At 30.8% G+C, this 72,089-nt stretch overlaps 2 protein-coding genes, 1 long non-coding RNA gene and 1 pseudogene across 5 annotated transcripts; 3 read left to right on the forward strand and 1 right to left on the reverse strand.

Moving 5' to 3' along the window:
* The first annotated feature begins 7,204 nt into the window (after positions 1-7,204).
* LOC146913215 (elongation factor 1-alpha) lies at positions 7,205-10,584 on the forward strand. Its single transcript, XM_085716448.1, has 3 exons — positions 7,205-7,291; positions 8,657-9,129; positions 9,397-10,584. Exons 2-3 carry the CDS (start codon positions 8,668-8,670, stop codon positions 10,276-10,278), a joined length of 1,344 nt encoding a protein of 447 aa, XP_085572574.1. The 5' UTR covers positions 7,205-7,291; positions 8,657-8,667; the 3' UTR covers positions 10,279-10,584.
* An 11,506-nt stretch (positions 10,585-22,090) lies between these two features.
* LOC146913216 (uncharacterized) lies at positions 22,091-22,516 on the reverse strand. The gene has a single exon (XM_085720891.1). It carries the CDS (start codon positions 22,514-22,516, stop codon positions 22,091-22,093), a length of 426 nt encoding a protein of 141 aa, XP_085577017.1.
* Positions 22,517-44,671: 22,155 nt separating this feature from the next.
* LOC146913217 (uncharacterized) lies at positions 44,672-54,040 on the forward strand. Of its 3 annotated transcripts, none has more exons than XR_015013347.1 (5): positions 44,672-44,808; positions 44,947-45,023; positions 46,369-46,619; positions 52,660-52,751; positions 53,751-54,040. It is a non-coding gene; the product is annotated as an uncharacterized LOC146913217 (long non-coding RNA). The 3 variants fall into 3 exon arrangements; XR_015013349.1 differs by having other exon boundaries at positions 46,528-46,619; XR_015013348.1 differs by lacking the exon at positions 52,660-52,751.
* LOC146913218 (uncharacterized) lies at positions 48,118-49,545 on the forward strand (annotated as a pseudogene).
* Positions 54,041-72,089: the final 18,049 nt, after the last annotated feature.

Below are 72,089 nucleotides of genomic sequence, written 5' to 3' on the forward strand. Positions count from 1 at the left end.
ATGTTTTGTTATTGTAATAAAAATAAGGCTAAAATATGATTTTGGTCCATACAAAAATGGCGAGTTTGTGTTTTGGTCCTTGGTAAAAATTTTTTTTGAAATCAATCCTTGCAAATTTTTTTTATTTTTTAAAATAGTCCTTGGCACCACTTTACTGATGATTTGGCACATTTATGCCTACGTGGCATTCGCTGACTGTGTAACTTTGCACAGTTGGCAGCTACGTGGCAATTGTTTTAATTTAATTATTTAAAAACCATTTTTTAAAAAGAAAAAATATATTTTCAAAATTAAAATAAAACATTTAAAAATAAAAAGTAAATTTTAAAAATATGGAAATTAATTTTCCAAAATTTAAAAAAATCAAAAATTAATTTTTAAATTAATTTTTTTCAAAAAGTTTAATTTTGAATTTACTTTTGTAATTTTAGAAAATTAATTTCCATATTTTTTTAGATTTTTTTTATTTCAAAAAAAAATGAAAAATTCTTTTTTTCCTTTCTAATTTTAGGAAAACATATTTTATTTTTTGATTTTTTTAATTCTGAAAATGTATTTTTAAATTTTTAAAAAATAAATAAATTATTTTTAATTTTGAAAGTAAAATCTGAAGATAAGTTTCCTAATTTTTTTAAAATTTTTGAAAAATGTTATCCAACTTTTTTGTTTTTTTAATTAATGAAAATTAATTTCCAGGAAAAAATAGAAAACATTTTAAGTTCCAAAAAAAACTTATTTTTTTTATTTTGAATTCGTTTCTCTAATTTTCGAAAATTAATTTATAATTTTCAAAATCAAGTTCCATATTTTTTTATTTAAAAAAATAAACTGATTTTTTTATTAATTTCAATTTTTTCAAAAAAAAATTTATATCGAAATTAATTTCCAGATTTTTTAATTTCGAAATTAATATTTTCTGTGTTTATTATATATTTTCGATAATCAATTAAAATTAAAAGTTGTTTTAATTTCAAAAATCTATTTTTTGTTTTTAAAAAAAGGTTTTTAAATAACTAAATTAAAGCAATTGCCACGTGGCTGCCAACTGTGCAAAGTTACACAGACATTGAATGCCACGTAGGCAAAAATGTGACAAATCAGCAAATAAGTGGGGCCAAGGACTATTTTAAAAAACAAAAAATTTTGCAGGGATGAATTTCAAATTTTTTTTTACTAGGGACCAAAACCCAAACTCTTCATATTTGCAGGGACCAAAAGAATATTTTAACCAAAAATAAATTAAAGTGTGTATTTTTAACTATATATGTATAATAAATTGACATGCCATGCACAAGAACATACATATGTAAAGATTGCTAATGTGATTTGCTTTATTTGTTGAACTAATTATGATGCAAATTGTGAATTTATTTTTTATAACTGTATGCACATTGTAGGTGTTGATTTTCTCTTGTGTTATTAACATTTCAAAGTTTATAAATTGATGAATCGAATTTAGTTTAGATTTATTTAATTTTTAAGTTAAGATTTAATTTATCCTTCAAAAAAAAAAGTTAAGATTTAATTTAGTTTTGAATGAAAAATATAATTACCAATAATTGGTACGAAAAACTCTTTTTTAACCAATTAGAGGGATAATGGTGATTTTTTAAAGAATAATTTAGTAATTTAAAATGTTTAAACCACCGGAGCAAACTCGATAGAGTGTGGAGGAAACATCGAAATACATTCATTTATCAAAAATACTATTTTCTCCTCTATTGAACAAGCTTAATAGAGTGCGAAGGATACGTCAAAACCCTAAAGTAGTGTTCATTTCAACCCCTAAAACGCAAAACCTTACAAATTCACAAATACAAACGCATAAGAATACTTTGAGAGAACAATGGAGGATAAGTTGTTTAGTATCATTTTGTCAAAATCTATAAATAAAAAAGTCACTGTTTATATTATTTTTTTGTTGTTGTTTGTCCCATAATTACTTCAAACTATATATAAATATTTGGTTTTGAATATTTGGCGCTAACAACTCTTAATTTTGAGCCAACTAGACTTTTGACCCGTGCGTCGCACGGGTTTTATCGACTATAATAGAGACCAATAAATAATCTTTAACCCGTAAGATCATTGATATGGTAGAAAATATTTTCTTCAAAAAAAAAGGCAAGCGGATAGGAATGAAATTGGCGTGGAATGCATTTTTTTACATGGAATTTGTTAGGTTAAATAATTACAAACCTAATAAAGCAAATGAGCGGGAACAAATTAGGTTAAGTTGTTGCAGACGTAACAAAATTAATAAATAAGGATGTAAAAAAAAAAGGCATGAAATTAAAAAAAATCCTAAAAAAAAAGTATAAAATAGAAGGATCATATGTGATCATTGATATGGTAGAAAATATTTTCTTCAAAAAAAAAAAAAGGCAAGCGGATAGGAATGAAATTGGTGTGCAATGCATTTTTTTAGATGAAATTTGTTAGGTTAAATAATTGCAAACCTAATAAAACAAATGAATGGGAAAAAATTAGGTTAAGTTGCTGCAGACGTAACAAAATTAATAAATAAGGATTAACATTCACTGGTGGATAAATAATCGTAGAGGCTCCATGCTAAACCTTTCACTTTTAAACGTTAAATTCAACGTGATTCTTTTAAACTTTTACCATGCATTCCTTTAGTCAAAAATGAGTACTTAGAGCATCCGCAATGGTAGTTCCCTAACAAGGACTCCTTAAATGGACCCCACGTGACACATCACTTATTTATAATTTTTTAATAAAAGTACCTATTAAGGACTCGATGACTCCAATGGCAATACACTAATAAGGACTCCAATGAAAAGTACTTAAATATGTCCCACTATCTTTACATATTAAACAAAAATAATTTATCTATTACTCATTTTTACAAGTGGGACCAAGTAGTACACATTTTATTACTTCTTTATGCAAGTGGGACCAAGCAGTACACATTTTATTACTTCTTTATGCAAGTGGGACCAAGTAGTACATATTTTATTACTTTTTTAAACGTGGGACCCGTTAGTTACCCAGGAGAGAGAGGGTCCTTATTTAGTTGTTCGTTCCTTAACGGGGACTCAATTTTTCTTCCTCCAATGGAGGGTCCTTAACGGGGAGTGGTCCTTGTTAAGTAAGGACCCCCCATTGGAGATGCTCTTAGTGGACGCCACCAAAATAGTGCCCTGATTCCTTGTTGTGTCAATTTTTGGGGTGGTTGCGAGTTGCGACGCATTTCTGCTTTGACAACTATGATACATATAAATGTTTTTTATGGTAGTAACCATAAATATAATTTTAACTTAAATAAATGTTTACCATAAAAATGACTTTTTTTTATGATTGGGTCAAGTTATAACTCTTCAAATTGATTATGTGATAATAAAACCGACTAACCCATATTCGAGGACGCCAAGAGGAACCATTCATAGGTATTATGGACAAATCATTTATCAAAAAAATATTTTAGTTACATTCATATATGAAAAATCAAGATCCTGTAATATGACATAAATATTTTAAAAAATTACTATCGTATAAGTCTGTTTAATAATATGATTATTTTTTAAAAAATTAATACCACAAATATTTACAATTAACTTTAAATCTAATAATCTTCGATGCATATTTAATGTGTGTCATAAATTTGAAGTTTATTTTTGACATATTTTTTCGTAATTCTCAATTAAAAGATGGTGGTTTTTTTTTTAAAGTAACAACTATGTTTTGACAATTATGTTTTGTTAGTTTTATTAAAAGATAGATAAACCTTTCAATTGAGAAAATCCGACTGAACATGTTTTGTTTCAATGGAGCCAAATACATAAATGTGTCAAATCGAGCTGGTCCACTTCTTATTGGACTACATATTATTACGCCGAATGTAACCACTAGAATTCTGCTCTTTACCGAAATAGTTTTGCTCATTCCCAAAGTAAATGTCCAAAATACCCCTACGCATGTTAACTCACGCAACATAAGTTAACTTACGCTAGTGTTAAATTTGCGTGAGTTAACTCACGCAAAAAAAAAAACACACCGGAAACCCAGCGTGAGTTAACTCACGCTGGTTTTGTTCAATTCACAATCATTTTTCTTATGCATGATTCTCTTTAATGGAGCCATAACTCACGCTGGTTTTGTTCAATTCACAATCATTTTTCTTATGCATGATTCTCTTTAATGGAGCCATTTACTTTGTACTATGTGATTGTACTCATTAATGGAGCCATGTGATGAGGATAATCGGTTAATCAATGGCATGGTAAGTTCAGTGTTAAAAAAAAAATCTAACATGTGTCTTTATATAATAAAATGAACTTGTTTTGGTATTCCATTTGAGCTACCCAAAAGTTGACAAGTGTTTGTAGTGCATGCATGACATTGAAGTTGGAGGTGTCCTCTAGCATTCATTTGCATGCACGTGATCAGCATCCTTAGCCCATCAATGTGTGAAAAAAATTGGATAATGGATGAAACAAAACCAGCGTGAGTTAACTCACGCTGGGTTTTAGTGTGTTTTCTGCGTGACTTAAGTCACGCAGCGTGAGTTAACATGCGTAAATTTAACACTAACGTGAGTTAACATGCGTAGGGGTATTTTGGTCATTTACTTTGGAAATGAGCAAAACCGTTTGGGTAAAGAGCAGAATTCTAACCACTATGGACTATTTGGGTTGGTGAGCCATACTACTCATAAAAACGAACGTAACTCACGTCATTAATCAAATGAATTTTGCTCTCCACCCAGCACATTTCGCTCGCGCCCTGCAGCCATGCCCAAAATGCCACTGCGCTAGTTAACTTGCGCAAGTTTAAACTAATACGCATGTTAAGTTACGTGGCGCAAGTTAAGTGGCGCAAGACTACTTTTTTTTTAATTTATTTACTATTTTCAAATTATGTTATTAACTTTATTCTAAATTATTTTGTTTATATTAATCTAAATTATTTTCTTAACTTTATTCTAAATTATTTTCTTAACTTTATTAACTTTATTCTAAATTATTTTATTAACTTTATTCTAAATTATTGATTCGATATTATTCTTTAAATAAATACAAATATAAATAAAGGTAAATACAACATTAGGAACTAAAAGCAAATATAAAATAAAGGAACAAAATTGAGGCATATAATCATATCTCATTTTATTAATAATTCATACATTACAATAATTCATACAATAAGTTTGAACTTATTCACTATATCTACTTATTTTCTCCTTGGGGTAAAAAGTAATCAATCTTCGTGGGGTAAAATAGTGAGCAGCCTTCTTGGGGAAAATACATCATCAACCCTTGGGCTAAATTTAAATCTGGTTTTTTTTACCACAAGAAGTTCTTTTTACCCACGGTAAAAAGTTTCTGCGGTTAAAAAAGCAGGTTTAAAATTATCCCACGGGTCGATCACTTCCCCAAGTCGGCTACTCACTATTTTACCCCGACGAAAATTGATCACTTTTTACCCCAAAGAGAATATTGAAAAGAAAAAAAAGAAAGAAGAGAAATAGAGGGAGAGAGTGAGGAGGGGGAGAAAGTAATATGGTGTGAGGAATTAGGGAAGTATGAAGGGGTATTTATAGGTAGAAATGGGAGCCTAGGTTGTAACTACCATAAATGCGGTAAAAAAAAACGTGTAAAGTTTGTTAAAAACGTGTGGATTGAAGGTTGAAAACCTGACCACCGTCCAAAAAACGTTTGTTCATGAGCTCAGACCACCGGCCAACGTGCGTGAGTTAACTCGCGCATAGGCCAGTGGTGCGTGACTTAAGTCACGCTGCGTGACTTAACTAATGCAAGAGTATATTTGGAAGCATTGCAGGGCGCGAGCAAAATGTGCAGGGTGAAGAGCAAAATTCTAATCAAATTAGCAGCAATACAGTTTGGTATCGAATCAAACACTTAAGCATTAACAATATAAATAGACGCTCTAGTTAATTCATGGGCTACCATATTCGTCTGCCTCCTAGAAAATTCAATCAACAAGTTATTACGACATAATTAATATATCTTTGTGATATTTTAATCCACTTTCACAATTTTAAGTTTCTACCATTCTAAAGACTCCATGGTGCTGTGTACCACATACTACATTACACCCCACATATATTATTAGAAACTTCAAAAATAAAGATCAACGGTACCATCAATGGTCAACACATTTAGTTCCAACAATTTCCATAACCCAATAAATTTTTACGTTTTTGTAGCAAAATGACATGTAAGAAAAAGGTGCCGAACATTTTCACCATAAGTTTCACAACAAGTATAAGTTGGACTATATAGTACCTTTTTTAGTGCCTACATCATTCTAGTTGGTAAACAATCTCTTAGTATGTTTGAGTAAGCCCTATATAATACTAATAATAAAGCATTTTTTATTGGTTTTGTTTCAAAATAATAAAGTCCCTAAAATAACTAGTTTGTTTAATGGAACATTAATCGTGAGACTTCGTTAAATATAATGACATTATTCTTAAAGTATTTACAATTAAGCTTTAATATGAATTGAAATAATGACAAACCTTAGAGATTACCGTGTATGTAAGCTGATGTCCACGTCTCATGGGGCATGAATACGAGATATCAAGTTTATACATATGTATAAATATTATAAGTAATACTTATACTGATGATTATAACAACCATTATGCTTGTAGTTCTCCACCTCTCAAAATTTTGTCACCAAATGTGTTTGATCATAACAACTATTATGCTTAAATACAAGCTAATTGACCAACCAATAGATCCGGCCTAGTTTGATAGGTTTGGGTACAACTTGAGCATGTAGTTCCCCACCTTTCAAAATTTTGTCTATGCGAGTTTTACAACTTTGAGCATGTAGTTCCCCACCTCTCAAAATTTTGTGTGCGAGTTTTACAACTAAACTTGCTCATTTGATCAAATAGTTTAGTGACTAAAATTTTACCAAATGAGCTATGATCACAGGAACAACAACTAAACTCATTCCAAAAGTAAATGTAAGAATATTTTTATTTTTATGATATGTATGTAGATGTAGAGAGATATACATTACCAAGTATAGATGATGCATCTTTCAAAAAAGAGTATAGATGATGTATTTCATTTGGGCCATACTCTAAGTAAAGCCCGACCCATGTCATCAATTTTACAAACCTAAAACAAATCCAAGGGCACTTTCGGAATATGAAAATATCTAGGTCACTATAAAATTCTTACAACCCTAATTTCTTCATTCTCTCACACTTCACTTGTTCCTTTATCACTCAGTCTCTCTCTGCGGCTGAGGATCCGAACGAGTAACAACCTTCCATTTCGTTTCAGCTGAGGTATCATACTTTGATTCCTTTCTCTTTAATTCGATCTATGTTTCTCTGTTGTTCAATTAAATGTATTAAATGATGCTTTTTTCATGATTTTGTTCGGTTCTTTTGTTTAATTTGCATGTTTTGATTTTGTTTCAAGTTTGAATTTTTTTGTTGTTGTTCGTTTATTTGGTTAAAAGGGTCTTCATTTTTATTGTTGTTTTGAGTTTTTGTCCTGTTTGTTTGTTACAGTTTCTTGTTTTTCTTATGATATGTTGTAACATGATTAGTTGTTTGTATTTGATGATTTCATGATGTTGTATGTTAATTGGATCTAATTGATATGATGTTACTCTTGTAACATGATTTATTGTTGTTGTTTAATGATTTCATGATGATTTTTGAAATTGGATCTAGTTGATATGTTTATTTTATTGTACTTGTTTTGTTGTTAATGATTTGGTTAATCTGTTTGATTATATCTTAATTGGTTAAGCTGGTTTCTTGATGATTTAGTTAATATGTTTAATTAGATGTTTAATTGGTTAGGCTGATTTTTTTGAACTTGATGATTTGGTTAATCTGTTTGATTAGATCTTAATTGGTTAAGCTGATTTTGAACTTTTATTTTTGAAAGAAGCTGATTTTGAACTTGATGATTTGGTTAATCTGTAATTGGTTTAGCTGATTTTGAACTTGATGATTTAGTTAAGCTGATTTTGATTTTTTTTTTTGAAAGAAGTTGATTTTGAACTTTATGATTTGGTTAATCTGTTTGATTAGATCTTAATTGGTTAAACTGATTTTGAGCTTGATTTTGTTAATCTTTAATGTAATGTTGAACCGTTGATGTGGTTACCTACATCAAGTTCAAAATCAGCTTAACCATGCACGATCTAATAAATCAGTATCAATTATATTGGATATGATTTGTTGCTTTTCTATTAGATTGGTTCATTGAGGGTAGGGCTTTTTTAACTGGATCTTATGTCTTGAAATGATTTTGTTAGGGTTTGAGCTTGATGTGTTCAACTTCTGAGCTTGATGTTGTTAACTTCTGAGCTTCATTTTGTTAGGTTTTGAGCTTGATGTGTTAAACTGATTTTGAGATTAATGTTGCTAACGTTTGAGTTTGATGTTGTTAATTTTTGAGCTTGATGTTGTTAACCATTGACGAATTATTCTGCTCAATTAAGGTCTTTGTTTTGATTAAATCTTATTTTCTTGGATCTGATTTGTTGTTTGCTTATTGGTTTGATCAATTATCATTATTTGTGTTATTAACATGAGTTCTGGCATTTGAAACTTATTAATTAATTTCTTGCTCGTTAACTTAGTTTATTTTTAAACTGATATATGTCCTTACTTGAGTAATTTTGTGAATTGCAGTTTAAGACATCATGGGAAAAGAAAAGATTCATATCAACATTGTCGTCATTGGACATGTCGACTCTGGAAAATCAACAACAACTGGTCACTTGATCTACAAGCTAGGAGGTATTGACAAGCGTGTGATCGAGAGATTCGAGAAGGAAGCTGCTGAGATGAACAAGCGTTCATTCAAGTACGCATGGGTTCTTGACAAACTTAAGGCTGAGCGTGAAAGAGGAATTACCATCGATATTGCCTTGTGGAAATTTGAGACCACCAAGTACTACTGCACAGTCATTGATGCACCTGGACATCGTGATTTCATCAAGAACATGATTACTGGAACCTCCCAGGCTGATTGTGCTGTTCTTATCATTGACTCCACCACTGGTGGTTTTGAAGCTGGTATCTCTAAGGATGGACAGACCCGGGAGCACGCTCTTCTTGCATTTACTCTTGGAGTGAAGCAGATGATCTGTTGTTGTAACAAGGTAAATTTCGTAGATCTTTTCTATGTGTAAAATTGCAATAATTTCTTACTAAATATGTTGAGTTGCAGGTTGTGAAATTAGTTACAGTCTGTTAAGTAACATCATTATAATATTATAATATTTATTTGTTATGTTTATATGCTGATTCTGACTTTGGTATGTATATTTTGATTTTGTTACAATCTATTGTGTATGTACATTATTTTAATTTTTTATATGTTATATCTAGTTGTAGATTCTGACTTTGGTTTCAATATTTTGTTTCAGATGGATGCTACCACCCCTAAGTACTCGAAGGCCAGGTACGATGAAATCGTGAAGGAAGTTTCATCCTACTTGAAGAAGGTTGGTTACAACCCAGACAAAATTCCCTTCGTTCCCATCTCCGGATTTGAAGGTGACAACATGATTGAGAGGTCCACCAACCTTGACTGGTACAAGGGACCAACTCTTCTTGAGGCTCTTGACCAGATCAACGAGCCAAAAAGACCCACAGACAAGCCCCTCAGGCTTCCATTGCAAGATGTTTACAAGATTGGTGGTATTGGAACTGTGCCAGTTGGACGTGTTGAGACCGGTATTGTGAAGCCCGGTATGGTTGTGACTTTTGGACCCACTGGATTGACAACTGAAGTTAAGTCTGTTGAGATGCACCACGAGGCTCTCACTGAAGCTCTTCCTGGAGACAATGTCGGATTCAATGTTAAGAATGTTGCTGTGAAGGATCTCAAGCGTGGTTTCGTTGCATCCAACTCCAAGGATGACCCTGCCAAGGAAGCTGCCAACTTCACTTCCCAAGTCATCATCATGAACCACCCTGGACAGATCGGAAACGGATATGCTCCAGTGCTTGATTGCCACACCTCTCACATTGCTGTGAAGTTTGCTGAACTTGTTACCAAGATTGACAGGCGATCTGGTAAGGAGATTGAGAAGGAGCCTAAGTTCTTGAAGAATGGTGATGCTGGTATCATTAAGATGGTTCCCACCAAGCCCATGGTGGTTGAGACCTTCGCTGAATATCCTCCACTTGGACGTTTTGCTGTCAGGGACATGCGTCAAACTGTTGCTGTTGGTGTCATCAAGGCTGTGGAGAAGAAGGATCCTACTGGAGCTAAGGTCACCAAGGCTGCTGCCAAGAAGAAGTAATGTCACAACATGGTTGCTGCACAAGCTGTCTTTTATAGTAGTTTATCATTTCAGAGTCTTAGTTCATTTCTTTTCCAGTTTTATTTTCAAGTTTTTGTCGATTTCATGCAGCTAAACTTACAGAACTGGGTTCTTGATCGGCGATGGTCAATTTTCTTGTCTGTTTGATTTTGATGGTACTGTTATTTTCGTTTTAAAGTCTTTGAGAACTTCATTTTCTATAGGCAGCTATATAAGGTTTATAGCTTCATTTTGCTGCTGATGGATGATATTATTGCATTTTAAATTTTGAGACAATTTTGTCAATCCTGTTTCTGTCGTTCATTTTTATAATTTGGTTTGATAATTTATGTCTATGGATTAGCTTTTGCTGTGAGTGATAGTTATTGATCATGCTTGATAGAGGCCTGCAATTTGGCTTATCAAGTTGGAATTTGTCATAACAAATATAAATGATCATGACAGGTTTACATTTCCCTTTTTATAAGGTTGATTCCTGTGCAATTTATTGCCTTTACTGATGCTATGTTTTTCCAGAGCTAAAGATTTACTAGTTCTTGGGTATCTGGTTGTAAAACTTTCATTCTCAATTCAATGCAACAGGTTTTTTATCAAACATTATTCGGAGTATAGATTGATGATGAGTGAAAGCCAATCAAAATCTTTTAAGTACTCACATATTTTCATGCATTCTACTGTGAATTAAAATAAATCTCTGGTCAATTTTAAAACGGTGCATGTTTAACATTCATCTGTTCTCAAATCCATTAAAGTTTCTACTCTTGTGGAATGATTCAACTGGAATCCCATTGCCTCACATGGCCAAGAATGTGAAGCATTATGTTAAGGAATGTGCAGTATTCTACTCAGAAACCGTTAGGCTTACTTCAACCACTTCCAATCCTTTGGCGCCCCCTTGCCTCTCATTGAACTCTGTCGATATGGTTGAAGGCATAACCGTACCCAATCTCCAACTCGAAAAGTATGGTCTCTGCGATGTACCGAGGTTTATAATTGATTGAATTCTTGGTGCATATCATAGTTTTGAGTAATGCCAACACTCAATTTGACACTACAAAATTTTTTTTTTTGTTGATGAAATACATCTAAGTCACTCCACTTTATAAATGAGATATGGATCCCAGGTAAAGTGGTGGGATCTATATGTATTCCATCATTAAAAGAAAGAGTGTTTTAAAGAGTATATTAAAATGAGTGTTGTTAGCATTATTCAACATAATTTATACCATCTATACCATTATAATGAGGATGACTTATACCAACCATTTCACCCTTATTCATCCATTGTGAAAAAACTCGTATTTGCATTGAAAATTGATTTACGTCACTTTATTAAGAGAAGACATTCAATGTTGTTGATGCATTAGCTAAGAGAGGAGTTGAGAGCTTTCTACCAAAAGAATATGGGCGTTTTAGTCCTTAAAACTTGATGCAAAATGGCGTAGTTACTTACTTCTATTATCCTCTGAAATTTAGCCCTTGACTGTTAACCATCGCTGCAAATGCATAGCGAAATATAATAGACAAGAAAATGATTTACATCGTATTAATTTATAGGTAAAACTAGAATATAATAATTAAAGTTAATTTTTTTTTGAAGGGAATAATGTTGCATAAAGTACGACTTTTTCACAAGGAGTGCTGACCACGAACGTACCACTCTAAAATATAAGACATGATGATAAATCCATCCACGATCCATCAATATGTTGTTGAATTAATAACAAAAACTTCTAGTAACCAGCAACCAATAAAAAAAATGTTGAATTAATTAATCATACTTTCAATCCCATTACTAATATGTTTTTAAACTCTTTTTAGTACATGTAGGGTAAGTTTGATCCAACGAGACATGATAAAATAAACTATCATAATCTATCTCAATCCATTATTTGACGAGTCAACATGACATGAAGCGTCCACGTTTTGTCGTTGTTGAAAATAAATTCTAAAGTACTATTCAACAAAATTATCCTTATGCAAATATTTCAAATGTGAAGAAAGCTCTTGATGCGTTGACAAATCTCTTCAACAACGACTCTATTAAATTCTCTTGTAAAAGGATCATGAGCACTTGAAGAATATAGAGAATTACACGCTTTCAAAGTATGCAAAAACTTCGATCAAATCTCAAGCACAAAAACACTTAAAAAAATTCTCATGAACTTTCAACCTTAATTAGAATTTCTTAAATGTTTAGAAGTCATTTGAGCATAATTTAGTTTACCATTCTTTGAATCTAAAATGTAAACAACAAACAATCTTTTTGTAAACTCTAATTGTAGAAGTCTTCAATGAGAGACAGAAAATCTTAGACGTGTGAGTCTAAGTGAATTGTAATCTTATGTGATTATAGTGGATAAATCTCTGAAGTATGAGGGGATTGGACGTAATCCTGGATTGTAGGGTGAACGAGAATAAATATTTGTGTCTATCTCTTCTCTCTTTCTCTGTCTATCTTTTTCATCATCTGATCAGTTTTGAACTTAGAAAAGATTTTCAGAAAAAGGCAATGCAATTCAACCCCATCTTCTTGAGTTTTTATCGCCTTCACATTGTATTAGTTTAGAGGTAAAACTAGAATATAATATCTAACGTTACAGAACAAAAACATAAAATGGACTTTTTCACATTGGAGTGCTTACCACGACTTGCTTACTACTTTATATAATATGAGAAATGATGATGAGTCCATCCATGATCGATCAATGAGTACAAAGTCAAAAACTACTACTAGTAATAAAAAATAGAGAGAACGTTATGTTTCTCCATATTGGACATGAATTTGGAAACCTCAGGTTCAAAAAAAATATAATTTTAGAGTAAAATTGTTATTTAAAGGTTTTGATTAACTAACTTGACATGTACCTATGTGATGTCATTTTTCAATCGAGATTGTCTCCTCTACATAGACAATATCATGCAATGTAAAAGATAGCATCTCATGTGGAGACACAATCAAATAGTACAACGATAAAAAAAAACTTTGATCAACGATTTTTGAAGTAGTTCTGAAAATTCTGTTTTTTATACATTAAAAATTTAATTCACTATTTTATTCTCTAAAATGTGACCCCTAAGTTAAAAAAGATGAACCCAATCTCTTGATATCAAACTGTAGAGTTTGGTTTCCCTCATAAAGTTTTGAATTTGAGTACTGTGTGTAAAATATAAAACACTTTTGTACTCTTTAAAAAATTATTTAGCATTATTGTACTTTGATCTCGGGACTAATTTGTTGTTTTAATATATTTAGAGTCCGTTTGATGATTAAAGTGTTTACTTAACCTCATCTTATTCTTGAGAAATGATATTTGAACATCCATTTGGTAACAACTATTGTGACAACTTTCTCTCTCATACTCACATTATTTTTTACTTTATCTCTATTGCTATGATTTCCGTGCCAATACTAATTTTTCTTTGTAAATTTTGGTTGTCAAATAGGTTGTCATCAAATTGGTTGTTCAAATAACACTCCTCAAGAGATAAGGTGATATATAATCTCTTTGTCCAAGGCCCCTCCCAAGAATTAGTGACAAAAAAAAAAATGAGAAAGAAGACTAAGCTTACTAATATAGAGCTTGAGTTCCACCTCACCTCTCTGTCCAATCTTATTACGTTTATTTTCACTTATTTCAGTAGTTCAATTTAATCTTTCTTGATTGCTAAAAAATACTTTCTTTCAACAAAATAAATTTAAATTTAATGTATCATTAGGCGGTGTTGTTAACAAATCAAACACTTCATTTTAATTATTAATAAACCTAAAGTGAAAAATGATTTGATACCATATTTGCAAAATTTAGTTGAAAAACTAAAATTCTCTCCTGAAGTATAAAACTCAAAAACATAAACAAAAGTAATTAGAAAATTAATCAAAAACTATTTTTTATGAGAATCAACCTTTCATAAATAAAGTATTAGTTCAAGTGGTAATAGATTTGAGTTTCTTAAACAAGTGGTCAGAGGGTTCGGTCCCTGACCCTCACGTATGAATGGATTCTCCAAGTAATTAAATTCGATTGGAGGTTAAAACCCACTTATGTGTCCAATGAATTCTCCAATTGAGATTAATCATCATTGAACGGGGATGAAAATTTTGTATCTATATCATGATAAGATAAAAAAAAAATGACCTTTTAATATATAAATATCATTAAATACTTAACTTGTATTAAATAAAAAGAAAATGAGTTATGTATTGTTAATGTAAACTAATTTTACAGTTACATTGTGAATCCAAAAAGATTTACACTACAAAGTATTTGAACCTAGTGAAAGTTTTTTTTTTTTTTTTTTTTTAAATAAAGCTTGGAAATGAAGGAAAAGGTAATATTAAAATATTCATTTCTATATTGCTTCAAATTTATTCAAAAAGTATTTGAACCTAGTGAAAGTTTTTTTTTTTTTTTTTTTTTTTTTTAAATAAAGCTTGGAAATGAAGGAAAAGGTAATATTAAAATATTCATTTCTATATTGCTTCAAATTTATTCAAATATATTAATTTTTTGAGAAGTCTTGAGGTTCACATCAAACGTCTTATGAAAATTCAATATTTTGCGGTTATTTTTAAATCATAGTTACAAATTAGACTTATGTTACAATACCATAATTCTCATTGGATGTTATTGTGAGTTCATCTCCATTAAAATTTTAAATAAATTTCAGTTATGTAAGTTATGGTTAAATGATATTGATGTGCAACCTCTCCTTCATCGCTAATGCCTACAAAAGACTCAATCCACCACTTCCATTGACTACTATCATCAAGCATCAAAACCTCTCCATCATCACAACCTCTTTAATCTTCAACATGTTTATTTTCAGGATTAAATTAAATATGTGATTGAAAGGTTTTAGCTCTATTATGAGCCTTGAGTTCAACGGCTTCTCCAATTGTAAATAAATGGGTTAATAGTTTCTCCAATGCAAAATATTCTTCATCTAAGGTATATATATTATTCTATCCACACCTTGCTTTGTGTCATGCTACATACATTAACTTGATAATATTGCTTTGTGATACAAATATTAGCATGATTTAACTCCAATACCACACGATGCCGACCCTTCAAAACTTTAGAACAAAAAAATTAAGTATTCCAACTATAATACTACCATCATTGCCAATTCTTATATTATACGCAATGGTCTATATTGAGTAAACTAAGAACAAGAAGAAAGTGATAGAAAGTATGAGAAAATGTGAGAGAAAACCAATGTTTCATTGATTATTCAAGTATAGCATGGTTATAGTGAATCTCTAACTGGTCTACACTAAGCTATTATGTGTGAGACATACATGACAGCTCCTACTCATGTAACTAACTTCCAAAGTAGTTATAACCGTTTTTACTAGCTAGGGTTTGTGATTGCTTGTGTAGCAAGTAACTCTTGTATAGTGTGCTCTTCCTCTTTATCCTTTAGTATCTTTGATTCTAGATCTTCCATGCTATGTTCCAATAGCCCCCCATAAGCTGGAGCATGATAAATTTTATCATACCTAGCTTGGACACAAAGGAATTGAATTTGGGAGGTCGTAGAGGCTTGGTTAGAAAATCTGCTAACTGTTCTTCACTAGAAATAGGAAGTAATCTCAATATTCCCTTTTGCACCTTTTCTCTAATAACGTGACAACCAATTTCCAAGTGCTTGGTTCTTTCATGAAACACTAGGTTAGCGGCAATGTGTATAACACTTTGACTGTCATAATACAACACAGGTTGTCTAATACATGTAGTATGTTAATCCTTCAAAATATACAAAATCCATTGAAGTTAAAAAGTTGCAGTAGAGAGAGCTCTATATTCAACTTCAGATGAGGATCTAGATACAATCTGCTGGTTCTTACTTCACCATGAGATTAAGGATGATCCAAGAAAGAAACAAAATCCTGATGTTGATCTCCTTGAATGAATACACCCTGCCCAGTCTGCATCTACATGGCCTAGGATTTGTAACTCTGATTGTCTAGGGAAGAACAAACCAAGGCCAAGATTTTGCTTTAGATATCTGATAACTCTACATGCAGCTTTGTATGTGATACAGTAGGAGCATGTAAAAACTGACTAAGCTACTGAGTTGCTAGTGTGATATCTGGTCTGGTGGTGTTAAGATAAAGAAGCCTTCCAATAAGCCTCCTATAACAAGACACATCAACAAAAGGATTGCTATTGTCTTGGTACAATTTTGTTGAAGTATCTAGAGGAGTAGTAGCATGTTTAGAGCCTAGGAGACCTGAAGATTCCAAGAGATCTAAGCAATATTTTCTTTGTGATATGAATATCCCCCTCTTGGAGTGAGCCACCTCCAAACCTAAGAAGCACTTCAAAACACCTAAATCCTTGATCTTAAAATGAGAGTCTAAGATAGACTTGATTCTAGCAAACTCAGTGAGAGATGATCCTGCTAGAATGATGTCATCAACATACACCAATAAAGCAGTGAAATCATAACCTTGCTGATGAGTGAAGAGAGAATAATTTGAACCTGACTGTGGGTAACCTTCTGCTATGAATAAAGATGTCAACTTTTCATACCATTTCCTACTTGCTTGTTTGAGGCCATATAAGCTCTTTTGCAACTTGCAAACTGTGTTTGGTGCACTCGATACTCCTTCTGGTATGCTCATATATACATTCTCATGTAAAGCTTTGCTACTGGTGTGAAAGTATAAAAGAAATCAATGCCTTCAACTTGATTATAACCTTTGGCAACCAATCTAGCTTTGTATCTTTCAATGCTACCATGAACCTTGTGTTTGATCTTATGGACCCATTTGCTTCCAATTGGCGTGACATTATGTGGAAGATCAACAATAGTCCAGGTTCCATTCTTCTCTAAAGCATCTAATTCAGATTCCATGACTTTTAACCAATGTTTAGACTGTCAAGCTTCTTTGTAGGTTTTTGGCTAAGTACAACTTGTGACAGACATAGAAAAGACTCTCTAGGATGGTGATAAGTGTGCAAAAGAATGAAAAGATGCAATAGGGTAAGGAATACCTGAAGAGATTGATGCTAATGTAGAAGAAGAAGAAGAATTACATACATAATCTGCTAGATTAGATGGATGGTGTTTAGTTCCAGTAGGTTTAGAGTATAGTCGAGGAGTGTCGTCTGGAGGCTCAACATCACATGAAATTTCATTAGGTGAATTTAATTGATATCGAGTAGGAGGGATATGTGAATCAATTATGTCAGAAGAAATGGGAGTTATGTGATCAGGGGAATTGTTTGAGTAGTAATGCCAAGTAGCTGGTGATGACTTATTTTTGAGCTCATAAAAAATAGTTTATGCAAATAAATAAGGTTTTATGTTAATTTATACATTCTCACTAACGAACATTGTATCTTCATAAGTTGTTTTTTCATATACTATCTTGACAAGCTTTATGAATAATACATAAAAGCTTATTTATTTCTAACTAACCCACTGATATTGAGACGTGATAATCAAACTTGAAACTCAAGAGAAGCACACTCAAATGTCTCAATCCAACACCACTCTTAGAAATGGTGGTTGGGCCTAATAGAACCCAACAAAACCGGCTTGTGAGGTGAGGATTGCCTCCACTTATAAACACATTGTCAGACCATCTCTTATACGATGTGGTACTCTTTAACACACCCCCTCACACCTAGGACTGGATATCTGGAGCATGGACATAAATGATGGGTGGCCTGATAATGGAAACCTGATAGCAGGCGACCCAATGGACCATTGGATATTGGAGGAGGCTCTGATACCATCTTAGAAATGGTGGTTAATTGGACCTAACACAACCCCACAAAACCAGTTTGTGAGGTGAGGATTTCCCCCACTTATAAACACATTGTTAAGACATCTCTTATTCGATGTGAGACTCTTTAACAACCACCAAACCAATCCAAGTGAATTTGACTAAAAAGCTTTAAAATAATTCCATTTCTTTTTATGAAATAGTTTAGTGTCTAAAAATTCAGGATGTCTGAGATATATGAATTATAAACTCTATCATATACATATATCATATTTTTTTTCTTTCTTAACAAATGTGTTAGGATATTTGTTAACCTGCACAAGATAACTAAGTACGCTAAAAGTTGTGCTTTGGGTACCATTATTATTAAGATTAGAAAAGCTTTGTTAAAGTGTTTTTCATTCTTTAACAAGCTTTGATATAATAGAGATAGACAACATAGGCTACTTACATCACTGAGTCAAATTCATCTAATTTTCTTTTTGATTAATTAAATAAAAGATCTCTATAAATATCTATACTTTCGTTTTTACTTCCTTAAAAAAAAACACTTTTTACTTTTTATAAAATTTTCAATCACCACTCAGATTTGGCCCAACCAATTGTTAAACAAAATTTCATCTTTAAAGTGAATAAGTGAAAAATTCAGGATTGAAACTCCAGTCCATACACGTGATAATGCATTGATTCAAAAAATTGAGCTAGACTCACATGAACTACTTAGTCTAATTTTTAAATATGTTTTTTAATAGTTATTTTGTCCACAAGTTCCAACTTAACCAACAAATGTCAAAATTATTTATTTGCTTTAATGATTTTAGAAACTATGATGAATATATTATTATTCAGCTAAACTATTTGTCGGAAAAACTAGAAAATACAATGAATGAAAATAAAAAGAAAAAAGAAAATGGGAGCTGAAGAGACATATCAAAGAAAGCAAGTGCGAAACCCATTTTTGAACAAAACAAGGAATGCTTGAAGAAGAAATGAAGACATGGGAGATATTCTTCAATGCCGACGCCGATGATAACAATTACAAGTGGCGGAAAATCAACACTTCAAATGATGTTATTAAACCTTTACCCCCTCATATTCCTATTCCCACCTCCCGCACTTCCTTCTATACAACCTTCTCCTACATGCTTCTGCAGGACACCTTTTCCAACCTCAAGGTACTTATTTCTCTTCATTTTAGGGCTTTGAGGATGTTGTGTCAGGGTCTGTTACCGCAGATGATCCCAATAGTTTTACGTTATAAGAAAATTGGGACTTAAAATGAAGGGACTTGATCTCACCTCATCTGAGTCGTTATAAAATCACCAACAACTCATTTCAACTTATTAGGTTCAATTCGTTAACTCAAATCACATAAGTAAGTACTATATACAATTGAATCAGGTCATGAAGCAAACAAATCGAACTTTTTTATAGCTCAAGATCAGCTCATTTTAGTAAACAAGCTTAATTTTTACTCCATCCGTTTCAAAATGAGTGTCGTTTTAGGTGTTTACACACATATTAAGAAATGCAATGATTAAAAGAAAGAGAATGATTATTTTACCAAATTATCCTTATTAACTATTGGTTAGTTTTAAAAGTAATACTTTGAAAAGAAAAAGTTATTATTGCATTGGAAACTGAAAGTGACATTCATTTTGAAACAATTTTTTTTGGCTAAAGCGACACTCATTTTGAAACGGAGGAAGTATTATTTATCTATCCGTTTCTCAAATCTCAGCGACGACCAAACGATTTATTATTTATCTCTCGATTTCTCACAAATTCATGCAAGGATAATTTTGAAGTGTCTTTATTTGAATTAATGTATATTTTTATTTTTTTAGATGACGAAAATGTGATATATGATAGTTTTGTCTTCTCGAATTCTCTATTCAATAGAAGATATAGTTAATTTTCTTCTTGAGTCTGTCTTGAATAGAGAATTTGAGAAGCCAAAACTATCATATATCACATTTTCTTCATCTAAAAAATATAAAAAATATACATTAATTCAAATAAAGACACTTCAAAAATATCCTTGCAGGAATTTGTAAGAAACCGATAGATAAATAATAAATCGTTTGGTCGTCACTGAGATTTGAGAAATCGATAGATAAATAATAAAAATTAAGCTTGTTTACTAAAATGAGTTAATCTTGAGCTATATAAAGTTCGACTCGTTTGTATATAGTACTTACTTATGTGATTTGAGTTAACGAATTAAACCTAACAAGCTGAACTGAGCTGTTGGTGAACTTAAAACGACTCAGGTGTGGTGAGATTGACTCCACTCATTTTAATTCATAATTTTCTTATAACATAAATTTTTTGGAATCATGTGCGGTATCAGACCCTAACACAACATCGTCACGCCCTAAAATGAAGAGAAAGAAGTACCTTGAAGTTGGAAAATGTGTGATGCAGAAGCATGTACGAAAAGGTTGCACATAGAAGGAAGTGGGGAGGTGGGAATAGGAATAGGAGGGGATAAAGGTTTAATAACATCATTTGAAGTGTTGATTTGTCGCCACTTGTAATTGTTATCGTCGGCGTCGGTGTCGACATAAGAGAATATCTCTCATGTCTTCATTTCTTCTTTGATTGTTCCTTGTTCTGTTCAAAATAGGTTTCACGCTTGCTTTCTTTGATGTGTCTCTTCCGCTCCCATTATCTTTTCTTTATTTTTATTTTTATTCATTCATTATATTTTATAGTTTCCCACCAAATATTTTAGCAGAATAATAATATATATTCATCATAGTTTCTAAAATCACAAAAGCAAATTAATAATTTTGACATTTATTGGTTGTGTTAGAACTTGTGGATTAAATAAATGTTAATCAAAGAACAAAATAACTATTAAAAAACATATTTAAAAATTAGACTACGTAGTTCATGTGAGTAATGCATTATAATGTGTATGGACTAGAGTTTGAATCCTAAGTTTTTCACTTATTCACTTTGAAGTTGAAATTTTGTTTGACGATTGGTTGGGCTAAATCTGAGTGGTGACGGAAAATTTTACAAAAAGTAAAAAGTGTATTATTTTGTAGAGAAGAAAAACAAAATGATATACGTATATGATAGAGTTTAAATCCTAGACATACAGGACGTTCCGTTTATTTATCTTAAGAGATGAATTTCTAGAGAGTTAACTATTTTTTTTTTTGTTACAGACAATAAACTATTTGACAAAAAGAAATGGTATTATTTTAAAGCTTTTATGAGTCATAAATTTAATTACCCTCATTTTACAAAATACGTAAAAAGAAAATCATGAGTTTCTTTGAATTGCAAATTTTTGTTTGGTTTATCAACCGAAATAGCTCTCGTCCAAACGTTTGGATGATCCAATTTGGATTTTTTTTGGTCATGTGATATTTTTTCTTCTTATCTTATTGAGGGATATTATGTGAATGAATCAAGTAGTAAATTTAATAAGTTAACGTTCTAAGATCTCGTACTATTGTCCCTCAAAAAAAAAAAAAAAAAGATCTCGTACTATTTTTTTTTTACTAGAATAGCTTTTATTTTTCTGATTTTCTTTCTTTTTAAAAACGAAAATACCACACATATTTGATACAAATATATAAGTAAACAGTAAATAGGCACCAAATAAACATAAACTTCTTTAAAAAAAAATAAAATAAACATAAACTAAAAAGAATAAAAGAAACTTATTAAATTATCCTATATTTGATTTTCTTCAATTCATATAATTTCTCTTTTAGTTATCGACTATCAGCATCTATATTATATAAATTTGAGGAATTTTCTCTAATGTATAAATGAAAGTTTTTTAAAATACTCTCACCATATTCATCCTCACATGAGAAGGATCTATGAGGATCCATGAGAAGGATCTTAGACTTAACCATGGTGAAATTTTCATTCAATCCAGTGAGAAAACACATAACATATAGCTAGTAACACATGATTCTTCCTAGCAGTGTGCATAGATTCACATGAACATTGATTTCTGCAACTACAACTAGGCATAAGCAAATAAATTTTCAATCCTTCCCATAAAACTTTCAATTCAGATTAAAACGTAGTAACTGATTTAGAATCTTGTTGTAAAGCATAAATTTTTTGCATTACTTCTGAAATCCTTACCAAATCACCTCGAGCAAAACGCTCCTTGAGATCATTCCAAACATCTGTAGCATTTTCCATGAACACAATGGACTGAGAAATTGAAGGATCAATTGAATTCAAGATCCATGAGTGAATTAACATGTTGCAGAGATTCCATGTGCGAAAAGAAGGATCAAACATATCAGTGGCCGGAGGGATCGTACCATCAACAAACTCAAACTTCATCTTTCCTCCAAGAACCCTTCGCATGGAACGAGCCCAAAAATGGTAGTTAGAACCATTCAAAACCGGAGTAACCGTCACAAATGAAGGTCCATCACTGGGATGAACAAAATAGAAGGAACTTGCACCATTGTTATTGCGAGGTGCCATGAACAAGAAGAGAAAAAATCAAAGAAGAAAAGAAAGAAACTTGCGGAAGAAGCACTCTTGGGTCAAGTGGCTCATGATACAATATTGAGTAAACCAAAAACAAGAAGAAAGTGATAGAAAGAATGAGAAAATGTGAGAGAAAACCATTGTTTCATTGATTATTCATGTATAGCATGGTTACACATATTTATAGTGAATCTCTAACTGGTCTACACTAAGCTGTTATGTGTGAGACATACATGATAGTTCCTACTCTTGTAACTAACTTCCAAAGTAGTTATAACCGTTTTTACTAGCTAGGGTTTGTGATTGCTTGTGTCGCAAGTAACTCTTGTGTAGTGTGTTCTTCCTCTTTATCCGTTAGTATCCTTGATTCTAGATCTTCCATGCTATGTTCCAATAGTATAAAATGAACTTACCTCTACCTCTTTGCTCCACATCTTCTCCACCTTCTCCCCCTTTCTCCTCATCTTCTCTAACTCCTCCCACCTACCAATTATTTTGATCAGTTGTACCCAAATTCGACCATCTTCCATGACCCACATCATATAACTCTTGTTACTAACTATTTTATGTGAAGTGATAATTAATATTTATGGATAATACAATTATCCTAAACTGATGACCAACTTCATTTTTATTTAAAAATAATAAAACCAGACATGATTATCATTTATCTAGAGCCCCTCAAATTGAAAATCTTTTTTCACTATGTAAGGGTTTATTTTTCTCCAATGATCATTGCATTTTTGCGTAAATTTGTTGACATTTCTCCAATATTTTTGTTTGCTCTAGCTTCTTTGTATACATTTATGCGTCCTTCAAGTATGAAAACACACCGATCTTGGATCTCAAATCCCAACTATTTAGAGAAAATGTTTGTGTCGTTCTTTATAATTACTTCAAAGAAAATGCAAGACACCTGGGGGTATATCATCCATTTTTGAGCCGTTCATTTTTTATGCAATAAATTTATGCGCCCATGCAAGCTATAAGGTTTTTAATTGACATGTGAAAACATAAAATAAAGTATTATTCTAGAGTTAAAATGGAGTGGGAATCAAAATTGATAATTTCAGGAAACTTACATCGTCATCCTTCATTTGCCTAAATAACGCCTAGTATTGTGGCACACTAGATACATTTGTTTGTTTATTGAATATGTCACCATTGTATTCATCCACCTCAAAGAACAAATGAAATATGGAAGATTGAACAAATTCACGCTAAAGACATGAAAATCATTCTTATGCAATTACATACAAGAAAAAGGTAAGCACATGAATAAACATTATTAATATATTAGAAATCATAATGATTAACTATTATTACTAGATAAAGGTCTTACCAACCAACACTTTGGGATCACTTAAATGCAAACTTGTGCTTGCTTGTCCCATTCGATATTTGAGGGTTGCATTCATGGTTTCTCCCTAGAATAATTGTTTATCTTATTTAATCACATCAACGACAAATACAAAGAAGCAAAAACCATAGATCTATTTGGTAAAAGGATATATCCTACAAATAAAGGATGTAAGCATTGACACATACCTCTAAATCCGACTTAGAAATATCTTCATGTAATTTTTTTATACTTATTCCTCAACTTAACTAGATCTAGTCATAGAAACTCATATTATCATTAGTAACTAGCAATGCGCTAGCATCATCTCGACTTATTCTAAAATTATTTTCTATTGTTCGAACATAATCATCACTCTCGTATCCCGAGACATGCACCCAAATTTCCACAAGCATATAAATAATCCAACAAAGAATGATTATTGTTAGTTGAATGAAATAACGTAAAAGAGATACATGCATCACATTAATGAGAATTCTTTTTATATACATGATTCAAGACCAAAATCAACATAGAATTTGTTTGTAATTCCATTTTCCATAGTCTCCTCCATAGTTTTAAAACTCGGACCGGACCGGCCGATCGAACCGGTCCGACCATAAACCAAAGACTATGGAAACTTGAATTACAAAGAAATCCTATGCTGATTTAGGTCTTGAAGATATCTTGTATATCAAAAGACTTCCCATTGAAGAGATCAAAGTATATTTTTTATTTTATTCCATTCACTTAACAATAATCACTCTTTGTTGGCTTATTTATATGCTTGTGGCAATCAAGGTGCAAGACTCGGGATATGAGAGCGATGATCCTGTTCGAGCAATAGAACATATCTTAGAATAAGTACAAAGTATAGTTGAAAAATATTCAATGGTACAAGTACAAGTTTGCAATAAAATGATTTCAAAGCATCGGTTGGTTTTACATATTCTCTAATGGAAAGACCTTTATCTAGTAATAATAGTTAATCAATATGGTTTCTACTATATTAGTGATGTTTCTTGACAACTCATGTGCTTATCTTTTCTTGTAGGTATTTGCATATGAACGATTTCAATGTCTTAGCGTGAATTTGTTCAATCTACCAGATTTCCTTTGTTTAGGGGATGGATGGATACAATGGTTAGATCTTTAGGAAACAACTAAAATGTATCCAGTGTGCCACAATATCAAGAATTTCATAGACAAATCAAAGAAGACAATGTAAGTTTCCTACAATTATTAGTTTCGGTTTCCACTCCTCTTTAATTCTATAAAATAATTCTTTAATTTATATTTTCACAGGTCGACTGGTAGCCAATAGCCTTAAAGTAGTCGATTGGACATAGTATTTACAATGTGATTATTTCCTATTAGCCAAACAACATGGTCTACAATGCTTAACCCCTATTCACTACTAGAAAATTGTCATTTAGAGACCGATTTAGAAACCAAAATAAATTGGTCAGAGTAGAGACCGATATAACAACCGATTATTGTAAACAATTAACTAAAACAAGTTGGTCTATAAATCGGTCACAAAATTTATTTAGCGATTGATTTAAAAACTGATTCTTCAGCTACCAAAATATCACTGTCTATACTCTCGATTAATTTCTCAATTTATAAAATAAAAAAATATTTATATTATGCAGTCACCGATTTATTGGTCACTAAAAAGATTACTATACTACTTAAGCTTCAACTTTGAGCGAGCGTGTCAAACAAATTTTCCCCTTTCACGTTTTCATCATAAGTGAAACCTAAAAATTTCCCTCCTAAATGATTTTTTTTTACATCTTTTCATCAGAAATTCAACCCTAATATTACCCCCTTTCATCTCTTTCCCTATTTTCACTTGAACCCCGAAAAAACACTAACCCTAAACACAACACAACAAAATTTCCCCTTTTCATTGAAATCAAAATCAATCATCATTAAATTGAAACCCATTAGTTAAGATTTGTCATCGTATTGTTCATGTTCCAGCTTTTCCACCGTTCTGTTCATGTTCCATCTTTTCTCATCGTACATGTTTGGTTTTCTCATCGTACTGTTTGCTGCTCCAATTCTCGTTCTTAAATCAAACTCAACTATTAATGTTCTTTTCTCATCAGGTTTGTTCGTCTTCTCATCATGTTTGTTCATGTTCATTCACTCACTCTATTGTTCTTGTTTCTGTTCTCATCCCTACCAGAACAAAAATGAGTCGTTTTCATTTATGTATTCTGTGAATGAGTCATTTTTTTGTTCTTGTTCCTGTTTTTACTCTTGTTTCTATTTTGTTTTTCAGTTTCTTTGAATCCAAAATTGAACCCAGCAGTGAAGGAAGGCAAACGAAGAGATGAAGAATCGGCGACGACTTTGCTGTCTTATAATAACTTAAAGGTGCTTGTTTTCCCTCAAAGTCAGAGTGAAATATTTGGTAGGTTGTTCTTCAACATAGTTGGATTTTAATTAATACTCCCTCCGGTCACATTTATAAGCAAAAAACACTTTTTTAGATGCATTAAATAATTAATGTATGTAGTCACATTTATAGGTCAAATACATTAATCATTCAATGTATCTAAAAAACTGTTTTTTGCTTATAAATGCGACCGGAGGGAGTATGTAGTTTTGACTTTTAGTCTTTGCCCATTTGTCTTTTTTGGATTTTCTATATTTCTACTTCTGTTGCTTATTTACTTCATGATACATCCATTTTAAAGCTGCGTGGGGGTGTATTGAATTAAGATTTCAAAGGATTTTAAAAGACTTTTTAAAGATAAAAAAATCTTGTGGTATTCAAGCAAGACTTTTATGGAATATAAATAAATCTCATGGTATTCAATCAAGACAATCAAGATTTTTTCTTGAGGACAACCAAATCTCATGGTATTCAATCAAGATTTGTACCAATTTATAAAATGTCTATAGGTATTCAAAAATATGTAGGTTTTAATGGATATTCTTTTGTATAGTGGATTTTGTGAGACTTTTTAGTTGAAAATACACATGACATGCTCATTCAACAATCTCACAAAAAACCTTGAGACTATTTAAGACATCCATAACTTTTGTTTTGTCTTTGTCTCATACCCCCACAATCATAGCCTCTACTTATTATTATTCCTTGATCGTTTATATTATTGTTTCTTATTGTTGTTGTTTACGTTCCATTCAAGAACAAAGTTGCTGTCCATGTTACATATAGCCAATTTTGTTCACGTTACATGCTACAGCTTCATAAAGTTATTTTTTAAGTTAATTTGTTTTTCTAATTTATTATTATTCTTTGGTTTTTTCGCATATATTTTTTGTTGTTGTTATTTTACCTTTCACTAACAGGGAAACATTCTTTTTTTTTTTTTTTAACTAAGGGGCAACGTTCTATTATTTTGTTGTACCAACATCAGTCAATTCCATAAAAAAAAAATCACTCTTGTAATATTGAATTTTTCTTAAGAATCATACAATCTTATCAAATCAAATCTTAAAAGTTTATGTTATAAATCCATTCAAATCCTGACTTAAAAATCCTGATTGTGACAAGTCTTTTTAACAAAGTCTTTTAAAATCCTACAAAATCAATACAATCACACACAAAGTCTTATAAAATCTTTAAGATTTTTTTTTGCCAAAACAATCTTTCAAAATCCCAATCCAATACACAAAAATAACTTTACACTTATGAAGTTGTAGCATGTAACGTGAACAAAATTGGCTATATGTAACATGGATAGCAACTTTTTCCTTGAATGGAACGTGAATAACAACAATGAGAAACAATAATATAAATGATCAAGGAATAATAATAAGCAGAGGCTATGATTGTGGGGGTATGAGACAAAGACAAAACAAAAGTTATGGATGTCTCAAATAGTCTCAAGGTTTTTTGTGAGATTGTTGAATGAGCTTGTCATGTGTATTTTCAACTAAAAAGTCTCACAAAATCCACTATACAAAAGAATATCCATTAAAATCTACATATTTTGGAATACCTATAGACATTATATAAATTGGTACAAATCTTGATTGAATACCATGAGATTTGGTTGTCCTCAAGAAAAAATCTTGATTGTCTTGATTGAATACCATGAGATTTATTTATATTCCAAAAAAATCTTGATTGAATACCACAAGATTTTTTTATCATTAAAAGGTCTTTTAAAATCCTTTGAAATCTTAATTCAATACACCCCCTAAAATAAAAAAAATCCTTTGATCAACAATAAAAAAAAACCTTTGATCTTAACAAAAAAAAACCTTTGATCAACAATTTTTGACTGGTTCTTAAAATTATGTTTTTTATACCCTAAAAGTTTAATTCACTATTCTTAATATATAATAATACGAAGGTTCACAATGCATGCCTAATATGAAAACCCTAAACCTAATTTATATCTCACAATTACCTTTGTGTCCTCCTGCCTTTTTTGAGGGTTTTGAAAAATATATATGAAAAAAATTCTCTCCAAAGATTCGATCCCATGAAAAAATTCTCTCCAAAGAGATTCGATCCCATGAAAAATTCTCTCCAAAGAGATTCGATATCGAAAAAATTCTCTCCAAAGATTCGATCCCATGACATATTGGTTACTTCAAAGTATTTTGACCACCAAGCCACTTACTGTTTTTGTGATATCATTTGGCTTCCACTACATGATATCCAACATTAAACTCCCTTTTCTAAAAACCAATTAATTCTTTTTCCTTTCTTTCCAAACGGTTTTGAACCCTTTTTTCTCCTTCGCAATCTAAACCCAAAAGTTTGTGATTTTCAACCATTTTTTCCCTTCATACAATAACTTTTTTTCAAAAATTTGTTCATTGTTTAAACATGTCGACAACTAATGATATAGTCAATCTGATGCTTATATATGAAAATTGAAATAAACCATCTCTTTTACTTTATCTGTGTCATCTCTTTTTTTTCAACTTCAATACACCATTTTTTTTTATTGTTCCATCTCCCTCTCTCTCACTTCTCCGTTCACTATCACCATTCATTATCCACACCATCAGTGCAGTAACCAAAAAATCATCACTATTCAACCGTCACCGTCGTCACCGTTAACAAACCATCGTCGCGGTCAATTTTCATCTCGTCATTACCATCACCGCCATGACAATGACTCCGTCGCCGGCAGTCCCCTCGATCCTCTCTAGCGATCTCATCCTTGATGTACTTTCGTTTCTTCCTATAAGATCTTTTCTTCGATTCAGGTATGTAAATAAGTGTTGGAAAACCCTAATTTTCGACCCCACCTTTGTGAAATTGCATCACCTGAAATCACAATCACAAACACGAAATTCACCCTTCCCACTGTAGGTTGAAGAATTCAGGTGGTGGTTGCGGTTATGAAAACAGACCTATGCCTCTTCTGCTGCTATCATCTATATTTAAGTTTTTTTTTTTTTAGCTTTTATTTGTTACAACTATTGTTTTGTCTGTGATTCTTTATCTTTTATGGTATTAGATGATTTGTTGTGAAATTGAGAGTAACTGAATCATTGAGGAATTAAATAACTTTACTCGCCATTGCGAGTTATGACAGTTCCTCTCGGGAAAAACCCCATTTTCACCCCAAAACCCCAATTTTGACTTCCCAATGCCCAAATTTGATCCCAAAGTTTGTCTAAACATTTCTAAACATGAAAAGACACTCAATTCCATATAAAATTTGCCCCAAAACATTCTCTTAACAAAAATCATCATTTGACCCATTTTTCATCAAATATTCAAAAACAACACAAAGTCATATCAAACTCTCCAATTATGATTACCCAATGTTTTAATCATCAACAACAACATCTATCAACAACAACAGCAGCTAAACATCATGAATTCACCAACAATTCATCACAACAACATCTCATATCACCATTTTTGGACAAAAATGCAAAGTATACATATAACCACCACTTGAGCATGTAATTTCATCACTAACAACTCAATTAACATTCAAATTACATACTCAAACATTGCATCAAAACATGAACACGAATTTGAAAGCAATTAGGTTCAATTCAACAATTTCACAAAAATGGGTAAAGAGAAAAAGATGTGAATTATGGTTGAAATCTAACCCTCTTACCTCTAACACCAAGATTCTCTAACCCAAGCTTCAATTTTGCTCCTAGATGTTGAATCCCCTCTTTGCCTTCTAACCCTTGTTGTTGTTCTTCTCTCTAGCCTCTATCTCTTCTCAAATGAAATGAAATGAATAATGTTTGTAAAACCTTGTTTTACCAACAACTAGAGTTTATATACATACTCTACTCAATTGGGCTTATCTCTCAAACCTTAATGGGCCTAACCCATTTCTATCCTAACACCCAAATTGTCACTACTCACTTAATGGTAATTTATAACACTAACAGTCACTTAATGGTAATTAAAATAATTACTACCCCCTCTCTAGTAACTTGGTAAAATAATACTCTTACTAAGCACTAAAAATAATCCTCATCCAAAATTACGAAATTACCCCTGCTCTCAAAATGACCAAAATGCCCCTAAGTCCAAAATGACTAAAATACCCTTCTACACCGAATTCTACAATTCCCAACCAAAAATACACACAAAGGCAAATAATCACATAAGAGCACATATATCACACATAAATAAATAATAAAATAAAACTAGCGAAAATCGGGCTGTTACAACAACCTTCTATGAACAACGTACCTTATTATAATCTCATTGCTTATGACATTATTACCATCAATCATAACTTCATATCTGTTACGTATAGCTAATATTCTAATTTTTCAAGAAGCAAGAACTGATGCAATTATTCACTGCAAGATAATCTAAGAAACCATGTTATCTTATCCATCAGTGCATCTAATATCTTAAATTGCGGTGACTGTTAAACCAAGATTGCAGTTACAAGGCACAAAATGCATTCAAATAAACTTTGCCTTTTTTCTCCTGGAAAGGAAATTTTTCGACATCTACCCATAGTCAATTCATAACTGATCTCAAATTAGTTATTATTCAAACCATAATTCTATGTTTCCGTATGTAGCGGCGAGTATCCAAAATGATTAAGATATTCGTTTCGAACAACTATTCGAAAACTAATCTTTGCGAACAAACTACCATATATTTAATGTCAGTTTCAACAAATGAAACACCTGTATTTGTTAGTATATGGTGGAGATGGTTCTCATATTTTAGATTGCGGCGAATTTTTGCATCATTCAAATCATCCTAAATACAATGTTGTTTACAAAGAAATTTTTCGTAATGTACCAGCATGATTTGTTCCCTTTTTTTAAGTTGTATTATTATTTTTAACATTGTATTTGCACAAATAGATTATGAATTAACAGTATAATTGAATATTTTGTTTGCCATCAATATGACCCGTGCGGCAGCACGGGTGCAAGGTCTAGTTATTCTCTAAATTGTAACCCCTAAGTTAAAGAAGACGGACCCAATCTTTTGATATGAAACTGTAGAGTTTGGTTTCCCTCCAAAAGTTTTGAATTTGAGTACTATGAGTAAAATAAGAAGACTTTTGTACTCTTCAATAAATTATTTAACATTATTTTGTTAAAAAAAATATTTAACATTATTATACTTTATTCCCATGACTAATATGTTGTTTTAGCACATTTAGGGTTCGTTTGATGATTAAAAAGACATGATAAGATAAACCATCATATTATATCTTAATTAATCCAATTCTGATTAGTTAACCTAATATAAAGTGTCTATTTAAGCTCATCTTATTCTTCCTCTATATTAAAACATTTTATCCTCGATGCCAAATGAGAGACCACAAGGGCCCACCTCCAAATCTTAATGTCATGGATACTCACAAAGGAAGAAAGGTCTTTGAATTTTGCTCTCCACCCAGCACGTTTTGCTCGCACCCTGCAGCCATGCCAATTTTGCCCTTGCGCAAGTGTAATACTATGCGTTAGTTAAGTAACATTGCGTGACTTAAGATGCGCAAGAGTAAAACTATGCGCATGTTAACTCACACATAGTCATGTATGTATTAAAGCACTACGTGAGTTAACTCACGCAATGTATTACACTTGCGCGAGTTAACTCACGCACTACTGATATATCAGAACAACATTTAATGTTGTACTGATGTGCATTAAATGCAGGAAAACCAGCAAAATGAGATGAGTTTAGATGGTACAATACCTGATATTTGATGCTTGATGAGCATAGAAACTTGCTTCCTGACGATTTGCAATGATTTGAGATGATGATTTTCACCCAAAAAATCGCACTTTTTGGGTTTTTGAAGGTGGAGGGAAAGAAAATGGTGGTTGGAGTTCGGACTAATGGGTTTTGTACGAAAACAGGAACATTGCGTGAGTTAACTTGCGCGGCGTGAGTTAACTTGCGCGGCGTGAGTTAAATTGCGCAGCGTGAGTTAACTTGCGCAAGGGTAATTTTGGCATGGCTGCAGGGTGCAAGCAAAATGTGCTGGGTGGAGAGCAAAATTCAAGGTCTTTAGCGCACACAAGAAATAGGGTGATATAGAATCTCTTTGTCTAAGGCCCCTCTCAAGAATTAATGAGACCAACTTCATTTTATTAAGACAATCTTATCCTCCCACACGCCCCTCCCAAGAATTAACGAGACCAACTTCATTTTATTAAGACAATCTGATCCTCCCTCACGGTCAATCTCCTACCACATGTTCAGAGTCGTCATCACCTTCTCTCGTTGTCGTTGTCAATAACTCAGTATCTCCATCTCCTCCCAATCGCCTTGCTTTACTATCTTCGTTGTCGAATGCTTCTACTCTGATTCAGTTGAAGGTGAGCTCTATCTTCTTAATTTTAGAACTAGAGTGGATTATAAGTATTTGTTGAAAATGAGAAAAGGGGCAAGGTCACAAATTAGACAATAAATTTCACATAGTCACGATATCCCATTTAAAATGAGATAATGAATTAATTGATATCAGTTTAAAAAAGGAAGATAATTGTGTTTTTTTATAAGCAAGGAGAGTGGACATGCATCAAGAGCCAACATCGACATCCAAACTAGGTTGACACCCCGAGAAACTTCCATCCTATACCGGTAAACTCTAAAATTTTATTAAAAAATAGGGGGAAAAATACAAAGGAGGGGGGACTAGGCCAAAACCCTCCAAAATAAAACAGAAAGCGTGAAAAGAAAGAAAACAACCCAAAAATAACCCAAAAACAGGTTATGGAAATCTGTAGTTGGGTAAAACACATCTATCCCTAAAGATAATTATGTAACTCGTATTGAATCGACGTCAATCATGTTATTATTTTTGCCATAAATACAAAGAGAGCCATGATTTTTTTCTTGGCTAAATTACACTAGAGGTCCTTTAAGTTATTTAATTATAACAAGTTGTTCCTTTAAGTTTTTTAGTACCACTTACGTTCATTAAGTTATTTAATTGTAACTAGTTAGTCCATTGGATAATTTTCGTGTCCTCTTCTTTATTGTATCGATTTCTAATTGTCATCTACTTTCTTTATAGATTTCTCTTCCTTTTTATTTTCCTATTTGATTCATCCTTTTCTTTTTATCGATTTCATTTTGTTTTTCGTTTTTCTTATCAATTTCAATTCTTCTTCTTTTTGATGGATTTCTATTTTTTTTTTATAGATTCTTCCTTTTCTCGTATAATATGAAAATATGTTAAAAAATGTAATTGAGTATCAGGGTAATTTTATCATTTAATTATGACATTTATCCTATCACATCCTTATCCTATTTGTTGTTATGCGCGCATCAAACACATGATATGATAAATAATTATCCCATCCATATCTAATCCTATCTCTATTCAACTCCATATATCCTAACATGTTTTTATCCTATTCTGGAGGTCAAACATGTATTTGTCACTTGTGATATGTTTACACCCCAACCATATGGTGAAAACCAGACTGTCCGATCCTCCCACACGGTCAATCTCCTCCCACGTATTTGGAGTTATCGTCACTTTCTCTCATTGTCGCTGTCAATAACTCAATCTCTCCGTCTCCTTCCAATCGCCGTTGTTTCACTATCTTCGTTTTCGAATGTCTATGCTCTGATTATGTTGAAGTGAGTTCTATCTTCTTAATTATAAGTATTTGTTCAAAATAAGAAAAGAGACGTGGTCACAAATTAGAAAATAAATTTCATACAGTCAAGGTATCCCATTTAAAATTAGATAATGAATTAATTGATAGAGCAATGATATTTGAACAACCATTTGGTACAACTTTTATGACAACCTTCTTTTTCTCTCCTCTTATTGGTCAAAAACAATGAAGAGAGAAAAATGATGAGAGAGAGTAAGAATATAATGTGAGTATGAGAGAGAAAGTTGTCTAAAAGTTGTCACAAAATGGTTGTACAAATATCATTTCTCTAATTGATATCAGTTTAAAAAAGAAAGATAATTATGTATCTCGCAATGATTCGACGTCAATCATATTATCATTTTGCCATAAATACAAAGAGAGTCATGATTTTTTCCTTTTAACGTATACTAGTATGGACACCCGTGCCAAGCACGGGCTAGAATTTTGTCATAGTTGAGGGAGACAATATTATGATGTATCTAGTGTCAGTTAAATTCAAACATGGGATAAAACAACGAAGGTTTATTAACTAATAAGAGGGAAAAAAACTAATACTTAAGCATGAAACAACGACCGGTGCTGGCTCCTCCAGAAAATCCAACGATGGTATGTTATTTATGTTTAACATTGCGGAGGAGAAGTTCTTGGTGATGGAACACAGATATTGTGTCAAGTGTTAGTAAAAATTTCACTTTGTATGAAATAGTTTATGTAAAGAAACATATAAGTGAGGTAACCCATATATCTAATTGTTTAAGACTTCAGGAGAAGATGTGATGTCAATTTCAGTAGTGTAGTTAGTCTTAGCCCAATGTGATGATACAATCAATTGTAGACTCCCGCATAAGTCCTAATATTATGATGATTTATTTTGTTAGTTTCTGAGTGTCATTGAATTCTTTTGGTTTGAATTTTAGTTCGTCATTCACTTTCATACCAGTTTTTTTTATTCAACCTCTGTTATTTCTAATTCCTTCACTTTAGGTTTTTGGTGGGATATGACAATGGAAAAATATAGATGTGTTATGCTGAGTTTACAAAATACATGTTTATTAGACATTTTAAATTGATGTTTTTTAATGAGACTAATACTTTGGTAACATAATTACTCAGTAATCTCTAACACCTTTTACAAATCTATATAATTACATGCAACTCACTCTATTTTCTATATCATCACGGATAAAACACGCACTCCTTAATTTTTTCACTTATCTTTTTTCTCGTGTTCAAATTCCTTTTTTTATCTTATTTCTTTTTCTAATTTACTTTATATCTTCTCATGAAAAAAACAAACAAAAACATTCATATATGTAACCGCCACCAACCCACATTTTTACCATGTTGTGCCTCTGACCTCATTTGACTATCACACCATATCAGATATACAGAGAGTCTTACATATAAGGAAGAGATGTTAATGTATCATGTGTGAGTTAAAATTATAGATTGAATGAAATAGTATATATTGAACAACATATAGGTGGGAAGACTAATACATCTAATGTCTTAAGCTTTTAGGGTAAAGATATGGTGTCAATCTAACTTGCAGGATTTTTTTCGTAGTCAAATATGATGCTCAAACCCATTATAGGCTCCCTCAGAACTTTGAACATTATAATGAACTTTTTTTAGTTTTTAATTGCTTAATTTTTTATATTAAATATAAGTTTTTGGATGTTGTTCCCTTTCATGCAATTTTTTTTATCCAACCTCTACATTTCAAGTACTTTCACTTAGGGTTTTTAGAACGATCTGACAATGAAAAATACATATGTGTTATGTTTAGTTGTAGTATATGTTTATTAGATATTTTAAATTAATGTGAACGTTTTTTTATTGACTATAATTTTGATGAAATAATTACTCATAAATCTCTAATTCCTTCAAATAACCCAAAAAATTACCATTAACTCTATTTCTAATATTACCATGGACAAAACACGCTTCTTTTTTCTCGTATCATTTGTCTCATGTTCAAAAAAAAATTATATTTTTTTTCCTACTTTTCTTTCTCTCACTTAATGAAACATGGGAACATAATGAATCTTCATCCATGAAACCATGATCAACCCACCTTTTCTACAATATTGTGCCTACGTGTGATCTTACTTTACTATGTCACCATATCACAAACACAAAGAGTCTTACACTTAAGGAAGATATGTTAATGTGTCCATTTTGACTTAAAGTCCCACATTAGATGCAAAAATAAATGTTAAGAAACATATAAGTGAGATGATCGATATACCTCATACACTAAGATTTTGGATGATGATGTGCTGTGAATTGTATGGTTAACCTTAACCTAATTTGATGATCCAACTCATTGTAGTCACCATCAGAACTCTGGACCTTTTTCTTTTGTTACTGAACTCTGAACATTATGATGAACTGTTTTGTTAGTTTTTGGATGTCATTTATTTAATTTTAATATTAAATTGAAGTAGATGTTGAACAACATATAAGTTATATGACTCATATACCTACTACTTTAAGCTTTAGGGTGAAGATGTGGTGTCTAATCACTTGTTTGGTTTCTTTTAATCTAACGTGATGATCAAACTCAATGTAGGATCCCCCGAAACTCACAACAATATGATGAACTGTTTTTTTAGTTTTTGGATGTCATTATTTTAATTTTGGCTTAATTACTGTTTTGGTTCTTCTATTTTCACTCACTCACGGAAATTGTCCTTCCATTTCAAAATTACACGGTCTTGGTGCCTCTTTCAGATTTTTGAACTTAAAAATGGTGATATGTCATATTTAAATTAAAACTTTAAAGGAGTTTTCATGTAATTACATGGGTATTGATCATTCTACATCATCAGACTAAATGCAAGGTCATCTAAAATATGTCACATCATTGTTTTTTAGTCTAAAAATAGCAGAAAGGGACCAAAATACCACTAAAAAAACAAAAATTAGTGAGGGATAACATGAAATCCCTCTCTGATTCTGTTACTAAATTTTGCGACCAAGGAATTTATGAGGGATTTGATTTTTTCTGTCACTAATTTTCTTCCCTAATTTTGCTTTTCCTAGCAGTGAAGCTGAGTGATTTTAAAATGAACGGACCAATTCATGAGTTGCGGAAAATATGGGACTAAATCTGCAATTAAGTCTTTAACTTTTCAATCTTAAAATTTAGTTTTTGAATGTCATTCTCTTTCTTGTGAATTTTTCATTCAACCTCAATTATTTCAAATTTATTTACTTTTGGCCGTTTGTGGTAAATGATAATGAAAAAATGTCAATGTGTTATGTTGGGTTGATAATTATATGCTTATTAGATATTTAAAAATATGCGGTGTTTTTTTAATTGAATCTAAATTTTTGGTAAAATAGTTGTCCAAAAAATCACCAACTCCTTTAGTAAAATCATAGATTTATCATACAACTCACACTGTTTTCTATACCTTCACAAACAAAACACACAATGATTAGTTTTTTCCCTTATCTTCTCCCATGTTCAAATCCTTTTTTCGTATCTTTTTTTTTTACTTCTAATTTCCTTTCTCTCTTCTCATGTGAGAAATGAATATAAACCTCCCTCAATGAAACCATCACTAACCAACCTTTTTAAACATATGTTGTCTTCATTTGATATTATTTGACTATGTCACGTAATTATGGACACAGAGAGTTACAAACTTGAATAAAAGATGTTAATGTGTCAAGTGTGAGTTAGAATTCTATAGTGGATATAGAAGAGTTGATTTTGAATAACATATAAGTGAGATGACTCATATACATACTACTGGCTTAAGGTTTTGTGTGAATATGTGATATCCATCTCACTTGTATGGTATCTCTTAGTCTAATATGGTGATAAAACTCAGTGTAAGATCCCTTGGAAGTCTCAAAGTTATGATGAATTGTTTTGTTAGCTTTTATATGTCATTTTTTAAAAAAATTTATCCTAAATTTTGATTATTGAACGCCATTCGCTTCCATGCTATTTTTTTTATTCAACCTCCCTTATTTCAAATTCCTTCACTTTTGGTCTTTTGTAGAATCTAACAATGGAAAAATGCATGTGTTCCACTGAGTTGACAAAAACATACTTATTAAAAAAATTAAATTGATGTTGCGATTCTTTAATTGAGTCTAATTTGTCGTAAAATAATTACCCCAAAACTCCTAATTCTTCAACAATCCCGCAAAATTACCAGCAACTCACATTATTCCATATACTCTCACGGTAAAAGCACACACTCATTTTTTCCTTATCATTTCCCTCATGTTAAAATTCCTTTTTTATTTATTTCTTTTTCTCGTTCATTTTCTCTATACTCATGAAATAAATCGCACTTTTTAGTTATTGTAAAAAAATTCGTCAGCAGTTTTAGTCTTTGTCAAGTTTTTTTATCAGCATTCTTAGTCCCTGTAAAATTTCCATTCCGTGTTTTTGGTCCCTAAAAATGCCAAATAAAAAAGTTACAACGATTAAAAATATGCAATTTTTTTTTCAAGAAACTAAAAAAAATCTTTATATTTATAGGAAACATTTACTTAATTAACCGTTTTTTTGGATAAAACTTCATTTGTGGATGTCAATCGCTTTCATTCTATTCTTCTATTCAACCTCTATTTTTTCAAACTCCTTCACATATGGTCTATGATGGGGTGTGACAATGGAAAATGCACATGTGTTATGATGAGTTTACAAAATACATGTTTATTAGAAATTTTAAAATGATACAACATTTTTTTAATTAAGTCTAATTTTTTGGTAATAATTACCCAAAAATTTTCAACTCCTTCAACAAAACCACATAATTACCGATAATTCAATCTATTTTATGTACTCTCACGGATAAAACACACAGTACATATTTTTCACCTTAATTTTTCTCTCATGTTAATTTTTTTTTTTTGATATTTGTTTTATTTTTCTTTCTAGTTTCCTTTCTCTATTCTAGTAGATGAAAGGAATATAAACCTTCCTTCATGAAATCATCATCATTCAACTTGTTTGAACATGTTGTGTCTAATTTTGACCTTATTTGATTACGTAACATAATTATGGATGTAGATAGATGCACAATTGATTAGGATATGTTTATGTGTCAAATGTGAGTTAACGTTAACATTGGATGGAAGAGTAGATTTTCAGCAACATATAAGTCAGATGACCAAAATACCTAATGTCTTAAGGTTTCATGTGAAGTTGTGGTGTCAATCTCATTTGTATGGTTGCTATTGACCTAATACAATCATCCAACCCGGTAAAAAATCTCCTGGAAATCCCAACAATATGATAATTTATTTTGTTAGTTTTCGGTTGTCAATTGCTTATTTTTTATTATCTTAAAATTTAGTTATTGGATGTTATTCTCTTTCATGCTATATTTTTTATTCAACCTCAACTACTTCAAATTCCTTCACTTTTATTCTTTGGTGAAATTTGACAAAGGAAATAAGCATATGTGTGTTGTTGAATTGACAAAATAAATGCTTATTAGAAATTTTAAAATAATGTTGCGTTTTTTTAGTTAGTCTAATTTTTTGGTTAAATATTTACTAAAAAATCTCCAACTCCTTAATCAAACCAGTAAAATTATAGGCAATTCACTCTATTCCTTACACGCTCATAGAAAAGCACACACTCCTTATTTTCCTTATCATTTCTCTCATGTTCAATTTTTTTTTTATCTTCACTCCTTTTCTAATTTATTTCATAACTTCTCATGAAAGAAAGGAACATAAACCTACCTCCATCAAATCACCACCAACCCACCTTCTTTACCATGATATGTCTTCATCTAATTTTATTTCGCTTTGTTACCAAATCATAGAAGGGAAGAGTCTCACACTTAAAGGGAAAGATGTTAATATGTCTTATATGAGTTAAACTTTCAGATTGGATGCAAGAGAATTAATATAGTGACAAACATATAAGTGAGATGATCCATAAATCCAATTCCTTTAGGATTTGAATGAAGATGTGATGTTAATCTCGCTTGAGTAGTTTCTCTTAGTCTAATGTGATTATGCAACTCAGTTTACGCTCCCGCGAAATTCGTTACATTATGATGAACTGTTTTCTTCCTTTTTGGATTTCATTTGCTTAATCCATTGTTTCTCATGAAAGAAAGGGAAAAAAACCATTTGCATGAAACCGACATCAACCTACCTTTTTTAGCATGTCGTGCATCCGTCTAACATTATATTGTTATGTCTCTATATCAGGGTCGCAAAGAGTCTCATAGTTAAGGGAGAGATGTTAATATATCAAATGTGAGTTAAAGTTCCACATTGGATGCAAAAGTAGATGTTAAACAACATATAAGTGAGATGACCAATATACCTGATGACTTAGGGTGTGTTTGTTTCAAGGTTTGTAATATGATTCCCGGGAATGTGACATTGGAAATGCAACATTCCCATGTTTGTTTCAAGTTTTGAAAATTTGTTCCCAGGAATGTTATTTGCACATAATTTCTTCTATTGTTATTCCCATGCTTAAAGGATGAGAATCTAACATTCTCATGAGAATAGAACTCAGCTTGCCATAACTTCCCACTACCACTCACGTTTATTTTCATTTTTATCTTTTTAACTAAATAATTTCTAAAACATTTCCATGAAATCTAAATTTTTAACAAACAGATGAGTTGGAATGTTATTCCTAGAAATATCATTCCTAGGAATATCATTTCAAGGAATGTAATTTCTTACTTTGAAACAAACACGCTTAGATTTTGGTTCATTATGTGGTGTCATTTTTTTAACTCCTTAAAAAAACCATAAAATTACCAACAACTTTCGGACAATATGTTTGACCGACCAATCCCAATTAGCACGAATGATTAAACCAACACATTCTTTCAGTAAAAAAAAATTATGATTAGAGATGGTTTAAGTATAAGGGATATTTCATTTTTCATGATTAATTTGAAATAAAAATTCATTTTCAAGTTCACGGCAATTTTCCAACTTAAGGGTTTAACCTAGCAGTAGAAGGACAAACTTTGAATTTCGAGATTCAGAGTTTCGAACTCTGTTAGTATCCTTGGAGATAGGTAAATATATTTTTTAGCGCTCTTTTATCTCTAAGACTATCCACAATGGTGGATACTTAATCTATTTAGCACCATACTAAATAAGCACCAAATTATGGAGCAAATAAATATGATGCTTGTAGAGAAGGGTGGCTATGGAAGCACCCTCTCTCTCTCTCTTCACTTTTTTGAGGCCCTACCTAAATAAATTGTATAAAAAAATTGTTGAAATTTAACGATTTAGAGTTATTGGTGGGACTAATTTGGTCATTTTTTTGTGGGGTGCTCGGTTGGCGAGATTGAGTGCTTATTCAGTTTTAATATTTAAAAATTGTAAAATTGATGATGTGTATATATATGACCCACTTAAGCACCTAAAATAGGTGCTCCATGTGGATGGTCTAAGGTCTTTCCTACATTGGACATAATGAACACTCTCGCACCATAAATGTTATACCCCAAGAATCATCATGGTGCAATAATCATTAGTGATATCTCGTGTACATTTTTCTTTTTTAAAATTAGCCGTAAATGTATTAAATAGTTTTTTTCTGTATTAAAACACATTTACGTGCATTTGTTATTAAAAGACATGACATAATTTAAAAAAAAAATCAAGATAAACATTGTCGAAAATTCTTAAAATTGAATTTGAAAAATCACTGAATTATAGCTAAAATTTAATTTTGGATATCATTCAATTCTCCTTTTATATTGTGTTTGTTATTGTTATTTCTTTAAAAAAAAGTTCATTTAGAATACGCCCATCAGACTTTAATTTTTCATAAAAAGATTGAGGCTTTTCAACGACTACTATCGGAATCTACAATTTACAATTTAAACAAAATTGTGTTTTTTTTATTATAAAATATTTAGGTGAGTTAGACTCTGGAGAACACATCAAGGCCAGGACATGTCTCATGACTCAATGAACACTTACAAAAATACCTAGAGATCCCCTGTCAAAGAGATTATTACGCTAGTAGCGGGGATTGAATGCACGCCCATAAGAATGAGTCAACTCATTATTAGTTGAGTCAACCTTGATTATGAATACTATTATTAGTACTAATAGCAAAAATAGTGAATCAAAAGATGTTACCATATAATGATATCATTTAAATAACATTTTTTTTAATCTGATCCAATAAATGAGACATTTAATAGAATCATTTTAATTTAAATGACCACATTAATGACTCTTAATTTATTTTATCATGATTATATTTAATAAAATGAAAAAAATCACAAAAAGAAAATATTAAATATGTCAAATTATTCAAATTATAGTATTTGAAATTTAGAGATTTGTTTTTTTTGAAAATTTAACGATAATTTTTTCAAATACATGAAATATTCCCAAAAGACAAAAAATATTTTTGTTTTTTGTTTATTTAAAAAAACTTAAAATATTCAATAGTTTTTTTCCAAGTAATCTCAATTATTTGAATTTTGATAGCACATCACTCTTTCTTTGCAATATAATTTAAATTTTTTATTTTGTTTAATTAATGGCTACAATTAAGGATATTATTTAAAGAAAATGTCTGTCCTATTAAACGATACAATTTAATATTTATAGGATCAACCCAATTAAAATGACGCATAAAATATAATTATTATACATTATAAAAATATAACATTTCAAAATTAATTACAAATTTTTTTGTTTGTAAATTAAATAGTACCACAAAAGAAATGAAGGTAAAACATTAATAAAAAAAGGTAAAAAATTCAAATAATTCAGTTTTTTTTATACGAATAGAAAAATTGAACTTTTTGAATTTTAAATATCTTTCATTTATTTGATATAAAATACTTCAATATTTGTTTGTTTCCATCTTTTTTTGGTTTATTTGTTTCCTTTAATTAAGGGTTATAATTAACGCTGTTATTTAATTTGTTTTCTTTTTCCTTCTCATCCACCAAATGAGGTATTTTCATTCTTAATAATTAAATGAGACATGTTAACCTTTATGAAATCATTCTAATTTAAATTAAATGACATATTAATTACTCTTAAATTGTTTTATCATTATTATCCTTAATAAAAGGAAAAAAAAAAGAATATTTGTGAACTATATAAAATTATTAAGTATACAAATATATGAAACTTTCGTGTTAATATAATTCATTTTGGCTTGTTAATAATACCAAATACGTGAAACTTAGAAAGAAAAAAAGAAAACAAAAAGAAAAAAGACACGACATTGAGACAAAAGATTGAAAAGAATACATTTTTTTTATTAAAATTGTGCATGGAATTGCTTGCAAATGGAGGTTATTTATAATACAATGTAGATAGCAAAATTAACAATATTTTTAATAGTCCCTGAAAAAATTTATTTAATAATAACTATCTAATTGACAAATCAAAGGAGAAAAAAAGTCATATATTGATTGTCAAATAAATGAGATGAAATGACACTTTGTCAAAAAAATAAAAAATAAACCATGATTATTGATCAATGGTTGATTGAAGCTTTTGATACATTCTATTGAAGAAATTATGTTAAGTGAAAATCCGTCATAGTAAAACATGATGAAGTTTATAGATGTCTTCTTAAAAGAAAAGGTTTGTCCAAATTAGATGATGTGAACCAATTGTATGCAACCTTTAGGATGATGTTTAACATATCTGGACATGTCTGGAGATGTGTTTAAAAGCATCAATTATGATTCATCAAATAAGAGTTCATGTGTAATATATCATTTGTGTAAGACAAAAGTTCATAAAATAAATATAGATAAAGACTAAATCAATTTATTGAGATTAGTTTTTCGACATATCAATTCATTAAAAATATTCAATCACCCTAAGGTATCTAAACTCTAACATCTTGATTCTATATCAAATACAAAACATTGTCTTGACTAAAAATTATATTGTTGATGTTGAACGTCTTGAAGTCGTAGAATGTAGACACATGCTCTCCAATGGGACCCTGAGAAAGTAGCATCAACAATTAACAATTAGATACAAATAAAAAAGAAAATCAACCCTATAATCTACAAACAAATGGTTAAACTTCTATCTTTTAAAACACATAAAATACTTGTTATTACAAAATAAAAATTATGGGGGAAGAGACACATGAAAATAATGAAAAACAAATTGTCTATATATAGGGGAAAAAATCAAGGCATGATCAATTTTGATTGGTTGATGAAAACTAAATTAGTCATGGTTCATCTTGATTGGCAAATAAAAAGATGAATGAGTCATAATTCAATTTGATTGGATGATAAGAAAGCATTAAATGAGATGAAGAATGTGAAGATGCCACATGTACTCTTCAAAAAAAATTAAGGCAAATATATATAATAAAGATTATCGACCATTGTTAGAATTTATGATAGCACTAATTCATGATACACATAGTTATGAAATTGATCCAATGTAGAACTCACCATACACATAGTTAGAGGAGAAACACTTGTGTGGACCAGGACCAAGAATTTTGGTTTGGTCACACACAAAGAGAGAAGAGAGAGAAGAGAGAGAAAATGGAGAAGAGAGAAGAGAAGAGAGAGAAGACAAATTCTTGTGTGTGTGACCAAACCAAAATTCTTGGTCCTGGTCCACACAAGATTTTCTCTAGTTAGAGACAAAAAGAACTATTTAGCAAACAGTAGTTATGATTCGAACCATACAAAATCATCACCAACGGTTAAATTACTTTGATGAGTAACGGTAACAAGAGTACCACTTTAAAATCAAATCAGCAACACCACTATAAATAATCACCAACCTTGCCATTTTCATCACAAAATAAATCCCTTCTCCATTTTCATATCATAATTTAGTATTGAAGTATTATATTAGGTTAGTTAAATTTAAATGCGACATGGAGTTAATCATGGTACTAATTTATTTAAGTTGATTTTACAGTTTTGTATATCTGATGGTTAATTTTATTTTACATAAAGTTATTCAAGAAAGTTTTAATTTCATCTTTCTAGGTTTCAATAATTATTCACATTTTTTTTTCTTCTTTCAGGATTAAAATAAATCTTGGACTGAAAAGAGCTTTTTGAGTTCACTAGCTTCTGCAATGCAAAATATTCTTCATCTAAGGTACATACATTAACTGGATAATGCTATGTTATAAAAATATCCATGATTTAAATTAATTATTTTACTTTATGCTAATGCTGTTTGCAATTGTCATGATCATTCAATGATTTGGGTGTGTTTATGGTTATATCTTCACATGAATACTTATCTTTCGTAACTAGTAATTTTGATCTTATAAAAGATTGTTTTAGCTAAAGAACGAATTTATGTGTTATGGTGCATTCAATCTTGATTTAAATTTTTAGTCTAGATCAGATTCTCCACTTTCCTACGTAATTTATTCCTAATTCTTCGATATTAATAATACTAATAAGAAACAAAACAATGACAAGCAGAGTGATGCATATAAGAAAATATTTAGCCATTTTGAAAGTATTGATAAATATTCTGATAATGATGTAAAAATTATGTATGAAAGTGAAGTATTTATAGAATAGATTTTGTAAAGTGTCAGTTACTGTTACTGTTAATGTTACCGTTATTATTACCGTTGATTTTACTGTTCATGACCAACCCGTTGGTCAATGAATAAAATATAAGTGTGTTTCATTATTTAAGATTTTGATAAATACAATAACACACTCATAAGGAGACCTCACAAATGACAAACAAATATCATTTGTGAGGTGATTGTTCCTTACGAGTGTGTTATTGTATTTATCAAAAGCTTATATGGTGGAACACACTTAAAGTATTTTATTCATTGACCTACGGTCATGAACAGTAAAATTAACGGTAACAATAACGGTAATAGTAACGGTAACAGTAACTGACACTTTACAAAATTCATTCTATAAATACTTCACCTTCATTCATAATCTTCACATCATTCTCAGAATATTTATCAATACTTTTAAAATGGTTAAATGTTTTCTTATATGTATCACTTTATTTGTTATCGTTATTGTTTTGTTTCTTATTAGTATTATCTATTAGTATTATCGATATTGAAAATTTAGGAAAATGGTACAATGTATCATTCACTTTCCACAGTTAGAGACAAAAATCACTATTTAGCAAATAGTAGTTATGGTTCGAACTTTACAAAATCAACGGCTATAATCATCCATCATCACATATCATCCATCATCACATCAGCAACACCACTAACGTTTCTTTCTTCTTGCCATTTCCATATCTCATTTTCATCACCGTTTTGCTCCTTCTCGCAGCTTTTGTTTATAGTACATGGTAATTTTCAGATTATTATCTCAATTTTAAACAAATTAAGATTATCTCAATTTAATCATAGTACTAATTTAAGTTGATTTTACATTTTTGTCTATCCGAATGGTTAATTTTCTTTTTATTAAGTAATTAAGTGGCTAATAATTTATCTTTTCAGGTAAATAAGTGGGATGTTCGAATCTCTGCATATTACATATATTATGTAACATCTCTACCAATCAAGCTATGTTCACAGAGACTCTTACATAAAGTTATTCAAGAAAGTTTTAATTTCATCTATTTAGGTTTCACTTATTCTATTCATTTTTTTTTCCAGGATTAAATTAAATCTTGGACCGAAAGGTTTGTGTTCTGTAATGAGCTTTTGAGTTCACGAGCTTCTACGATGCAAAATATTTTTCATCTAAGGTACATACATTAACTGGATGGTGCTATGTTATAAATATTTTTATGATTTAAATTAATTATTTTACTTTATGCTAATTCTGTTTGCAATTGTCATGATCATTCCATGATTTGGTTGTGTTTATGGTTATATCTTCACATGAAATACTTATGCTTCGTAACTAGTAATTTTGATCTTATCAAAGATTGTTTTAGCTAAAGAACGAATTTATGTGTTCTGATGGATTCAGTCTTAATTAAAACTTTGGGTTAATCTTGATTCTGGTTCAGATCCAATCGTTCACTTTTGGTCCCCTCATTTAACTTTATTTAAGTGGATGTGTCGACATATGACATATGCCAATTATGTCATTCTTTTTAGGGTTAAATATGTTTTTGGTCCCTATAAATATATCAATTTTTCATTTTAGTCCCTCTAAAATTTTCCTTCAACTTTTAGTCCCTATAAAATTTTCAATCACTACTTTTGGTCCCTATTTTTAAGTTAATTTTAGTATTTTTTAATAAAATTGTGCAAAAATGTGTAGAATATTGTAAAAATATTTCCCAAAAAAAATTAGAATTTTTTAACAAAACATAAATTTAATATGAATTTTTAACCATAAAAAATATAAAAATTCATATTAAATTCATGTTTTGTTAAAAATTCCAAATTTTTTTGGGAGAGATTCTTATAATATTATGATTTTTTTTTGCAAAATCTTATTCAAAAATATGAATTCTACATATGAGTTTACTTTAAAGGAGGGACCAAAAGTGAAGATGGAAAATTTTTGAGGGACTAAAAGTTGAAGGAAAATTTTAGAGGGACTAAAATGAAAAGTTGGTATATTTATAGGGACCAAAAACATATTTAACCCTTCTTTTTATATATGATTTTAGCTCCATGTTGCATTTAAATTTAACTAAAAAAAGAAAGAAAGTGATACTCCCGTACCAAATTCAATAAAAAGTGATTAAATTAAAATATAAAATAAATTAGTAAAATTCATTTAAAAATAAATTATGAAATATTTGTTACAGGTAATAAATATCTTAAAATTAACATAAGGAAAACTTTTTAACCCACTTAATATAAGAAAATTATATGTCGTGGAAAATCAATTTATGCCATATCCTTATTGTCTGCCACCTCACCGGATTAAAGATAAATGAACTCTAAAAATTACTTTATCTAACTAAATGACAAGAGTCCTTAGAAGATATTGCTGATGAAGAAGAGGAACAAGAGTCCTTAGACCTCATCATAAAAACCCTAAAAAATAAAGCCTTGCAAATCAACCCAAAAACCCAAACTAATCAAATTCAAGAGACAAGCGATACACAATTCCATAACAACCATACTACCCAATTTCAATACACTCCAGAGTCTAAGTTCCTACATGTTATCCAAATGGAACCTGAATTTTATGATAAAAACCCAAACAAAGTTTATTCAAAGATTTTTCCTCCAAAATTCCACCACAAACCTATAACCTTTAATAACCTTTAATAAAACCTATAACCTATAACCTTTAATAAAACACAACTATTTTATGAATTTATCCTGGTAGATTCATACTCAATTAACATCATAAAGATGTAAAGATGCATCAAACATAACACACTCTACAATCCAAATTCTCAAAATTCTCACGCCCACATCTTTTGGGCAAAATCCAAATAAAACCAAAAAAAATTCTTAGGCCTTTGATCCCATTCCATTGACTACAATTGAGATTATGTCCTACATGTTATCCAAATGGAACCTGAATTTTATGATAAAAACCCAAACAAAGTTTATTCAAAGATTTTTCCTCCAAAATTCCACCACAAACCTATAACCTTTAATAACCTTTAATAAAACCTATAACCTATAACCTTTAATAAAACACAACTATTTTATGAATTTATCCTGGTAGATTCATACTCAATTAACATCATAAAGATGTAAAGATGCATCAAACATAACACACTCTACAATCCAAATTCTCAAAATTCTCACGCCCACATCTTTTGGGCAAAATCCAAATAAAACCAAAAAAAATTCTTAGGCCTTTGATCCCATTCCATTGACTACAATTGAGATTATGTCCGAGCTTGGACACATATCTTTTGCAAACAAAATAAAGGCAGCAAACATTCTTGGCTGATATACTTCAAATATGGGGTTAACTATACCTTTCCAAATTAGTTCCTTCGATAGTGGGACTACTTTGGACCAATTCATCAAATATTTCCTTCTGAAGCCCAAGAAGGATTTCAAGTGTTTAATAAAAGGTTCTGCAAAGACCTTAACAATCTTCCAATTGAACAAAACTTCTTCACCAAATTCTCTTTAACATGTATATTTTCATGACAATATAAATATGGGCAAAACTCAAATGTTTTGCTAATGCTACAAAAATAGGCTTTTGTCAAGTGGTGGCCCCGTTTTGATACCTTAAAAGCAACGGGAGAAAATGTCACCATATGGTTCAAAACTAATCCAAAGTATTTGCAGGTTGCAGATCCTGAAACTTGTAAATTTTTCAATTAAAGAGTTAGGATTACAAAAAAGAAAGAAAAAAGGGGAAGGAAAAGCAAGATCTACCTTCCTCCTCATCACCTACAACAATTCATGTTCAAATGAAGACGACTGTTACGAAAATCATCATTACAAAAATAAAAAATTTATTACTTTGTATGGTAGCGGAAAACCGTTCAGTTTTGAAATAGTTTTGGTACTTACTTGAACTGTCGAAACAATGCCTCTTATTTTTTATATTTAAAGGAATGTCATTCCATGTTAGAAGGCACACTTTTTTTATCATAAGTTTAGAGAGAATCTGAGCTTCAGAATTCTCCTTTGTAAGTTTTCTTCAATCTTTCATCAATCTAATACAATCTCAACTTCTTTCTTTAATCAGTTCTGTTCGGCTCTTCTGCGTTAGCCTTCTTTTTTATTTGTTTATGCTGTGATTTATTTGTGCTTTGATTTGTTAATACAATCTCAATCTTTCATCAATCTAATACAATCTCAACTTCTTTCTTTAATCAGTTCTGTTCGGCTCTTCTGCGTTAGCCTTCTTTTTTATTTGTTTATGCTGTGATTTATTTGTGCTTTGATTTGTTAATACTAAGTTTTATGGAAGGCTTAACCTTCACTTTTTTCTTTGTGTTTTGAAATAAAGTGGAGGTTTAGCCTTCTATAAAACCAAGTTTCAATAAAGTAAACACAAATAAATCAAAGCATAAACAATGAAAAAGAAGTCTGAAACGCGACAAAGCCAAACTGAATTGATTAAAGAAAGAAGAGAAATGTAACCAATTGAGATTGTATTAGATTGATGAAAGATTGAAGAAAGCTTACAAAGGAGAAATCAGAAGATCAGACTGCCTTTCTAAAACTCTTTAAACTTGTGATAAAAAAGTGGAGGTTTAGGCTTCTATAAAACCAAGTTTCAATAAAGTAAACACAAATAAATCAAAGCATAAACAATGAAAAAAGAAGTCTGAAACGCGACAAAGCCAAACTGAATTGATTAAAGAAAGAAGAGAAATGTAACCAATTGAGATTGTATTAGATTGATGAAAGATTGAAGAAAGCTTACAAAGGAGAAATCAGAAGATCAGATTGCCTTTCTAAAACTCTTTAAACTTGTGATAAAAAAGGGTGCCTTCTAACATGGAATGACATCCCTTTAAATAGCAAAAAATAAGAGGCATTGTTTCTACAATTCAGGTAAGTACTAGAACTATTTCAATAGTGAACAATTTTCCGTGTTTTTGCGAAATAAAATAAATTACAAATATTGCTATAGTAAAATGTTGCTACTATAGCTACGGTATAAAGTAATAAATTATTGATTTTTGTAATGATGATTTGCGTAGAGTCGTCTGTTAAGTTGATTGGTGAATAGATTATGTAAAAGACATGAATCTGCTGTAGATGATGAGGAGGAAGGTAGATCTTGTTTCAAGATGTTAAGGACACATTGTAGATTTTCTACAAACTCATCCTCAAATGACGAGGCTGCCAGGGCAACTATAATCATAGCTCTTTGATTGAGAAATTTACAAGTTTTCGGATCTGCAACCTACAATTATGTTGGATTAGTTTTGAACCATATGATGACACTTTCTCCCGTTGTTTTTGAGGCATGAAAGCAGAGCCACCCTTGACAAATGCTAGTTTTTTCATTGACAAAACATTTGGGCTTGAGTTTTGCCCATATTTGTATTGCCATGAAAATATCCATGTTAAAGAGAATTTGGTGAAATACGTGAGAACTTACCAAATAGGTCTCGAACTTAATTTTCTTGCTTGCTGTATACTCCCTATATTTTTTTCTTTTGATGTTTTTGGACTTCAATTTTATTTCAAAACATTTGATGACTAAATGAGTTATGACTCTTGACAATCACAATTGAATTTAAAGATGTGTTAAAGATTATACAACTGCCGAGGTAGTAATAAGGTTTACTTCAACTACCCATACATATTTAAAACTATATTCATACTCCATAACTATAAAAACACAACATGGGTAAAACTACTCAACTCATTCCCACTTTAAATCCCCTATGGAAGCAACTCAAAAAGACACATATGAAGTAGTTTTACTCGTGTTGTCATTTTATAGTTGCATGCATGTATATGAAGTATGAATAGTTTTAAATATATATGAGTAGTTGAAGTGAACCTTATTACTAACTCGACAGTTGTATAATCTTTAACCCATCTTTAAATTCAATTGTAATAGTCAAAAGTCATAACTCATTTAATCATCTTATGATGTATTTTTCAATAAGAGTAAAATTGGATAAAAAATATTAAACATCCTAAAACATCAAATATTTTGAAATAAAGTTGAATACCTAAAACATCAAAATAAAAAAAATGGAGGGAGTATAAGATAGGAGGGAGTATACATAAAAACACTACAATAACATTTAAAGGTGAAATTCCATCCTAAGGAATACTGCAATAATCAGACCACTAAAACTATAAAGTTGCAAGTTGGTATTTGTCACTTGTGATATGTTTGCACCCCAACGTGGCCTTACCCCTCTTTTACACCATCCTAGTTGTCACAATTAATTAATTATAAAATAACATGCCCATGCTATGTCAAACAAGAAAAAAAAGAGAGAAAAATAAATTGAATACCCTCTCTCTCTCTCATCCCGTTCGCTCGTACATGTTTGAAGTTGTCGATGCATTCTCTCGTTGTCGAATTATGTCTGCACTGATTCTGTTGAAGGTGAGCTCCATCTTCTTAATTTCAGAATTAGAATGGGATTATGAGTATTTGTTTAAAATGAGAAAAGGGGCAATGTCACAAATTAGAAAACAAACTTCACATAGTCAAAATATCGCATTTGAATGAGATAATGAATCAATTGATATAAATTTTAAAAAAGAAAATAAATATGTAACTCATATTAAACTGATGTCAATCATATTATTTTTGCCGTAAATACAAATAAAGTCATGACATTTTTCCTTAATTTTAAAGAGTAGAGTATTGTCGATCATCATTAGAATTAATTAATGATACTTTTAAGCATTAATACATGGTATATCACTTATGAAGATGGTCCAATGTAGCATTCACCTTCCATAAAGTTAGAGACTTCCTTCAAAAAAATAAATTTAGAGACAAAAATCACTAGCAAACAGTGGTTATGGTTCAAACCTTACAAAATCATCACCAACGGTTAAATTACTTTGATGAGTAAGGTAACAAGAGTACCGCTTTAAAATCAAATCATAATCAACAATAATCAACATCAGCAACATCCACTCTTCTTGCCATTTTCATCACAACAAAAATCCTTCTCCATTTTCATATCATAATTTAGCATTGAAGCATTATATCAGGTTAGTTAAATTTAAATGCGACATGGAGTTAATCATGGTACGAATTTAAGTTGATTTTACAGTTTTGTATATCTGATGGTTACTTTTATTTTACATAAAGTTATTCAAGATAGTTTTTTTTTTTTTTTTTTTGGTTACAAGATAGTTTTAATTTCATCTTTCTAGGTTTCAATACTTCTATTCACTTTTTTTTTTAAGGATTAAATTGAATCTTGGACTGAAAGGTCTGTGTTATGTAATGAGCTTTTGAGTTCACTAGCTACTACAATGCAAAATATTCTTCATCTAAGGTACATACATTAACTAGATAATGATATAAATATTTTTATGATTTAAATTAATTATTTTACTTTATGCTAATGCTGTTTGCAATTGTCATGATCATTCAATGATTTGGGTGTGTTTATGGTTATATCTTCATATGAATACTTATCGTTCGTAACTAGTAAGTTTGATCTAATCAAATATTCTTTTAGCTAAAGAACGAATTTATGTGTTCTGGTACGTTCAATCTTGATTTAAAATTTTAGTCTAGAATAAGATTCTCGAGTTTTCTACGTAACTTATTCCTAATTCTTCAATATTGATAATACTAATAAGGAACAAAACAATGACAAGTAGAGTGATGCATATAAGAAAATATTTAACCATTTAGAAAGTATTCATAAATATTTTGATAATGATATGAAAATTATGTATGAAGGTAAAATATTTATATAATAGATTTTGTAAAGTGTCGGTTACTGTTACTGTTACCGTTAATGTTATCGTCATTGTTACTGTTCATAACCGTTGGTCAATGAATAAAATACTTTTGTGTTCCAATATCTAAGATTTTGATAAATACAATAACACACTCGTAAGGAGACCTAACCAGTGACAAACAAACGTCTCCATTTTGTGTTTTGTGGTTTAGCTCAAGAGTCGGTAAGACATTTGTTTGCCACTTGTGAGGTGATTGTTCCTTGCGAGTGTGTTATTTATTGTATTTATCAAAATCTTAGATGGTGGAACACACTTAAAGTATTTTACTTATTGACCAACGATCATGAACAGTAAAATTAACTGTAATATTAACGGTAACAGTAACTGATACTTTACAAAATTCATTCTATAAATACTTCACCTTCATTCATAATCTTCACATCATTCTCAGAATATTTATCAATACTTTCAAAATGGTTAAATGTTTTCTTATATGCATCACTTTACTTGTTATTGTTAAAATATATTAAAGTGTAGTGTATATTTAATTTTTTATGTCTCATCCCAATCCTTTTATGTTTCAGATCATCATGTTTTATGGTAAGAGGCGGCAGATATGTAGCTGAATGGATTATCATCAAGTACATGTTCGTACCGGCTGCAGATTATTGTTAAGGGTTCAAGTGTTTACTAGAAGAATGTATTGAAATTCTAAGATTAATGTATCAGATGTACGAACTTGTATAGATGTTTATATTCATTTTTAGCTTTTATGTTGTAAATGTTAATGTATCCGGTTCTAAGTTAATGCACGTGCTAAGTATTCTAAACACTCTTAGTACGAGTATTGCATAAAAGGTAAGGTGATATAGAATCTCTTTGTCCAAGACCCCTCCCAAGAATTAATGAGTATGAGGCCAACTTCATCCTTATTGAGAAAAGAATGGAGTACTAAGCTGAAACAATACAAGTAACACCAAAGTCTAATTTGGGCATTATAACCTTTAACTAAGACTAAGTCAATACTAAACTTTTGACCAGACTATACTTATTTTACGACCGAACTCCAGATTATTAGAATCTCATTCCCTTAAAAACTGACGGGTTAACTAAAAAAAATAAAGAGAAAGAAAGAAGACGAAACTTTTTTCTTTTTTTCTTTTTTAGCAAGAAAGAAGACTAAACTTATTGATATATAGCTTGAGTTCCACCTCACCTCTTTGTCCAATTCTATTACATTTATTTTCACTTATTTCAGTACGTAGTTCAATCAAATATTTCTTGATTGCTGAAAAATACTTTCTTTCAACATAATAAATTTAAATTCAATGTATCATTAGGTGGTGTGCTTGTTAACAAATCAAACACTTCATTTTAATTATTAACATAAAGTTGCAAAATTTAATTGAGAAACTAAAATTCTCTCCTGAAGTATAAAACTCCAAAACATAATAAAAGTAATGAGAAAATTAACCAAAAACTATTTTATAAATAAACGACCTTTTATAAATAAAGTATTAGTTCAATTGTTAGTTAAAAAAAATGTAGTTCAAGTGGTAAGGAACTTGAGTTTTTTAAGGGTTTGGTCTTTGACGTCCCTTGCAAATGAATAAATTAAATTTGATTGGAGGGAAAAAATCTATTCAAGTTATGTGTCCAACAAATTCACTAATGAAGATTAATCACCTTTAAACGTCGGTGAATATTTTATACCTTTAATATGATAACAAAAAAAGGACCCTTAATATACAAATATTATTAAATCATTAACTTTTTTTTTTTTAGATAAAATGATATATGTATCGTTTGTGTAAACTAATTTTACAATTACATTGTAAATCCAAAAAAGATTTACACTACACGGATCCTGAAGAAAAAAGTTTTTTTAACAAAGAGAGGAAATGAAGAAAAAAATAATATTAAAGTTTATTGAAATCTTCAGTTCTTGAGAAGCCTTTGAGGATCATTTAATAATAATTCAATATTTTGCGGTTATTTTCTAAATTATAGTTACAAAATTGACTTATGTTACAATACCATATTGTCATTGGATGTTATTGTGAGTTCATCTCCATCAAAGTTTTCAATAAATTTAAGTTACGTAAAGTTTTAAATAAATTTAAGTTATGTAAATTATGGTTATAAATAATATTGATGGGTAAACCTCTCCTTCATCGCTAATGCCTACAAAAGACTCAGTTCACCTCTTCCATTGACTACTACTATCATCAAAGACAACCTCTCCATCATACAACCTCTTTAATCTTCAATATGTTTATTTTCAGGATTAAATTAAATCTATGATTGCAAGGTTTTAGCTCTATTATGAGACTTGAGTTCAACAGCTTCTCCAATGCAAAATATTCTTCATCTAAGGTATTTATTATTCCATCCACATCTTGCTTTGTGTCATGCTACATACATTAACTTGATATTATTGTTACCGTTAATTTTTGTTCATATGACTGTTGGTCAATGAGTAAAATATTTAAGTGTGTTTCATCATCTAAGCTTTTGTTTGTCACTTGTGAGGTCTCCTTACGAGTGTGTTATTGTATTTATCAAAAGCTTAGATGGTAAAACACACTTAAAATATTTTACTCATTGACCAACTTAATGACCATGAATAGTAAAATTAACGGTAACAATAACGGTAACAGTAGCTTTACAAAATCGTATTATATAAATACTTCATCTTCATTCATAATTTTCATATCATTATCAGAATATTTATCAATACTTTCAAAATGGTTAAATATTTTCTTATATGCATCACTCTACTTGTTATTGTTTTGTTCCTTATTAGTATTATCAATATTGAAGAATTATGTATCACTCACATTCCACAAAGTTAGAGACAAAAATCACACTATTTTGCAAACAGTAGTTATGGTTCGAACTTTAAAATCACTAACGTTACTTTCTTCTTGCCATTTTCATCACAACAAAAATCCTTCTCCATTTTCATATCATAATTTAGTACATTTTTGTCTATCTGAATGGTTAAATTTTTTTTTTATCAAATAATTTAGTGGCTAGAAATTCATCTCTTAAGGTGAATAAGTGGATGTCTGAACCTCTGCATATTTTATACCTAACAACTGAGCTAAACTTAGAGAGACTCTGAATTGTTAATTTTATTTTACATAAAGTTATTCAAGAAAGATTTAATAAATAATTTAGTGGCTAGAAATTCATCTCTTAAAGTGAATAAGTGGATGTCTGAACCTCTGCATATATTATACCTAACAACTGAGCTAATCTTAGAGAGACTCTGAATTGTTAATTTTATTTTACATAAAGTTATTCAAGAAAGATTTAATTTCATCTATTTAGGTTTCACTTATTCTATTCACCTTTTTTTCTTTCTTTTAGGATTAAATTAAAGTCTTGGACTGAAAGATTTGTGTTCTGTAATGAGCTTTTGAGTTTCACGAGCTTCTACGATGCAAAATATTTTTCATCTAAGGTATTAACTGTATAGTGCTATGTTATAAATATTTTTATGATTTAAATTAATTATTTTACTTTATGCTAATGCTATTTGCAATTGTCATGATCATTCATTGATTTGGGTGTGTTTATGGTTATATCTTCACATGAATACTTATCTTTCGTAACTAGTAATTTTGATCTTATAAAAGATTGTTTTAGCTAAAGAACAAATTTATGTGTTCTGGTGGATTCAATCTTAATTAAAATTTTTGGGTTAATCTTGATTTTGGTCCTTATAATTTTAAGTGAATTCGGTTTGGATCAAATTCTTCACCTTTGGTTCCCTCGTTTAACTTTTTTCACATGAATGTTTTGACCTGACATGTTCTTTTTATATTTTTTTTTTAAAACTCAACGTTGCATTTAAATTTAACTAACCTAGTAGAATACTCACGTACAAAATCCAATAAAAATGATTAAATTGAAAGAAAGAAACAAATCTCTTTGCTTCTTTAAAAAAAAAAAAAATCATCTTTGAACACCCCTCCAACAACATCCTCTAAGCCACTCTCTGTTTTTGCACCCTTTGACTAAATCTTGGCTAAAAAAGAATAGCTTATAGAAGACATTATCAAGCCTTGCTCACAACCAATCTTCAATGCAAATCCACCAATGTTTGATCACTCTCTCAAAACACTGTTTCTTGCAAAATGGTCCAGAAGACCATTAGCTGAAAGCAAAACTTATGACTATGAGGATCTACAAAGAAAAGAAATCAAGCTAGTTTAAATAGTTCAACCATTTGGATGGACGAAATTTCTCCAAATCGAGGAAACTGTCTATCCCAATGTAGTAAGAAGCTTCTATTTCAGAAATTCAGTTGCATGAGAAGAATTTAGATTTTCTCCCATATACTCTTCATTTCTTTCACCTCCACTCCCCCTGCCAATTATTTAAACGATTACTATAACAATATAGAAAAACGAGACCTGCACATTATTTATGATCACAAAATAAAATAAAATCAAACTTGCATATAATTCATTAGCGGCCCAAAATAGGAAAAATCATTTTTGTTAAGAAACTCGTTTCTTTTCCTCCACCGCTCATTGCAAACCTTGTAAAAAGTGTTGGTATCCCTCCAATCTTTGTCTTTGAAGATTTTCTTTTTTGACTTCCGGTTACATTTATCTTTTCAAAGGAATTCAGTTGTTGTTGCGTCAGTTCTAGTTGTCTGTAGCAAATATCCACACGGTTCCTTGCAACATTTTCAAAACAAATAGAATACACTTCCACATATTTCATTCAGGTTTGCTTCTCGCATTCAAGGAAAAATAAATCTTCCTAATGAAACCAACCTTCGCGACCGGACCGCGCATAAGGGAACCAATACACATGTGAAACATAAAATATTAATAAACTGGATTACTGTTAGAAGTTGAACTATTGTTTAATCTTCGCGATCAGTGCTAGTTACAATGATGATTATAAGCTACTACTGATCTATGCTAACTTTTGTGCAACTAATTCTCACCATAGTATTGCTTTTAGAAATAATAAAAGAATAATTGTATCAAGCCTTTTGACGATATAGGAAAGAATTATTATCCAAAAAGAAATGAAATAACCGATTTAGAAACTTTTGTAAATAAAACTAAGAATACTAGAGTTAAATAACCCTCAAAAACCAAAACCAATTAGATTCTTTGAACCCGAAAAGATTGAAAGTGATATTGATAAATTATAAAATCAAGTAAAAGATCTTAGTAACTAGTTACAGTTAGTTATACAATGTGTTTAAGACTGTTCCTTAAATAATATATACTCTTAACAACTACCAATCTAGATAAATTATCAAATCAAGTAAAAGATCTTACTAACTAGTTACAGTTAGTTATACAATGTGTGTAAGATTGTTCCTTAGATATTATATAATCTTCACCTGTCATTGCCTGAAGCATCTTTGGGTAGTTTCTCGAAGCAGTTTTGTTCCTAAAAAGTTCCTCTGTTTTATCCCTCCACCCCAACATCAAAGGATATTTACATGGGTTAGCAAAATGATGATATTGCGAAGGCATTGAAAATGCTCAAATGTAAATGACTAAAAGAAAAAGAAAAAGAAAAGCATTTTTGTGTTGTATCCCTCCACCCCAACATCAAAGGAAATATAGATGGTTTTGTATGCCTATTGATAAATGTCTTACCCATAGAGCATATGAAAAAACCTTCAATGTTGCAGATTGACTAGATTTCAACTTCTTGCTTACTTCTCCCATTGAAACTTTGAGGGTAGCTATCACGGCTGTCCCAAGCGTAACTATTTATATTATTAATTCTAGAAAAGATAGATAAAAAGACTGAATAGAACCAAAAGAATTAGAGCAAAAAAGGAGAGTTCCTAGTAAATACAAGAGGTAGGCCTTCACATATACCACTAAATTCTCATCAGAAATATTTTTAGTGGTACCCATTCATGGGCACATGTGTCAACATGGATGTCCCTGCAAATATTTCTGATGAGAATTTAGTGGTATATGTGAAGACGTACCTCTTGTATTTACTAGGAACTCTCATTTTTTGCTCTAATTATTTTGGTTCTATTCCGTTTTTTATCTATCTTTTCTAGAATTAGATAATATATATAGTTACGCTTGGGGGGCAGCCGTGATTGCTACACTCAATGTTTCAATGGGAGAAGTAAGCAAGAAGTTGAAATCTAGTCAATCTTCAACGTTGAAGGTTTTTCATATGCTCTATGAGTAAGACATTTATCAATCGGCATACAAAACCATCTATATTTCCTTTGATGTTCGGGTGGAGGGATACGACACAAAAATGCTTATCATCATTTTCTTTTTCTGGTAGGAATTTGCATTTAAGCGTTTTCAATGCCTTCATGATTATCATCATTTTGCTAAACCAGGTAAATTTTCTTTGATGTGTTGGGGTGGAGGGATAAAACAGAGGAACTTTTTAGGAACATAACTGCTTCAGGAAACTACCCAGAGATGCTTCAGGCAATGACGGGTGAAGATGTAAGTTTCCTACATCTCAAAGGTGGATTGGTACTTGTTAAGAGTATATAATATCTAAGGAACAATCTTACACACATTGTATAATAAATTGTAACTAGTTAGTAAGATCTTTTATTTGATTTGATAATTTATCTGGATTGGTACTTGTTAAGAGTATATAATATCTAAGGAACAATCTTACACACATTGTATAACCTACTGTAACTAGTTAGTAAGATCTTTTACTTGATTTGATTATTTATCAATATCACTTTCAATCTTTTCGGGTTCATAGAATCTAATTGGTTTTGGTATTTAAGGTTTATTTAAATCTAGTATTCTTGATTTTATTTACAAAAGTTCCTAAATCAGTTATTTCATTTTTTTTTGGATAATAAATCTTTCTTATATTGTTAAAAAGGATTGGAACATCTATTCTTTTATTATTTCTAAAAGTAATACTATGGTGAGAATTATTGCACAATAGTTAGCATAGATCAGCAGTAGCTTATAATCATCATTATATCTAACTCTCTAAAGTTTACTAATACAAGGTCTGATCGCGAAGATTTAGCAATAGTACAACTTCTAGCAGTACTCAAGTTTATTAATATTTTATGTTTCACAGATGGATTGGTTCCATTATAATCTGTCTGACCGTGAAGGTTGGTCTGGTCAGGAAGATTTATTTTTACTTGAATGCGAGAAGCAAACCTGGATGAAATATGCGAAAGTGTATTCTATTTGTTTTGAAAATGTTGCAAGGAACCTCGTGGACATTTGCTAAAGACAACTAGAACTGATGCAGCAAGAACTGAATTCCTTTGAAAAGATAAATGTAACCGGAAGTCAAAAAAGAAAATCTTCAAAAGACAAAGATTGAAGGGATACTAACACTTTTTACAAGGTTTTCCATGAGCGATGGAGGAAAAGAAATGAGTTTCTTAACAAAAATGATTTTTTTCTATTTTGGGCCGCTAAGGAATTATACGCATGTTTGATTTTATTTTATTTTTAATCATAAATTATGTGCAGGTCTGATTTTTTCTATTTTGTCATTTTAATTGTTTTAATATTTGGTAGGGGGGTGGAGGTGAAAGAAATGAAGAGTATATGGGAGAAAATCTAAATTATTCTCATGTAACTGAATTCCTGAAATAGAAGCTTCTTTTGTTTGAAGAATGAAATAGAATCTTCTTACTCCACTGGGATGGACAATTTCTTCGAATTGGAGAAATTCCTTGCATCCAAATGGTTGAATTATTTCAGCTAGCTTGATTTCTTTTCTTTGTAGATCCTCATAGTCTTAAGTTTTGCTTTCAGCTAATGGTCTTCTGGACCATTTTGCAACAAACACTGTTTTTAGAGAGGGATCAAACATTGGTGGATTTGCATTGAAGATTGGTTGTGAGCAAGGCTTGATAATGTCTTCGATAAGCTATTATTTTTTAGCCAAGTTTTAGTCAAAGGGTGCAAAAGCAGAGAGTGACTTAGAGGATGTTGTTGGAGGGGTGTTTGAAGATGTTTTTTTTTTTGAAAGAAGCAAAGAGATTTGTTTCTGCATGCAAGGTTTTGGTTCAGAATCAAGATTAATGTGTAACAACTCGTTTTTAGCTAAAATTATTTTAATTACTTATTGTATGTATTTATATGTGCTTGTGTGTGATTATTTGTCCTTGTGCGCATTTATTTCGGGATTAGCGGATTTTTGACCTTTAAGGGTAATTTAGTCATTTTTAGATTAAGGGGTATTTTTTTTTTCATTTGGCGAGTAAGTGTAAATTAGTCCTTTTATTAAGAAGGATATTTTTGGTGTTTTTGTGAGAATAGTTATTTTTACTAAGTTACTAGTGAGTTGGGGTAATTATTTAGAGTTGGTAATTATTCGATGTTTTGACGGATTAATGAGTATTAACTTTTGAGGATTAGTAAGTAAGAGTTTTTAGGCCCAATTGTGAACATTAGAAACCTAACTCAATTAGAGAGTAGTATATATACTTAACTCATGAAGAGAAATTAGGGTTAGAACATTTTTATCTCATAGCCAAATGGAGGCTAGAGAGAGAAAGTTAGAAGAATAGGGAGAAGAGTAGAAGAGAAAAACTTGGAGAAGTGGGAAGCTAGAGATTGGGAGCTAGTAAGGAGAGTGAAGTCATAGCTTGTGATTGTGAAGCTTTGAGGTAAGGGGGATATATCATTTTCATCAAATAAGCTATAATCTCATCATTTTGCTTTTGGGTCATAAGTGTTTTTGTGTGAATTATGACTTTTGTGATTTTTGATGTTGAATTTCGTGCTCTTTATTTATGTGTAATTATGGGTATGTTAAATTTCATGGAATTGATGTGTTTATGTGTTCAAGTTCATAGTTGTTGTTGATTATAAGTTGTTTTGATGATTTTTGCTCAATTAAGTGAAACCCATGAAATTGTGAGTGATTAATGTTCAAACATGCTTAGATTCACTTGATATATGATTATGTATGTCTGTATGTTGTTGGGGTTTGAATTGTTGTTGTTGTTTGTGGAGTTTGAATGAAAATGAGAAAATATGAGTTTTTGGTGAAAAATGAACACAATGATGATCTTGACATTAATTGAGGTTATGATTCCGTGTTTATAAGTGTTTTTATTGCCTTTTGATGTATGTTAACTAATAACAAAGTTTGGGGATGTAACGACCCGGATTTTTGAGGAATTACTTATGTAATTCTTAGCAAAAATGGTGCATATATATTTTTTTAAATAATAACAATAACTTAAAACTCCATGGCTTCAAAAATATAAAATAAATAAGTTTTTCTTTGAATTTTCAAAATAGTAAATTAGTATCATTTTACATCAAAACATAAAATTCTCAAGAGCAAGGCTCTTGGCCTTTCACTACCCAAAGACACACCCTAGCTGGTCATAATTTTGGACGCTTGTGATAAAATCTCGCCAAGACGCACCAAAGGTCCACATCTCTCGAAGCCTCAATCTATAGGTCATGATCAATAACTAATTTCAAATACGGTAAATGGTCAACTCCCAAACAACAACAAATATACAAGTCATACATATATTTAATATGTATTTCAAGGCATGCAAATAGGTATAAAATACACAAACTGTCAACACCCAAAACACCAGTGGACTCGACAAATGCACGCCACCCTAAAGGTTGACCTATATGCGACCCAAATGATCTGGAAATCACCTCCCTTATAGGGCAACAAAAGTTCTTCGTAGATATTTGTGGGCTTCAAACAATTATGAACATTCCGCCGTGGCTCCAACCAATTATGGACACCACATACCCCACGAGTCCCAACCAATTATGGGCACCAAAAGAAAACAGTGAGCCTCAACCAATTATGAGCACTCAAAAGGAAACGACAAATCCCAACCAATTATGGACACTTAAGACTTCGGGTCCCAACCAATTATAGGGACCACACGACAATGAATGCATGCATCCGACACCTGGTTATTAAATCCACCAAATAGACCACTCACAATTAGTATCCGAATAAATTAATCATTGTCTTAACAACGTGCTAGAGACACAGATTACACCGACAGTAACTCCGACTTACAAAATATGCAAGACCATAATTCAGGCAATATATAATGACAACCAAGCAATTTAGAATCAAGTTCACATAGTATGTAAGCATGGTACAATACATAAACATGTTCAAAACATCATCATTTTAACAATAAGTAAATACATATATAAAATAAAAAATGGAGCGTATTTACCCTTACCTTGGCAATATAGCAGCTATTAAGATTTCAACCAATGATCTTTGCTCCAACAAATCTAAACCTTCACAAATAAATATTTGTTAACTTAGTTTTCCATTTCTATTACTACTAATCTAAACCTTCAAAATTAAATATTTGTTAACTTAGTTTTCCATTTCTATTACTACTAATTCCTACTCAAGGCTCGAGGTTGGTTAAAGTTAAATTTTCAGCCGGTTCCTATTAATTTAATTGGTTTATAAAATATGACCTTTTTTTTTGAAGGAGGAAGGAGGAAGGATGGAATAAAATAAGACCTTTTAATTACAGTAGTAAGTAAATATAATTGATATATGTTTGAGATTAATTGTTGGAATAAAACTTCATAATCTATCATCGATGACATTTATAAAGCAATTGCATACAATTATTAAATCAGAATACTAGGGACACTTTAAATTCAATTCAGCATTGGGAATAACGTATTGTTTCAATTTTAATCCAAAAATTGTTCTTTATGTTTGACTCAAAATTTACTCAAGGTTATATTCATCTAGTCAAAACAGACACATAGCAGCAAACTCCTTTGTCATACCAGGAGGTCTTATTATTTCAGAAAAACCAAACCATACTTGTTCTAACTTTAAAATTTTGATCAATTAATCATTCCAATAACCATTTTAACTCACCCAAGATTGCTAGAACAATGGACTAATTTTATTCAAGGTTGAACTCATAAAAATATGGCCCGTTAAAATAGAATTCAATAAAAAGATTTAGAGAATGGTTCAAGCATAAATAAATGATAAATAAGAGTTAAAAGTTTCAACAGTCATGTCACGATTTCATTATTATTCTCCAAGGGAGAGTAATTAGTCTTTTTCTTCTAGCATCGTTCATATATAACTATAAAAAGAAAAGATTCTTACTTGATTATGATAATCCTCTTAAGGTTTGCTCTAATCTCTCTATTAGCTCTTCATCCTTCTCCTATATGGATCTTCCTTTTCTCTCTATTCATCAAAGTGTGAATAATAGTGGAATAACCCTCCCACTCCCACTAACTCTTTCCTAAATGAGTGGCACTATACTTTTTTTTTTGAGGGAAGTGGCACTATACTTAATGAGTGTGAAGTGAAACTGACCATGTAACTAGGAAAGGAGGTTACATTATTTTCTTTTAAATACACGTCTCCATTTCTTTTCTACAATTATGGATCGCTGAAAATAATTAATTAGTTTAATAGTAACATGATAAAAAGATGAAGAGAGACCTGCTACAGGTACACACATTGAAAAAATTAAAGCTAAGCCTAGTCATGATATGATACGGTTAACTACTAGTGCATAAGGTAATTGAATCAAAGACCAAGTCATTTCCCTCTACCATGATAATAGGCATAACATTAAAAGGGTGCACAATTAAAATATTTAATTTAACCATAGAACAACAATATATCTAGTCAAACATTCATTTTGCCATATAAATTGTGTCGTCCACTCCTTACCTCAACACTAGTCATCCTGGTTAAATAATTAATTAATTAGTCGTACTCATAATAGCATAATAAGGCAACCATTCAATAATTAGTAGTATTGATTTGCCTATATAATTCAAAAAAAATCATAAGATAGGACAATCACTTAATAAATCATAAAGACAAAATATTTTAAAATCAAATTACAATAGAAAAAAATTAGAAAAAAATAGATAAAATATGCGGATCTTACAGGGGAAAAATTTGGGTCAAAGGGGATCAAAATCGGGGTTTTTGGGGAAAATAGGATGGGTTCCCGAGAGGGAAACCCAAAATCTGGGAATACCTTACTGATGCAGCTCGCCTAGTGAGCTAGTGCTTACTGTGGTGAGTTGCTCAGTAATAAGACCCATGATTTTGGTGTTCTGGGCAATCGGGGGTCGATTCAGACTTTCATTAATGCTTCTTTTGATGTATTTAGCTGTTGTTATGCTTTCTAAACCTATTGAAACATCAAATGGATTGAATTAAGATTGGTTTTGTGAATTGAATTGAAATTTATCCGAAACTCGTTTTTCTTAAGGGAAATGGGTAGGGTTAAGGTTTGTTTTCTGTGACAATGATTTAAAAATGGTTTTGAATGGTATATATGAGCTATAACTTGGTTTTGCTTTGAAAAATGTTTTTTTTTTTGGAAAATGATGAAATGAGACGAACTTAAGTAAATTTTGGAATTAATCGGAATTGACTTATGAGGTGGATATGTATATGCTACTGTGATCATATGTAATATGTGTATATGCTTTGTTGAGGTGTTGGAACATGAATGCTTTGCTTTTGGTGAATTATTCGGAAAATGTTAGTTTTTGTGAAAATAGACGAACCCTTTCAAAAAGAGATTTTAAGACCAAATAACTTGCAAATGGCTTGTGTTCATGATAATAGGATAGAATAAGAATGAATCAATGATGATTGGGTGTTTAATATGATGATACTCATGATGTGGTTAGTTGTCTATCTTTTATGAAAAATGTGATTGTGAAACTTTATCTTTTCCTTAAGGTGTTTGTTGATGATGATTATGATAATGATTCCTTTGGTGATTTTAACTTGATGATGACTTGTTGAAATTGTGACTTGTTGATTGTATTGATGTAAGTATTTGATAATGCAAATGTTGGTGAAAAACATAATTGGCGATGATTATTATGTTAATATATATTGGTTAGTTATGCATTGTCGAGTCCTTACTTGAAGTCCATGCATTCATAGTCATTTAAAGTGTTTTGAAGAATGTAATTGGTGATGTTTATTACATAGCTTCTGCAGAACATAATTGGTGATGTTTATCATGTTAGTGGATTCAATAACGGTAAAATTATCTCCGGAATCCTATTGGTAGCACATGCATCTAGAAGTCTTGAACATTGCATGCACTTGATAATTGGTGAGTCGTGTCATACTTGGATATGTAAATTGGTGTTTATGTGCATTGGTGATACTTGGTGAATGTTGTGAATACTTGAAAAAGGTGAATTGTGTGCATTGCTTGATTATGCTTGTATACTTTATGATTTATAATGATATGGAGTTTTATTTACCATTTGAAATTAAATATGTCGTTTTACTTTCATTTGATTATATTTTATTTGTGGAATGTTATCTAACCCCCGGTGGTCGTTTGGTTGACCGCCTGCCTATTAGTATGAATGAGTAGACGGCTTGCAGGATTAGTTGCTCTGCTTTGCTTGTGAGTATGCTTGAGGACTAGCTTTGGAGCTACCTCGTCTCTTTGTCTTTGGAGTCTTAGTTTAGGGCTCTGATTAGGTGTCAGTCTTTTGTCGTTTATTTATCATACTTTTATGAGACTTGTTACTCATCATGTTGAGAGTGGAGATTTTATTTGGTGATGTATTATGATACATGTGACATGACTATGTTGGAGACTTTATTATCTGTTGATGAGATGTTCTGATATTATTCCGCCGCGATGTTAATCAGATTGTGTTCTAAATCTTCTACATATTGAAATTTTTCAGTTTTTGTAGAATTTATCTTACCGATAACACCTTTACCTTAAATTTGAGATTTTTCATTATTACCAAAAGTTACTAATCATCCTTCTTTTTTCGAAGAAAGAGAGAAAACTTTGTTTATCTCCAGTCATATGTCTTGAGCATCCATTGTTCAAGTAACAAGTTATTTTCTCGACTGTCATGAGACATTCTTGCAGTAAAAGTTAGTAGTGTTTTGAATACTCATATCTTTTTGGGTCCTTGATGGTTAGTGTTATTTTTAGGGGATATGATCATTCTTTGTGACATTTGGCAAAATTTGATTATAGGTTGATTTTCGTAAGAGTCGTTTTTTCTTGTTTTTTGTTAAACAAAAAGCTTCAAGATGTCCATATTTTTCACAATATGTACATTTTTACCTTTCATTTTTTTTTTTGTATTTTTTCAACAAAAAAAAAATCATATAGTTTTTGTTTATGATTAGTTTTAAAACCTATACAAGCTTTATAAAAAACACTTACTTATGATCCCTTAATCTTTTGAAAAGTTTGAGTTGATTTAAAAAAAATTGTAATGTCATTTTTTAATTGGAGAACATTTTTCTTTAAAGAAATGTTTTCTTCTTTAGATTCATTTTTAATTTCAAGAATTTCTTTTGATTAAAGATTTTGAATAGTTTTGAGAAGATCTTTGTTTGATTTTTCCAAATTTTCTTTTTCCTTTTTAAGTTCAAGATTTTTAATTCTTAATCTTTCACAAGTTGGTTCAAGAATTTGAGAGTTACCGAAAAGATTATCAAATAAATGTTCAGTTTTTTCACAAGATGAACATGGTTCAGGATTTACCTCTTCATTATCTGAATTTTCCATTAGACCATAGATTTGCTTGTTCATCTTCATTTGTTGGTTCTTCTAGATCATCAAATGGCCAACATGGATTTTTGTTTGAACCGGAAGTTATTTGATTTCTTTTGTTTATTGGACATTCAGATTTGTAATGTCAAAGTTTGTAGCATCCATAACATACAACTTGACTGTTGAGTCAATAACCAATGTTCGCCCGCACCTTGTGCCAAGTTTATAGGAGATGATTACAACTCTCAAGCTATCTAAGCGTGACTTTGCGTCACACTCAAGATACAATCATATTTTATGACTTTTGGCACACATTCTTCTCTTCAATATCATACTGACTTTAGTGTTGAAGTACTAACCTATTTTGCAGATTTCTTCCCCCCACCAGAGAACGTCTTCCGTCACATCAGAGAACAAATTGATTCCTCCGCACTAAAATCCTTCTTCCACGAGCACTTCTACCTGTCATCCGAAGTTCTGGTCTACTCGAGGATATATATTAATTTTCCTTGTACTCGAATGTTGTTGATTTGAGCTTATATATATAGCCATGATGATTTTGATTTTAATATCCTTAAAATTTAAAACTATGTTTATTTTAAATTATTTACGAACAAAATCGTTATTTTAAGACTTTGATTACTTAACATGTACCCCCAAGACCACTTTTATTCGAATTTCATAACATGAAGGGATTAAATTTACTTAGGCTTTGTTTGGAAGTTTGGAGGGGAAGGGAAGGAAAGGCTTTGAGGGGTGCAAAATATGAGGGAAAATAGAGAAATTTTTCAAAAATTTTAAAAGAGTAGTTTTTTAAAGAAAGATAAATTAATGCATATGATTACTATATTTTTAATTTTAAAAATATCATAACAACATAGATTAAATTTGAAGAATTGATATTAACCCTCCAAAACCCCCCAAAACCCTCCTCCAATACAATTTTTTAGTTCCCCCAAATGAGGAGGGTTTTGTATTATGAAGAAAAGTTAACCCCCCAAAGCCCTCCCCTCCCATTTTTCTCTATTTTTTTCACTTGCTCATTCTTTTTTTCCCAAGCCTTCCCCTCCATTCCCCTCCAAACTCGCAAACAAAAGCCTTACTAACATGAAGAAAGAGTTGTCCAAAAGTTCTAAGATCAAAGTTTAAAAAAATTATAATCATGGACCCCAAAAGTCCTCAAGGAGTTGTCCATACACCTATATATCTAGAAATTAATAACGTGATATATCATCCAGAAATGAGGAGCAAAGTAAATTTCAACTCCTTACTATATTAATGTGCTTCACAAGGAAACATTCAAGAAACAAAATAATCACCAATGACCAAGTCAATAACGTTCTAGAAAAAATTACTCGTATCAATAACGTTAACCACATATGACACACACATTTCTTCCTTCATTTTCCTTGCAACTAACTACTTCTTTATATTTTAATATTATTCATAAGAAAATTGAAAAATATTCATCAAAAAACTATATATTATAAATATGTATCCAACTCAAATGTTATGTTTCAGTTCAAACAACATTCACAACTTTTACTTTTGTTCCATAAACTATGAATAGCTACCAGAAATTGCTTCAACCAAAATCAGACTTCGAATTTCATCCTAATTTTAATACTTCACAACCAAAGGAGGTCATATTCTATGGAAAACTCATTACTCGCCAAACCGAACCCGGTTCAGCAAGGCAGATGATAAAAAGGGAGGAAGAAAACAAGTCTGATCGGCATAATGTCTTTGTTGCCGGACTCCGGTCACCATCCGGTAGAGAAAACCGGTGGCAAAGAAGTAGTAGTTATAAGAAGAGTTATACAGGTATATTTGGGACTGTAAAGTTTCCATTACAAATGGAATTGAGTGATATGAAGACGAGGCAAGATCGGAAGGTGGCGATGTCGGTGCCAAAGTTTACCGTGGAGGATGGTGGTGAAAAGAGTTGCTGGGAACTTATCCGGCCATTACGGTGTCGGGGGAAGTTTATGAGTAGCTTGAAGTCATCGTTTAGAATTAGATGTGTTTCTATTGCTTAAGATTTTTATTTTTGTATAGTCGAAGAGTAGTTTAATTTCAACATAGAAGATAATTTTTTTTTTTTTGACAAAAGATAAAGTTATTATAATGAATGTGACATTAATCATCATTTTACGACCGTTCTATATAAAATTTGAGTGATTTTCCGTTGAGATTAAAAAAGTCGGGCTTTCTCGTACCTAATAAACAAAGCTAATACTAATAGAGGTTTATAAAGTAAACGTCAAAATTGAACCTGCTACATTCAACTAAATAGCAATGCAATCAAACATATAATAACAAAAAATTTGCATTGCAAATTATATTCAGAGCACGAGAAATACTAGGAAAAAGAGTATATTAATCTAATAATATTTGTTTATAAAACCCTAATAAATTTATGCTATAAATGAAATAAATTAGCCTCTGGTTTTTCTTTTAAATAAACAATTCACAGCTTTTGTTTTTGGTACAAAACATTACAATTTATATATATATTTATTTTCAATATAAAGAGACGGACCGAGTCTACTCATGTCTTTGTTTTTTTATGTAGCATTGTTGTATTGTATGCTTCAAAAAAAAATGTAGCATTGTTTTTTTTGGATATTTTCAGCATCAATCCTACTTATCTTTAGTAGTTGTTTTTTCTTTTCTCCATTTTTAAGCTCTTCACTTACTTGTACCAAATTTTATTTACCAAATATTGTTAAGACTTTCACCAAGAATGTAAGTCATCAAAAGGTTGAGCCCCTCCTCACCTCTTTCATCTCAGTAATCCCAATTTTTCTGCCAAAGCATACAACAATAAAAATTAAATTTACTTTAATAGACAAAATGATTTATCATTGGAGCCTATAAATTGAAAGAGAGAGGTAACATAAAATACAAAAGAAAAACAGAGAAAGGGTTTGATTAATAGATTTAACGCATCACCATACATCTTTCCCCATCACCATTTTTCCAATCTTTAAATTGCTTTCATTGTCATTCTCCACTCTACTTCTCACACGTTTGCTCTCTCTCTTCAACCATTGCTTCCAGTTTCCTTTCATCTTTAATTAACATAGGTTACATTGAAAGACAAATATGATTGCCTTTAAACAAAATTGCATTTTCAATAGAGAACAAATACTTTTTTTTTCCTATACAAAGAATATGCTAAAGAATAGAATGTAGCTCTTCATCAATAGTTCATAATTCCTTTCACATTTATTTAGTGTAGCACTTACTACAACGTTTCTTGTTGCTTTGTTAAAAACACACCATTTATCTTGCCAATTGCTTCGAGAGTATTGAACTTCAAACTTTTAACACACGAACCACAATGTTTCACCCAAAAATTGTTTTATGAGTTCATATTTTTATATGATTTTGTTACAAGTTTACGATCATAGAATTGAGATTATAAAAGTTCATTGTGTTTCTAAATTAAAAAAAAACTATATATATATATATATATATATATATATATATATATATATATATATATATATATATATATATATATATATCCTTCTAATGATTTGTTACAAGAGTCTTGATTTGAATGCATAAGTAGCAAAACATAGACCACAAGTGAGTTGTTGAGGAAAATCATTCAGCTTAATTTATTTGGAGAAGACATTGAGCTTTAGAGTCAAGAATGGTTTCCATGTCATTATGAAATTGTGAATCTCATGACGGCAAGGAAATCATTGGCTCTCAGGCTTGGTATCGACTTTAGTGATGAATTTTCTCAACTTGTCTCTAGTGGTCTAAGTTTTTATATTTTATCCGATCACATCACATCTTCTGTAGAAAATACTTAGATGGAGTAGAATTGCATATGTATATGAGAGTTTTTACGGCATCTTTTAATGTAAGAATTTAGAAACACAATTTGACTAACTTTTTTTGCAGATTTCTTCCCTCCACCAGAGAATGTCTTCTGTCACATTAGACCATCCCCAATGGTGAGGTCTTCACCATTTAAGATCCGGTACCTAATAGGTACCTCCATTAGGGAAAAAAATTTGGGGGTCTCTTAAGACTCAGGGTCTCACTTAAGACGTTCATTCTTAAGTGGACCCCACACCACTTTTTAATAAAATAATCATTGTTGAGTTGTTTTTGTTGAAATGTAAATGATAAAGAGTTATTGATGGGACTCATTTAGACATTTTGTTAGAGGGTCTCTATTGGAGTGGTTGAGTACCTATTAAGTACAATTATTAAAAAATTATAAAAAAATGATGTGTCCATGTGAAACCCGTTTAAGACCTCAAGATTGAGAGTCTCCATTGTAGATGCTCTTAGGGTGCGTTTGTTTCAAGTTATATTTATATATTCCTGGGAATAAAACGATAGAAATATGCAAGCCTGCGTTTGTTACAAATTT

This window comes from Medicago sativa, chromosome 6 (assembly GCF_051527215.1).
Source record: "Medicago sativa cultivar Bolivia chromosome 6, Bolivia_mono, whole genome shotgun sequence".
Classification (NCBI taxonomy): Eukaryota; Viridiplantae; Streptophyta; class Magnoliopsida; order Fabales; family Fabaceae; genus Medicago; species Medicago sativa.

Excerpts from the sequence above, each read along its gene's own strand:
- LOC146913215 (XM_085716448.1), top strand. The coding sequence starts at position 8,668 with ATGGGAAAAGAAAAGATTCATATCAACATTGTCGTCATTGGACATGTC. Across the intron at positions 9,130-9,396 it reads TGATCTGTTGTTGTAACAAG|ATGGATGCTACCACCCCTAA; the intron begins GTAAATTTCGTA and ends ATTTTGTTTCAG.
- LOC146913216 (XM_085720891.1), bottom strand. The coding sequence starts at position 22,516 with ATGGCACCTCGCAATAACAATGGTGCAAGTTCCTTCTATTTTGTTCAT.